The sequence below is a fragment of the Elephas maximus genome, chromosome 7, assembly GCF_024166365.1.
Source record: "Elephas maximus indicus isolate mEleMax1 chromosome 7, mEleMax1 primary haplotype, whole genome shotgun sequence".
NCBI classification, from domain to species: domain Eukaryota; kingdom Metazoa; phylum Chordata; class Mammalia; order Proboscidea; family Elephantidae; genus Elephas; species Elephas maximus.
Window position 1 is genome coordinate 127,655,258 of NC_064825.1, and position 68,695 is coordinate 127,723,952.

General features: G+C 47.4%; 1 protein-coding gene across 1 annotated transcript; it reads left to right on the forward strand.

The window, feature by feature from the left end:
- Window positions 1-40,759: 40,759 nt before the first annotated feature.
- SLC22A11 (solute carrier family 22 member 11) lies at window positions 40,760-58,908 on the forward strand. Its single transcript, XM_049891855.1, has 10 exons — window positions 40,760-41,152; window positions 42,682-42,785; window positions 45,016-45,170; window positions 45,253-45,421; window positions 47,154-47,277; window positions 48,715-48,830; window positions 55,128-55,342; window positions 56,523-56,631; window positions 57,026-57,229; window positions 58,758-58,908. Exons 1-10 carry the CDS (start codon window positions 40,760-40,762, stop codon window positions 58,906-58,908), a joined length of 1,740 nt encoding a protein of 579 aa, XP_049747812.1.
- Window positions 58,909-68,695: the final 9,787 nt, after the last annotated feature.

A 68,695-nucleotide genomic window follows, 5' to 3' on the forward strand; every position in this document is an offset into this window, starting at 1 on the left:
TTCTTGAAAGGGGTAAAGGAAGATTTTTTGAGGACCCTATAAGTTTTGGGAGCCCTGGTGATTTTTTTTTTTTTTTTGAAGTAGTGGTTGAGAGCTTAACTGCTAACCAAAAGGTCTGCAGTTTGAATCCACCAGCCGCTCCTTGGAAACCCTATGGGACAGTTCTACTCTGCCCTATGGGGACGCTATGAGTTGGAATCGACTTGATGGCAATGGGTTTATAAGTTTGGTCCTTCCTTCCCCACAGCTTCAGAGCTTTCCTTATTATAAAAATATTTCTATTTTCCTGTTTTGACAACTTTTCAAATATATGATTTTGAAAACCAGTAAAAAATACCCATTCAAGAAAATTTGGAAAATGTACTAAAAAGAAAAAAGCGAACTCTGTTTGCATCCGTTTTATAATCTGTCCAACTAGAGTGTAGACTCCATGATCTCATCTCCGACTAGTCCCCATGACCTCATCACCTTCTACCGGTCTTCTCGCTGTTCATCAGCCACACCTCCTGCCTCAGGACCTCTGCATTGGCTCTTCTGACCACTCTGAATCCCTCTTAAACTGCTCCATTTTGTCTCCCCACCCCATAGTGCTCATCACTTTCTAGCATACTACATAGTTTATTTACTTCTTTATTGTATTTATTGTGTGCTGCCTGTTTTCCCCTGCTAGTCTGCCGTTATTAAGATGGGGAAGCCTAGGGGAGGATCAAGGACTTGGTTCTGGACTTTCTAAGGTTGAGATGCCTGTTAGCTATCCCAGAGGCAATGTCAAGTGGGCAGCTGGTATGAGTCTGGGACCTGATAGAGAGACCCCTCTAGAGTCCTCAGGATGTGGCTGGTATCCAAAGTCACAGGACAAGCGGGAGGAGCCAGCTAGATAAATCATAGCGCATCTCCACCTTCCCCCTCATTCTGCTCCACATTCCTCCTTTGACTCCCGGAATGCCCCATGCTCTGTCCTGCCCCAGGGCCTTGGCACATGCTGTTCCTTCTGCTGGGAACACTCTCGCCTCTCCTCTTTGCTTCTTGGCTCAACATCACTTCCTCCCTGGCCACACCAAAGCCCTCGTTACTCGAGTTAAGGAGAAGTTCCCATCCTGGTAACAGCCCTTCTCCTTGCTAACAGTGGCCACAGTTGCCATTTCGCTCCTATGCATGTGATGTTGTAATTTGGTCTCCCTGAGCCTGGCCCCATTTCCTCCCCCAGCACAGCTCTGACGGCATCTCGCCTGCCCAGAAGCATACCCACGGACTCCCATTGCTCCCCAAGTAAATCCCAGATGCCTCGACCAGGGAATTCCTGGGTGGTGCAAACAGATAAGCACTCAACCACGAGCCGAAAGGTTGGTGGTTCGAACCCAACCAGAGTCTCCTCAGAAGACAGGCCTGGCGATCTGCTTCTGAAAGGCCATAGCCTTGAAAACCCTATGGAGTAAGTAGTTCTACTCTGCACATGGGGTCACCGTGAGCTGAACGACTCAACAACAACTGACAACAACAACCCCAGTCAGGCATTGGGTCCCCGAACTAGAACGCATCGTTTGCACAGCTTTCTCTTGACGAGGTATCTCTGTTCTAAAGAGCTGGAGCTGCCCACTCTCCCTAACAGGCTCTCTGCGTCTCTGCCCTGCGCTGCACAGCTGCAGGCTGACCTGGTTAGCAGCCTCCTCATGTCCCCAGCGCGGATGCTGGCACCAGCAGCCATCTCTCAGGAGTCACTTCAAACGTGCCTCCTCCCCCACCTCAGGGCCTCCCAAGGCCTTCTACCTAAAAAGCACGGCCTTGCTGCTCTGCGTCCCTTGGGGCTCTGTTTATCTGCACCCTTGGAGCCCTTAACGCAGCTGGTCCTTTGTGAATACTTTTTGGCAAATCCACCTTGTGTCCTTTGTTCCTTGAGGACAGCAGCTGAAATGTGCTGGATCAGTGCAGGTAGAACTGACCCGAGTGATGCTGTGTGAATGTGTGTGTCTTTAACACAGAGCTTAAAAAAGTAGAGGCATGCTATCACCCAGTGTTCAGAGAAGTATATAAAATCTCAGCCTCTGCTTTGGGCTCCTGGGTCCAATGGGTCACCCTGACCATAGAAGTAAGTGCTGCAAACCACTGTGGTGGTGTTTTCGTAATGAAGTATTTCCAGTGTGCAAAAAGAAGTATCAAGAATAACACAATGACCAGGAGCTGAGGGGAGGGGGCAACGGAAGTTAATGCTGAAGGGGCGCTGAGTTTCCGTTTGAGATGATGATAAACCTTTAGCGATGGATCATGGCGATGGTTGCTCAGCGTGGTGAGTGTAATTAATGTCACTGAACGGTACACTTGAAAATAGTTAAAATGGCAAACTTCTTGTATATATACATATGTATGTATATAGTTGTTGTTGTGTGCCATTGAGTTGATTTAGACTCATACCAACCCCGTGTGACAGAGCAGAATGGCCCATGGGGCTTTCTAGGCTGTAATATTTATGGAAGCAGATTGCCAGGTCTTTCTCTTGTAGGGTCACTGAGAGGTGAGCGGTGGGATTCGAACCACCAACCTTTCAGTTAGCAGCTGAGCGTTTAACCGTATTACCACAATAAAAGATTTAAAAAAAAAAAGAAGGATATAATGAAAATCCATGTATCGCCACCGGCCTAAGGAGCAAATGTTCCACATTTCCTGAAGCCCCAGTGTGCCTTCTATCCTGCGGATTATCTTCTCCCCAAGTGATTCCCTCCCCCCATTATTGATCCCAGGCAGGCTCGTATGTTTTTGTTACATGAATGTCCCCTCATAAATAACCTGTAATATTGTCCTGTGTGTTTCTAAATTTTATAGAAATGACATTATATGCTATAGGTCCTCCAGCAATGTGCTTTTTTCATTCAGCATTATGTTTTTGAGATTTATCCGTGTTGATATGTGTAGCTTTTAGTCCAGTTGTTTCACCTGGCTGTGTAGTATTCCATTGCTTAAATGTACCATATTTTATGTAGCCATTCTTCTATGGGTGGACATTCTGGATGTTTCCAATTTTTTCTCTAACACAGACAATGCTGCAATGAACATTTGTGTGTGTGTGCAGGTGCACGTCTCTAAGGGACAGACCCAGGAATGGAACAGAGGGACTAGGATACGTGCATCTTCGTTTCAGCAGATGTGGCCAAACCGTTCTCCAAACTGACGTATGATTTTGTACACCAGCAGGGTGTAAGCCTTCAGGTGGAGGCAGAGGAGCTGATTCCCAAGGCTCACATTCACCGCTCACCCAAACATTCTCTTCTTCACTGTTCCTCTCTCAGGAACGCATCCTATGTGGGTGGTGTTGGCACTAGGGGGCATAACAAAGAATCACAAGCTGGGTGGTGTATAACAACAGAAATGTACTCTCTCTGGGTTCTGGAGGCTAGAAGTCCAAAATCCAGGTGTCAGCAGGGCCAGGCTCTCTCTGAAGGCTCTAGGGAAGAAGCCTTCCTTGCCTCGTCCTAGTTTCTGGTGGCTTCCGGCAGTCAGTGGTGTCCCTCGGCTTGTAGGCATATCACTCCAACCTCTCTGTCTGTGTGCCCTCCACCCTTCTTGTAAAGACACCAGTTATTAGATTTTGGATCCACCCAAATCCAGTATGACCTCATCTTGATCCTTAACTAATTTCATCTGTTTTGGTTCTGGACCCAATTTCCAAGCAAGGTTACATTCTGAAGTTCTGGGTGGACGTGAATTTTTACAGTAACTGTTTGCTGTTGGGGTGATGCCGACTTATGGGAACCCCCGTATGTGTCAGAGCAGAGCTGCGCTCCACGGGGTATTCAGTGGCTGATTTGTCAGAAGCAGATCACCAGGCCTTTCTTCCAACGTCTGTCTGGGTGCGTTGCCAAATGCAGTGGGTTTGCCACTTGCACTCTCATTGAGAATAATTAAAAGTTAATTGGATTTTTAAAGCAAGGCATAGTTTATTACTTGTGACAAGTAAGGAGACGGGGAGATCACTCTCAAAGCACTGTCTCGCTGAACAAAGGACTGGAGGAAGTTTTTATGTTATGTGGGAAAGGGGAAGTCATACATATTCATTAAGTTCTTGGGAAGTGGCATTCATTAAGTTATTGTGGGGCTGGGCTAGGAATTAGCGAGGAAGTAGCTGGTTGGCATGAGTCTTTTGGTTCTTTGACATAAGTTTTAGAGCTCGGGTTCAACTTCGGGTCACTGATTGTCTCACAGCACATGCGCAGGGGTCTGGTTTCAGCTGGTTTTCCTGAAAAACATCTGCAAGCAGGGAGATTAGAAGGAAACAGGATGGGCGGGGGCGGGGGGCTTCGTAATCTTTGTAATCTGTTGTTTAAAGTTGTTTTGTAAAATCCTTCACTGGCACAGCTTTCGGCTCAGAACCTGTCTGTTTTCTAACGGGTCTCAGGTGTGCTCCAACCTCCAACCTCTCGGTTAGTAGCTGAGCGTGCTAACCGTTTGCACCACCCAAAGGACACTATTCAACCCACTATAGGGGAAGAGTGGTTTTCTGGAACTTCTTTTGACTATGGAGGTGATGTCTTTTGACCAGAAAGTTCTGGAGGGAAGCCCTTGTTCCTAAGTGCATAAAGGCAACAGAGGGAGCCTGGGTGACCAGAAAATTGTCCCTGTTTCAAGAGAGTTTTCAGGGCACCTGGAGGTCTCTGTGTGTGGTGCGATGGATCACTTTTGTGTGTCCTTTCTAGCCATGGCCTTATAACTCCCATCCAGGTGATTGGGTGGGACCATGTAGTAGGATAATTGTGGCCCACCAAAAGGATTGGTCAGTTTTACCATCCCACTGGCTTTGAAATGAGCCACCCCAGAGGGGGAAAAGAGGATTCCACCACCAAGAATAAACAGCCAGGAGTGGAAAGCGCATCCTTCGGACCCAGGATCCCTGTGCTAAGAAGCTCCTGGAACCAAGAGACAGAGAGAGAGAGCTGCAACACTGAAGGCAGTGTGAAGTTGTGGCAAGAGAGACCCGCAGGAGAACTCACAGTGGGCTTCTGGGCCCATGGAATGAGAGAGCTGAGTGCCTTTGGGCAGAGGCCAGGGAGAGGCGTGCCTGTGAGCACAGCTGGGAAGAAGCTGATGGAAGCACTGTATCCTGAGTGTTCCCTAACCTGAATTGTAACCTGTTACTTCCCTAATAAACCCACAGTTGTGAATATTGTCCATGAGTTCTGTGTGGCCACTGCAGTGAATTATCAAACGCAGCAAAGAACTAGAGATTGCCATGGGAGAAACGGTTAGTGTCAGAACTGGTAAAGATGGCGGAGACAGGAGGCATGTCTAATCTCTGCCTTATAAGAACCAGCCTTGGGTTGTTGATCTTGATTCTCCGTCCCTCTTGTGAAGAGAAAGGAGGTAGACACCACCCCCACGCCATTTTTTACACAGCGAATGTGCAAGCTGACCCCCTGCAAGTGAGACCCCCTGAGGCACACCCTAGCCTGACTCCGGCCTGGAGTCTTGGTGCCCTGCTGCACCCAGGCGAGAATTGCTCACCAATTGCTGGCAGTCGGGCTTGGCAGATTTATAGGCACCAAACAAAAAAAAAAAAATTGCTTAATAACGTGCTCGTTGTGAAATGTTTTTGTGCTCCGGAGCTCTGACAATGCAAAGTATTTCGGCAAAGAAGAGGCAAATGCCTTTGAAATTAGGATATTCAAAGTAACTACTCAACTCAGGCCTTTTGATATTGCTTTAAGAAATCTGTTTTGCCCATAATATCATGGTTCTGCTGTTTGCGCCATTCAGTTGACATTTATTCCAATTTTCAGATAGCGACTCCTTCCACTTTACCTTCTGTAATTCAGAATTGGAATCTTTAAGTCCTCAGAAAATTGTTTTTGTAATATCCCAAAGTGAAAACACTTGCAAATGTGTACTTTTTAGAACAAGTGTCAATTTTAAATTCAGGGCAAATGTAACCTTTTATGTGCCATCTTGCCTGTACTGTAAATCACAAAGTGTTTTATTCTCTGTTCTTTGAGTATGTCTCAATTGCCCTGGGTTTTCATGAGATTGCAATTGCTGGTTATATGGAGTTGAGATGGGCTCAAAAGCTGCTTTATATGCTCTGTATGCTTTGAGCATTTAGCTGACGCTACTCCAGGCCTCCCCAGGCTATGGGCGCATTGGGATCACAGGTCCAGTAACACCCCAGTACACTGGTTCTTGTCCCCAGGCTTGCTTGGAGTCACAGCTCCCTGCAAAGTTCTCTTCATCTCCCTGTCTCAGTCATTGGTCTCTAGAGAAACAAAACCAGTGAAATTTGCTGCAAAAGACCTCTTCAAAGTGACAAAAAGCAAACATGTCACTTCAAAGAGTAAGGTGCACCTGACCCAAGCCATGGTATGCATGTGAAAGCTCCACAATGAATGAGGAAGACCGAAGAAGAACTGATGCCTTTGAATTATGGTGTTGGCAAAGAATATTGACTGTACCATGGACTTCCAGAAGAACGAACAAATCTGTCTTGGAAGAAGTACAGCCAGAGTGTTCCTTAGAAGCAAGGATGGAGAGACTTTGCCTCGTGTGCTTTGGACATGTTATTAGGAGGCACCAGTCCCTGGAGAAGGACATCATGTTTGGTAAAGTGAGGGTCAGCGAAAGAGAGGAAGACCCTCAACGAGATGGATTGACACAGTGGCTGCAATGATGGGATCAAACAGAGCAACGACTGCAAGGATGGCGAAGACTGGGCAGAGTTTCATTTTGTTGTACGTAGGGTTGCTGAGTCATAAGTAACTTGACGGCACCTAACAACAACTATATATATGTATATATATACATATATACACACATAGAGAAAGAGGGATTGATTTTCTTCAAAGAATTGGTTCACACGATTTTGTGAGGCTGGCAAGTTCAAAATCCATAGGTCAGGTGACAAACTGGAGACTCCTTGCAGGCTTGTGTCTCAAAATTTGTAGGTCAGGTGACAGAAGAGTGAGGTGAGAGGTCTACTAAAATACCTATTTTTGGTGTGGACGCAGGTTCTCAGGTGGCGCCAATATTTAAGTGCTCAACTACTAGCTGAAAGGTTGGTGGTTCGAACCCACCCAGAGGCTTCTCGGAAGCCAGGACTGGAGATCTGTTTCCAAAGTGTCACAGCCTTGAAAATCTTTGGAACAGTTCCACTCTGCACACATGGGTCCTCGTGAGTTGGAATCGATTAGACAGCAACTAACAAGAAGTCTGGACGCAGAGCATACCCTCAGGAAACTCCCTGTTTGCTCTTAAGGCCTTCAACTGATTTGACTGATTGATTACATAATATTACATTATGGAAGGTTATTACAGGTAGTCCTTGACTTACGACGTACTTGAGTTATGGCCAACCGCACTTATAACCATCTGTTTTTTTTTTTTTTTGTACACTCTTACCGTTAGTAATTTGTACTACGTACAGTGTTGCAGCAAGTAATTTGCTGATGTTATTGTTTTTGGATGTTCATTTGCAGGTGTTCAGTGTTATGATTTATTGTTCAAAACACCGCCTGATAGCAGGCAATAATGAAAACTAAAAAAAAAAAAAAGAGGTATTCAACTTACTTCAGAGCCGACTTACAACAGAGTCGTTGGAACAGAACCCTGTCATAAGTTAGGGACTACCTGTACATGACGAAGGTAGTCTGCTTTACCTAAGGCCGACTGATTTAATCACATAACTACTCCACGCTATCACCTGTCTGTCAGTTTGTCATACTGTGGTGGCTTGTATGTCGCTGTGATGCTGGAAGCTATGCCACCAGTATTTCAAATACTAGCAGTGTCACCTATGGTGGACAGGTTTCATGGAGCTTCCAGACTAAAACAGACTAGGAAGAAAGCCCTGGCAATCTACTTTCAAAAATTAGCTAATGAAAACCTTATGGATCACAACAGAGCACTGTCCGACTCGCTTGCTTGGACACGTCATTAGGAGGGATTAGTCACTGGAGGAGGACATCATGTTTGGTGAAGTAGAGGGTCAGTAAGGGCAAGGGAGACCCTTGGTGAGAAGGACTGGCACAACAGCAAGGGGCTGGAACATGCCAGCAATTGTGAGGATCACAGACCAGGCAACGCTTCGTTCTGTTGTACACAGGTCTCCGTGAGTCAGAGTTGACTCAAAGGCATCTGTCTCGAACTGCTTCCTGACAGCACATGCAACTGCTCCACGACAGCAATTAGACTAGTGTCTGGCCAAGCAACTGGGACCATAGCCTAACCAAGCTGACACAAAATTAACCATCACACTCCCCAAATATCCCTGGGTGTCCCAGGGGCATCCTCCCTGTGCTCGTGCCCAGGAAGCTACCAGCTGCCACCTGCTGGGCATCAACCCCACTGAAGCTTGGTGCTACAGTGCCTGCCTCTGCTGGGGAAGGCTGTCCCTTCTCTTGGTCCAGCCTCCTGTCTTCTGCCCTCAGGTGCTCCAGGCTGCAAGTCAGGGAGAAGATCCTACTCCCTGTTTGGGGAAGCGGTTAATCTGTGCCATTGACCCTCTGAGCCTGGCAGGGTTTCCAAGAACGGCTCTTTCAGGGTTTGATCATGGCCCTCTCTAGGACCCAGGGGACTTGGCTGAAGCACCTGGCTGAACCCTTGGGCTCTTGCCCCCTGCAGGGCAGTGGCTAATGGATCAGAGTCTCCTGCTTGCACCTACTTCCTGTTTCTCCAGTAAACAGATGCCCCAGAGCTGCCTCACCATTTACCAGAAGTTGCTCCATTCCAGCCCAAGATCAAGGTGCCTGGAAAACAAAGTTTTCTCCTGCTGGGAAATGCAGATCACCTCATTAACTGCCTTCCTAAATGCTGAGCGTCTCAGAGTCATTCTGATGCTATTTACTGCTGGGTGCAGCCAAGCACAGGGTGTGCCGTGTAGAACTCCTTCTGAGGGGCTGCAGAGAGGATGAAACTGCGGGAACTCAAGACAGGATATGTCTGTGGGCCTCTCCTGTCCTAGTTCTCCAACTAATGGGTGGGTTGTACTAGTTGACCCCTCTTTGTAGTTGTTGTTGTTAGCTACTGTCGAGTTGCCCCCAACTCATGGTGACCCCATGCACTGCAGAAACACTGCCCAGTCCTGAGCCATCACCATGATAGGTTGGAGAGCAGACCATTGTGCTCCATAGGGTTTTCATTGGCTAATTTTTAGACATAGATGGCCAGGCCTTTCTTCCTAGTCTTAGTCTGGAAGCTCTACTGAAACCTGTTCAGTGTCATGGCAACACACAAGCCTCCACTGAGAGACGGTGATGCATTGGCTGGGAATGGAACCCAGGCCTCTCATATGGAGGGTGAGGATTCTACCACTGAACTCCCAATGCTCCCCTCCCCCACGTAGGGGCAAAGAATTGCAGAATCCAGTGAGGAAGTGAAGCCAGCCATCTCCCACCTTCATGGGGTGGAAGGCATCCATTAGTTGAAAAAAACTGGGCAATAGTATGAGTTGGGCCCTGGACACAGGCCCCATGAACAGCCCTCTTTAAGTGATGGAGCCCCCAGTCACAGCCAAGGACCCCATTTGTCCTGGCTAGTGCTCCCTTCAGCTAAGAAACCTCGTCCAGCTGAGAAGGAATGTGCTGGAGAAGGAAACCCCCAACCTGGGTTTGGGATGACATAAGTGTTTCCTTGGTTGAGAACCAGTTTTAACCCGAGGGAAATTCCGAATTAAGGGTAGTGGTGATGAAGTACGTCAATCAAAATATGTAGCATTTATACTTTTGTGTTAAGCTCAGAAATACACTTTGTATACTTGGTAATTTAGGAATTTAAGAAGTTTAAGAGAGTTTGACATATCTGAGTGTTCACATCAGGCTTATAGTTCTAATTCAAAATGTGCTCTTGAGCCATTGATTTCAACCTGTGATTGTAAGCTGAAACCTTACTAAGTTGGTAAACCGTTTTTGAGCATCTGAAAATCACCATAATTGTAAGTTTAATGTATTTGATTTATGAGAATCGCTTAAGGACTTCGGAAGACTTGTAGTCAGATAATTTAAAAACTTGGAAAATGGAATATAATAAACTTGATTGCAGCTTAAAATGTTTAAAGGAGTTTAATTAACTAAGTAGGTAAATGGTACAAACATTAATCAAAGTTCTCCCTAAAATTAATGGCTAAAATTTGTTAGATCTATTCATAGACTATGATTTCTAAAGTTACATTTAAAAGCTCCAGGAAGCATGAGGGCTTAAAAACTAACTTTAAAAACCCAAGTATTTCTGGAAAGTCTTTTTTCTGCTTAAAAGCTGTTCTCAAGAATACCCCCTGAAAAAAAACCCTTGAAGCTGGGCCGGAGAAGTTTCCAACAAAGATGACCCCACAGCCACCTGCTTAACTGATGCCCAGGAGGAAAGGAGCAGTAAGTGTGGCAGGAGGGGCCCTCAGGAGGAGGGGATGTCAGCCCCAGGCCTGGGATCTTCCTGCCCCCCCGCCCCAATTGTGGCGCTAAACAGGTCCCCAGACCCAAGGAAAGGCTGGGAGATCCTAGGGGAACTAGAGACTCAAACTATAAATTTAAATGAAGTACAAAACAAGCAACCCACTAAAGCCCACTGCCATTGAGTCAATTCCAACTCACAGGGACCCATGGGGTTCCTGAGGCTGTAAATCTCTACGGAAGCAGACTGCCACATCTTACTCCCGGGGAGTTGCTGGTGGTTTTGAACCGCTAAACTTTTGATTAGCATTCGGCCGCTTTCACCGCTGTACCACTAGGGCTCCAAACAAGCAAAGCACATTCTATTTCTTTCTCACTTGAGGTTGTGACCTGAGAATTGTACCTACAACCTGTGTTTCCTCCCAGGGTTTGAGGGAGAACACTGAGGTGGCTTTGAATGACGCTCAGCTGCTGGGGGAGCAGCAAATTCTTTGTTTCCTCTCCCTTCCTCTCCCATCCTCTCCTCTCTTTTCTTTTCTCTCTCTCTCTTCTTTTTTCTTTTTCTTTTTCCTACACCCTCCCCGCTCCTGCTCATGGGTTGCCTGCAGACTTGCTGGCCAGGTCGCCCTGGTTTCGGAAACACCCTTGTATCTGCTCGTCCTCACTGTCCTCCAAACCCTGAATGACACGAAGGCTTAGGGTGAGGGTGTGCGCGCCCCTTCCCCCAGCACTCCTGTGCTGCCTGGGCCCGGGCAGGTGCTGGTCGCGTGAAGCACCTGCTGAGTGAACCAAGGCCATGGCCAAGCCCCTTTCTGGAGATGACTGGGCACCACCAGGACCCCAGGGAGCTTCTGGAAAAGCCAAGTAGTCCCATAGGGACTCTGGGTTTTATAATCAGGACTTGTGATGGCAAAGGAATGTGATGTTCCCTGGGCAGGGGACTATCCGGAGGTGCCCTTGGTGCCGAGCTCCGGCTCTCGAGCACCATGGTCTCTGCTGACATGATGGACCACGTGGGGAGCCTGAGGAGGCTTCAGGTTCTTCTTGTCCTTGTCATCATCTTCCCTGATGTGCTGTGGACACCTCACCAGTGGCGGAGAATTTCTGGCAGCTGTCCCTGGTCATTGGTGCTGTATTCCCAACCTTGACAATGACACCCTCCTCCCAAATGCCCTGCAGAGTTTTGGCCTCATTGCCCACCTGAGGGTTTTCATCCCCCTGGACTCACGGCAGAAGCCAGAGTCACCAAGGCAATCAGGGGTGTGTTGGCGAAAGGGACACCAGTGTCATTGAGACACTTGGAGGTGCTGACTTCTGCAGGCCTGGGGGACACTGCCACAGAACGATGCAGCGCAGGGACGATGGGCATGACGTTGATGATGTTGTTAGTCTCTGTCAAGTGGATTCCAACTAATGGCGACCCATATGTGCAGAGTAGAACTGCTCCGTCGGGTGTTCAAGGCTGTGACCTCTCACAAGCAGATCGCCAGACCTATCTTCCAAGGCACCTCTGAGTGGGTTTGAACCACCAACCTTTCAGCTGATTGAGGAGATAATATTGGAGCCATTGCTTCCTGTCCTTGAGCATAAGGAATGTGACCCAGCTGGAGCTGGACTCACCAGGACTCACAAGGACACATCAACTGGGCCCTGAGGTATAAAGACAATACCCAGGACAACCTTGGAAAACATCTTCTAGGGAACGTTTCACATAAACTAATCAAGTAGCACAAAAGACCCACATATTTTCCACTCTTTTTCTATTAGCATCCGGTGAATAGTAAGATTTGTTGGAATAATGAGGACCCACCTGACTGTCCTTACTGACACCTGTAAAAAAAAAAACAAACCCAGTGCCGTGGCATAGTGGTTAAGTGCTACTACTGACACCTGTACTAATGATTGTTAAGAAAGATGATTCAAAATGTAGGATCACGGTGACTTAACAGTTTTTAGCCAATCTGTGAAAAGGTGAAGCTTTTTCAACGACTTTGCCCATTTGTAGTGTTAGTATGTAGTAACGATTCTGTAACGTTCCTCGTACTCAGACAGACAGGACTCTGGCACCAGGCTTGTCTGTTTCCTACTTTAGCCTCGTTGCATATATGCGGAATCAAACCTTTCATTTTGTTTTACTATAAACTTTGTGATGTTTTTACCCTAGAACACAGCTAGTAGTTGAGTGCTTAACTGTTCACACCTCACCTCAAATGGTGGACGGGTCACCACCTTCAGCTTTTCCTTGTCTTTCTACGGTGCATTGATAGCAGCAAAAGCCACACCAATCCCTACGATTACCAACTGAGCAGTTGCCAACGAGTCAGTTCTGACCCACTGGGACCCCATGTGTGTCAGAGTAGAACTGTGCTCCACGGGATTTCCAATGGCTGATTTTTCAGACATAGACCACCAGCCTTTTCTTCTGAGGTGCCTCTGGGTAGTCTCAAACATCCAACCTTTTGGTTAGCAGCCAAGTGCGTGATGAGGGATAGAATCAAATCAGAGGCATCTGTTTGTAAGATGACTGGGCTAACTCCAAGAGTTCAATGTAACCTTTCCCCCAGACTTTACCTTTGTTGCCCAGGAACCAACCCATATTATTGTGAAGGGCGTAAGTTTCTTTGACATCAGGATAAAGAATGTGAATACCTCATGGTAACTCATTTATTCCCTCTGAACAAGGTAACTTTTAACAGACCACTCCTGAAAATTCCCGGCATGGCATTGCTTTGTGATGAACATGAAGGCCCCCTTGACCCCGTGTCTTTCAGTTACGTCTTTTAGCCGATCAACGTAGTCATGTAACTAATAATGTCAAAGATTGTGCTTTACTTTGGCTTGTCTTTACTGATCTCAATCACTGTAAACCAATCAGAATATTGTGTTTTGCACTTCCTTCTCCAGCTCTTCCACTGTCTGCCCCCAATTGCTCCACCTTGGATTCCTGTGCTCCCTTTGCTGGAACTCAACCTTTGCCGTGGAGATGTTTTTGTGTGTGTGTGCTGCAGCCGTCTCTATTCCCGCAATAAAATTGCTTACTTTCCATTTTAACCAGGCTTCCTGATTTTGCTCTGAGACACATGTTAACCATTTGTACCGCCCAGGGACCTCTCAGCCTGCATAAGCCTGGAATCCTGCAGTTTGGGTTCAAGTCCGGACTCCATCATTTACTGACTGTGTGACCTTGGCGCCTTTCTTTCCCTCTCTGAGCCTCAGTGTTTACAGGTGTAAAATGAGGATTAAGTTTGGGAACGCTGTCTATCTGCTCACGGCGCTGTTCTTGCCGGTGGCCCTGCTGGAAATAGGCCGCCCGAGTTGCAGTGGGTGGCAGCACCCGCTGCGTTGCGCAGGTGCTGTACCTGCGCCGTGGCAGCGCCAGCGTGCTCCTCACTACCTTGGTGCCCAGCTGAGGGTGCGCAGGGCTGGCCACCGCCTGAGCAGCAGCACCGCGCCTGGGCCCAGACCTTCTTCCCCTTAGAGCTGGTTCTCTGAGAGCGTTTCCCGTCTGTCGGTTTTCTCCAACTCCACCGGACAATTCAGCCCGGCCCCTCCGGCTTGAGGGCGGACCGGTCAAAAGCCACGTGTGCAGAGCCGCGACGCTGTCAGGTCGAGGCTGAGCGGCTGCAGGGGCAGGCCAGGGAGGGCGGGGAGGGCTGGGGACCCGCTGGGGACTCTCGGTGACTTTATGTCCTGGGATGCCGGGCAGGTCCAGGGCGCTAGCTAAGGAATGGCGGAGCCCAGCTCTATTTGGCAGGTGTTCCTCTGAGAATCTGGCTCCAGAGCCCAAGTGTCCCCTGCCCAAAGGAGGCCCCAAGTTAGACAAACCCAGTTCCCTCTGGCAGCTTCCCACCAACTTAGCCTCATCTCTGGGTAAAAGCCCTTTGCAACGAAGTGAGGTCAGGCAGTAAAGTGCACTGCATAGGCCTGGCCACAGTGCCGTTCAATAAATGTGTCCTCGCTGCCCCTGCGTCTCAGATTATTTGCTCAGCATGCAGACTGAATAGGTATGATGAAAGGATACAACCCTGATGCACACCGTTCCTGACTTTAAACCACTTGTTCTGTTCCGAAGATTGCCTCTTGATCTATGTACAGGTTCCTCTGGAATTCCCATTCTTCAAAATGTCATCCATTATTTATTATGATCCACACAGTCGAATGCCTTTGCATACTCAATAAAACACAGGTACATATCTTTCTGGTATTCTCTGCTTTCGGCCAGGATCCATCTGACATCAGCAATGACATCCCTGGTTCCATGTCCTCTTCTGAATCGGGCTTGAATTTCTGGCAGTTCCTTGTCACTATACTGCCAAAGCTGCTTTTGAATGATCTTCAGCAAAATTTTACTTGTATGTGGTACTAATGACATTGTCTGATTATTTCCACATTCCGTTTCATCACCTTTTTTGGGAATAGGCATAAATATGGATCTCTTCCAATTGGTTGGCCAGGTAGCTGTCTTCGAAATTTCTTGGCGTAGACGAGTGAGCACCTCCAGCGCTGCATCCGTTTGTTGAAACTTCTCAGTTGGTATTCCGTCACTTCCTGGAGCCTCGTTTATTGCCAATGCCTTCAGGGCAGCTTGGACTTCTTCCTTCAGTACCGTTGGTTCCTGATCATATGCCACCTCCTGAAATGGTTAAATGTCAACCAGTTCTTTTTGGTTTAGTGACTCTGTGTATTCCTTCCATCTTCTTTTGATGCTTCCTGCGTCGTTTATTATTTTCCCCATAGAATCTTTCACTATGGCAACTCGAGGCTTGAAGTTTTTCTTCAGTTCTTTCAGCCTGAGAAATGCCTAGCGTGTTCTTCCCTTTTCGTTTTCTATTTCCAGGTCTTTGCACATGTCATTATAATACTTTGCTTTGTCTTCTCGCCAGCTGCCTTTTGAAATCTTCTGTTAAGCTCTTTTACTTTGTCATTTCTTCCTTTGGATTTAGCTACTCAAAGTTCAAGAGCAAATTTCAGAGTCTCTTCTGACAGCCATCTTGGTCTTTTCTTTCTTTCCTTTGTTTTCAATGACCTCTTGCTTTCTTCACGTGTGATGTCCTTGAGGTCTTTCCACAACTCCTCTGGTCTTCAGTCATTAGTGTTCAACGCGTCAAATCTATTCTTGAGATGGTTTCTAAATTCAGGTGGGATATACTCAAGGTCACACTTTGGCTTTTGTGGACATGTTCTAATTTTCTCCAGTTTCAATTTGAACCTATTCTATCTGTATGCTGAGCAAACAATCCAAGAAGCTGGACTATACGAAGAAGAATGAAGCATCAGGATTGGGGGAAGACTCATTAATAACCTTTGTTATGCAGTTGGCACAACCTTGCCTGCTGAAAGTGAAGAGGACTTGAAGCACCTAGTGATGAAAACCAAAGACCACAGCCTTCAGTACGGATTACATCTCAACATAAAGAAAACAAAAGCCTCACAACTGGACAAATAAGCAACATCATGACAAACGGAGAAAAGATTGTGGTTGTCAAGGATTTTGTTTACTAGGATCCACAGCCAACACTCATGTTAGCAGCAGTCAAGAAATCAAAAGACACATTGCAGTGGGCAAATCTGCTGCAAAAAACCTCTTTAAAGTGTTGAAAAGCGAAGATGTCACCCTGAAGACTAAGGTGCCCTGACCAAACCCATGGTGTTTTTAATTGCCTCATATGCATGTGAAAGCTGGACAATGAATAAGGAAGACTGAAGAATTGACGCCTTTGAAGTGTGATGTTGGAGAAGAATATTGAATACACCATGGACTGCCAAAAGAATAAACAAATCTGTCTGGGAAGAAGTACAGCCAGAATGCTCCTTAGTAGCTAGGATGACGAGACTACATCTCACATACTGTGGACATGTTGTCAGGAGGAATCAGTCCCTGGAGAAGGACATCATGCTTGGTAAAGTGGAGGGTCAGAGATGGATTGACGCAGGGCTGCAACAGTAGGCTCAAGTGTAACACCGATTGTGAGGATGGTGCAGGACCAGGCAGTGTTTCGTTCTGTTGTACATACAGTCGCTATGAGTGGAACTGACTTGATGGCACCTAACAACAACTCTGCTGCTGGATTGAGGCAGCAACCGGCAGGGCGCACACCACTGTGGGGCCAGGAGAATTCTAGGTGGTGTTCAAAAAATAACCCAACGGCTTCCCTTCCCGTTGATTTGATCTCATGGCAACCCCCTGTGACCGAGTATGGTTTTCTAGGCTGTAATTTTAATCTTTAGGTGACAGATTACCAGGTCTTCCTCTCATGGAGCTGGTAGGTGAGTTCAAACCACAAACCTTCAGGTTAGCAGCCAGGCACTAAACTGTTGTGCCACCAGGGGTTGCTCTGAGTTGGAATCAACTCTACAGCACCCAACAACAACAGCAATCTTTCTGGGAGCAGATTGCCAGGCCTTTCTTCTGGGTTTAACTGGGCTAATCTTTAGGTTAGTAAGTTGAGCCCAAATCATTTGCACCACCTAGGACCTTCAGTGGTGTCAAAAAAAGGGATTAAATATGTGTGACCACACTTAAAGTTATTTCCTTTTCTATTTCAGCCCCTCTGAGTAGCTCAAGGGAGAGTCTCCTGAACACTCACTAATACCTTAGTATTTAAAAAACGCAGAGAAAGCCAGCCTCAGGCTCAGAGCCCTTGGCAGCCCCAGGGTCCTTCTGGAATATTGGGATGCTGGCTTTGTCTTCACAGGATGCATTTGTACCATTTCCTTCTATCTGTGGCAAGTGATGCTGGTTTTCCAGTTATGGTGTTTGAAATAAACATTCCACAGAAGATAAATTACTAAATTTAAAAGTCAGTTGACAGAAATTAAAATAATAATAATACAGATGACCCGAAGGTCTGAAGATGTCAGTCACAGAAGTTTGGGAAATCCTGGTCTGAGGCAAGATGAGCATCTCCTACTGGGTCAGGAACTGGTTATCCCATTACTGTGTCTTCTTCTTGGGCTTTCCGGATGCCTCGAACCCGGGCCAAGATGATTCTGGAAACCCGGAACATAGATTTATTTATTAAATATGGACATGGTGCTTTCTGTGTGGCCAGACGGTATTCTAAAGGATTAACTAGTATTAACTCATTATCTCATTTCATCTCACAGACAGGGAGATTGGTACTCTTATCCCTGTTTTGAGGAAGACCGAAGAATTGACACTTTGAATTGCGGTGTTGGTGTAGACTGTTGAATGTACCATGGACTGCCAAAAGAATGAACAAATCTGTCTTAGAAGAAGTACAACCAGCATGCTCCTGAGAAGTAAAGATGGAGAGACTACATCTGACATGCTTTGGACATGTTATCAGGAGGGATCAGTTCCTGGAGAAGGACATCATGCTTGGTAAAGGAAAGGGTCAGTGAAAAAGAGGAAGACCCTCAACATGATGGATTGACACAGTGGCTGCAACAATGGGCTCAAGCATAATAAGGATTGTGAGGATGGCACAGGACCCGGCAGTGTTTTGTTCTGTTGCATATAGGGTCGCTATGAGTTGGAACTGACTCAATGGCACCTAACAACAACAACATCCCTGTTTTATGACAAGGAAACTGAGGCACAGTGAGGTGGGCTAATGGCCTTAAGGTCACCCAGCCAGTAGGTAGCAGCTTTGAGATCTGAACCCAGGCTGTCTGGCTCAGAGTTTGTGCTGTGAGCTTCCCCTGTGGTTCCAGCTTCCTAGCTCTCATGTTCACTGGCACAGGGTTGATGCTGCAATTTTGTTCCCATGGAGCTTTCTAAGTGTGTTTCTGGGCAGAGAGACACTGTATGGATTGAATTGTGTCCCCCATAAATATGTGCCATAAATCCTAATCCCTATGAGTCCGGACTCGGGGGCAGTGGGGTATACCTGCGGCTGTAATCCCACTTGGCAATGGGCTTCCTTTGTTATGTTAATGGGGCAGAATTAGTGTAACCCTTAAATCAATCTCTTTTGAGATATAAAAGAGCAGAGAAGCAAGCAAGCAGAGATGGAGAAGAGACAAGTCACATGATCACCAAGGCACCTAGGAGCAGAAGCTGAAAAGAAACAAGGACCTTCCCTGAGAACGACACAGAGCGAGCCTTCCCCGAGAGCCAGTGCCCTGAATTCCAAATTTATTTTTAAACTGTGAGAAAAAAAAAAAAATTCTGTTGGCTAAAGCCACCCACTTGTGGCATTTCTGTTATAGCAGCACTAGGTACTGAGACAGGTGCTCTGCAGAAATGCGGGCCTTCCGCCCGGCCTTTGGCCTATCTGGTGCAGGCTGCCTTGCAGCCCTGGAGGGCTGCCTCATGGTTTACAGCAGAGGCTCAGGGGCCCATCACCAAGAAGGGCCCTACTATTGGGGACTGCGGAGTGGAGATCTCCTTGGCTGGTATCCCCAGGTGGGGGAAGCTGACAGCACTGAGAAGGAGTGTGGCGGTCAGTCTTCTTCCACAGAGTAAGGGGAGTGCTGGCCACTGAGGTGTGAAAGGGCACTGCCAGGCTCCTCCCTTCGGGACACAATGATGGAGGAGGTGGGGGGAGTGGGCCAGCTATACATTGGCCTGGGAGCCCCCTGGCCTGTTCTGGAGTTCACAAAAGAGCCCTTAACCTCCTCCCCAACATTGTTTACAGTGTCCTTCTGTCATTGCCAGCCTGGAGGCTGTTCTGCTCTCTGAAGTTAAGGGCCTTCTGCTGCTGGAGGACACCCAGGGCATAGAAAGCCGTGAGCATCCTTGAGGGGAGATAGGGCTGCTGATGGGGGAAATGGAGGGCCGAGGTCCTGTTGACAAAATCACAGTGGGGTAGGGGCTCCCTGGTGGCGACGGAGGAAGCCCAGAGGAGTTGGAGTGTCCTGGGGTAGGATGTCCTGTTCTCCTGGGAGGCTTTTGGGATCTAGGTCTCCCTCAGCCTCCAGGTTCTGGTCTGTCTGCCATTTGTGAGCGGCAGAAGGCCCTAACCCATAGGTTAGGTTTGAACTCAGGTCTGAACTCAGTGACTCAACGCCACCTTGGGGGACCCGATTGGGTGGCCTCAGTCATCCCATGCATGCGGGCCTACCAGCCGCTATACTAACCCGAGCCCCACAGCCTGGGCTGCATGTCCCCCAGCCACTTACTTACTCAGCCCCCCAAGACCCACATTTGTGTTCCAGAAGCAGGAAGAAGCAGAACCCCTCAAGAGAGGGACACCATCGAGTCAGCCTGACCGTAGTTCTCCTCTTGTGGGCCTCATGGGAATCCAGGTTCAAGCCTCCCCCCTCCAGGGGTAGCACCTCTCTCCTCACCTCATGTCCGTGAGCACAGGACCCTGAGGAGAGAACACGGCTCGAACCCCTTCTCCCGGCGCAGGTACCCGGACGCCCTGTCTCTTTGTGTTTCTGCTGAGCTTCTGCGAGTAGCCTTAGTCCCACCCAGCCTATCTCACGAGCCACTTCCCTTGCCACCCTTCCAGAAGGGTAACAGCCTCCCACACCCCACTGTCTTCATCTTCCTGGGCCCTCTCTGCCCACTAATCGGCCCTGGCCCACAGCCTTGGGGACCAAAGCAGTGTGATGTGCTGAAAAGAAATCACGTTGTTGATGAGTAAAAATGTCTAATAAAATGTGAAACGTCTAGAGTGCCAGCGCCGCTTCCCCCAGGCACTGGTGACAATGCAACACTCATCAGTGTCACCCAGACAGGGTGTGACAAGCCAAGGGCCCTGGGCGGCAGGCCTGATGGACCTAACACGAGCAGTGTGGACAACAGAGGCCCTGCCCTGGTGGAGGAGGTGTCAGCGCTCACTTAAGTGACTTCAGGTCTGAAACCTTTTACAGCAAGGTCAGCCCCAGCCCTGTCTGGGCAACTGCCACCCACCTTCAGATCCTCGGGTTCCCACAAGAGGTCAGACACCTCTTTTATAGTCTGATATCCTTGACCTTTGGCATTCATTGCTGTCTTTACGTATTTATCGAATACTTACACAGTAAAACCTATAAAAGCCAAAACCTGTGTAATATGGAAACCTGTCCGAGAAGGAAAACTCAAATATTTTCCACTAAAATGAGAGATAGAAAAGTGGTAAGATGGCACCCTGTCACAGTTGGAAACCTTGAGAGAACCAGAAAAACAAGGCAGTCTGGTTGAGTTCCGGCTCTCACAGGTTTCACCGTCTAGTGTTTGCTTTTATTATGTGCCAGTCACTGTTCTAAGAGCTTTACTTACCAGTGCAGTGAATCCTCACAACTCCATAAGACAGAAACTATTTTTATAATTGTTATATTACAGGTAAGGAAACTGAGGCACAGAGAAGTTAAGTCACTTGCCCGAGGTCTCTGGGCTGATAAGAGGTGGAACTGGATTCAAATCTGGGCAACCTGGCTCCAGAGCCCCCCCCTTTTTTAATTGTACTTTAGATGAAGGTTTACAGAACAAACTAGCTTCTCATTAAACGATTAGTACAAATATTATTTTGTGACATTGGCTGCCATCCTCATGACATGTCAACTTTCTGCCCTTCTGGACCTGGGGTTCCCTATTACCAGCTGTCCTGTCCCCTCCTGCCTTCTCATCCTTGCCCCTGGGCTGGGGTGCCCATTTAGTCTCATTTTGTTTTATGGGCCTATCTAATCTTTGGCTGAAGGGTGAACCTCAGGAGTGACTGCACTACTGAGCTAAAAGGATATCCGGGGGCCATACTCTGGGGTTTCTCCAGTCTCTGTCAGGCCAGCAAGTCTGGTCTTTTTTTGTGCGTGAGAGTTAGAATTGTGTTCTACATTTTTCTCCAGCTCTGTCCTGGACCCTTTTATGTAATTGCTGTCAGAGCAGTCAGTGGTGGTAACCGGGTACCATGTAGTTGTGCTGGGCTCAGTCTGGTGGAGGCTGTGGTAGTTGTGGTCCATTAGTCCTTTGGACTAATCCTTCCCTCATGTCTTCGATTTTCTTCATTCTTCCTTCTGAACCCGTGTTCCTAACCACTGTGCTGTGCTGTTCCCTCTGTGTTGGGTTTGTCTACTTTCTTGTCTGTTCCTCCCTGGACTGTAAGCTTTGCGAGGTCAGGCTCTGTGTCTGTTTTATTCACCCTGACATCCACAGAAAGTGGCACAGTGCCCAGGTGCTCAATAAAGATGTGCTGATTGAAATAATGAGGGGATGAATGAATGAGGGCCAAGGTCACCTGTACCTTGCAAGAGTCAGGGTGGGAACTTAATCTCAATTTTTGGAGTTTACATGTTTATGGTGAATGTGTATGTCTTTTTTTGTTATTCTTGCTCAGAAATTGTTGGGACCTTTCAACCTAGAGACTTAAGCCTTTCTTCAGCTCAGAGAAATTTTCTTCTCTTATTTCTTCTATTATTTCAACCCCCATGTTAAGTGTTTCCTCTAACTCCTATTAGGAAGTCGAAAACCCTGGATCTAATTTCCAAGTCTTTTAACTTTTTGTTCATTTATTTTTTGCCTCTTTCTCCTTTAGCACTGTGTTCTAGAAAACTCCTTTAGTGCAGACTTCCAGTTCACTGTGTTCATAGCATTATTCAATTCATTAATTGATGGTCTTAGAATTTGTTGGTCACATTTTTTCTTTTGTTAATGGTATATTTCATTTTTTTGTTGTTGCAGAACATACACCAATTCAACAATTTCTACATTCACAATTCAGTGACATTGATTACATTCTTTGAGTTGTGCAACCATTTTCACCCTCCTTTTCCAAGTTGTTCCTCTCCATTAACATAAACTCACTACCCCCTAAGGTTCCTATAAGTCATTCAAAAGGGTCTGCAGCAGTACATTGACAGGGAACTGCCAGAAATTCAAGCCAGACTCAGAAGAGGACATCGTCTAAGTACAGCTACCTCATGAGAGCAATTAAGTGTTCTGGAATTCCCATTCTTCCCAATGTTATCCATAATTTATGATCCACATAGTCGAATGCCTTTGCATAGTCAGTAAAACACAGGTAAACATCTTTCTGGTATTCTCTGCTTTCAGCCAGGATCCATCTGACATCAGCAATGATATCCCTGGTTCCACATCTTGATTGCATCTAGGTGGACGTTAGTCACAATCTTTAGGTCTTACCCGTATCTGTTTTCTAGTTTGCCTTTGGATTTTTCAAACTATTTCCTTTCTCAGTTCAATGGGATTTGGGGAGGGAGGAGAGATAAATACGGGTTCTCCATGAGCCCTCTTGAGCCCCGTATGCTCCTTTATGTCCCTGGGGAAACAGATCACAGCCTCCAGGAGACCTGTGTGAACCAAGCTTCCAGCCTTCTGCCTCCCTCAGGCAGTGTCCCCAGGCAGATTCCTTAAAGCCAGGATCTTTAGCAAAGAAGTGGCTAAGGGAGTCTGGCTGTAGCTGGGACTGAGATCAATGAGGAGGAGAGTTTGAAATGAAATCTACCAGCTGCCAGGACCAGGGGGCGGGGACAGGAAGCAGGAGAAGGGGGCAGGGGAGAACATGTCCCCAGGCATCAGTCTATATGGGGTCTGCAAAGTCTATAAGAGACTACAAAAAACAAATACAAATTCCTGACCCATCAGCTGGTGGATTCAAACTGCCAACCTTTTTTTGGTTAGCAGCTGAGCTCTTAACCACTTTGCCACCAGGGTTCCCTTTAAGAGACTGGTCTTTGTAAATTCTAGCATGGCACTGTCAACACATTTCATGGCCTCATGTGCAATTTAGCCGGCGGTTTGAGCTCACCGAGCCACTCTGAGGGGCAAAGATGTGGCAGTCTGCTTCTGTAAAGATTATAGCCTTGGAAAAGCTATGGGGCAGTTCTACTGTGTCTATAGGGTCACTGTGCTTCAGAACCGCCTGAATAGCACCCAACAATAGCAACTCCAGTGCTCGATGGCACAGAGAATAGACATCAATGTGGCTGCGGCCCTCTGCAAGCATGCCCTCTGACACACCAGCCTTCATTTATTCAGCAAACACCCATTAGGCTCCATCAGTGTACAAGCAGGGTTTAGGTGGGGGGCAGTTTAAGGATAAGACTTTTTTCATCCTTTGGGAGGTTATTGATGAGGAGGCAGCCGTATATTATATAACAACAAAACTCCTCTTAGAAAACTCCTCTGAGAAGGTAGGAGAGGTTGTCCGGTGCTTCTCCAACTTCACTACAAATCTCCTGGGATCTTGTTGATTCAGTGGGTCTGGGGTGGGACCTGAGATCCTGCATTTCTAAAGAACTCCTGGATACGGCAGATGCTGCTGGTCAAGGGACCACACTTTGAGAAGGGTAGAAGGAAGCCAAAGTTAACGAGGGCTTCCCACTACACTCTTGCTGTCGTGCTGTGGGTGATGCGGGGAACCGCAGGGACCCCACCAGGAACAGAGTTGCCTCCGTGGCCTTTCAGGGAGGCCCTGTGTCCACCCCCAGGCCACGGCAAGAGTTTGGCAGGTCAGCCTAGTCTGCAGGTCCCCTAGTGCCCAACACCCCCCATCCCAGGGCTTCACGTCACCCCAGAGGGAAAGTGTTGGGGGGTGGGTTTGCCTGGGCAGGACACCCACCCATTAGCTTGTGGGCTTGGGCGAGAAGGTCATCTTCAGAAACTCAAGCCGGCCTTGTCCTGCCGAGAGCGGAGGCTAGGGGCCTGGGTCAGACATGGTTGGGTGGGCTCCCAGAGCTGCCATCCATCTTCATCTTTGTGCCGATAGCTCAGCAGTCTTCAGCCACTGCCTGGTGTGCTGGGCTCCACCGCTTGTTCTTGATCAACGCCGAGACTCCGGGGAGGCTAAGAGGTCACACCGTGCTGGATGTGGCCTGTGACACTGGCAGGGAGGATGAGGGCAGCTTGGGGCCAGGACAGGTGTGGCCTTCCTTGGGACCAAGCTGGGGACCCTCCCCAACCCAGGAGCTTCAGGGCCTCTTTCCAAGCAGGAGGGATGGAGAGGGAGGGGGCACTAACCCAAGTTAATCAGCTTAAAGGTTAACCCAGCATGTGACCAGGACAGGACCTTACCATGGGGGTTGAGGGGTGCTGCCCATTATAAAAAAATACTTCAAAGCTCTGAAATACTTTACAAGCCATCAAGATTTAAAAAATTTTTTTATTGTACTTTAGATGAAGGTTTACAGAACAAACTAGCTTCTCATTAAACAATTAGTACATTTACTCTTTTACGACATTGGTTTCCAACCTCACGACATGTCAACACTCTCCCTTTCTCTACATTGGGTTCTCCATTACCAGTTTTCCTGTCCCCTCCTGCCTTCTCATCCTTGCCTCTAGGCTGGTATGCCCCTTTATTATCATTTTGTTTTATGGGCCTGTCTAATCTCTGGCTGAAGGGTAAACCGCAGGAGTGATTGCATTACTGAGCTAAAAGGGTGTCTGGGGGCCATACTCTCGGGGTTTCTCCAGTCTCTGTCAGGTCAATAACCCTGGTCTTTTTTTGCGTGTGTGAGTTAGAATTTTGTTCTACATTTTTCTCTAGCTCTCTCCAGGACCCTCTATTGTGATTCCTATCAAAGCAGTTAGTGGTGGTAGCCGGGTACCATCTAGTTGTGCTGGACTCAATCTGGTGGAGGCTGTGGTAGTTGTGGTCCATTAGTGCTTTGGACTAACCTTTTCCTTGTGTCTTTGGTTTTCTTCATTCTCTCTTGCTCCAGATGGGGTGAGACCAGTGGCATATCTTAGATGGCTGCTTACCAGCTTTTAAGACCCCAGACGCTACTCGCCAATGTAGAATATACAACATTTCCTTTACGAACTATGTTATGCCAATTGAGGTTGGTGGTGCCCCGAGACCATGGTCCCCAGTAATTTGATCCCTCAGGGAGTTCAAATGTGTCTATGGAGCTTCCATGACCTTGCCTTGGACAAGTTGTGCTGGCTTCCCCTGTATTGTGCACTGTCTTACCCTTCACCAGTTACTACTTATCTATTGTCTGTTTGGAAACCCTGGTGGTGAAGTGGTTGAGTGCTACGGCTGCTAACCAAAGGTTGGCAGTCTGAATCCACCAGGTTCTCCTTGGAAACTCTATGGGGCAGTTCTACTCTGTCCTATAGGGTCGCTGAGTCAGAATTTACTCAATGGCAATTTTTTTTTTCAATTGTCTATTTAGTGTTTTTCCCTCCCCTCCCCCCCTCATAACCATCAAAGATTGTTTCTTTTTGTGTGTATATCATTTCATGAATTTTTATAGTAGTGATCTCACACAATATTTGTCCTTTTGTGACTGACTTATTTCACTCAGCATAGCGCCTTCCAGATTCATCCATGTTGTGAGAGGCTTCACAGTTTCATCATTGTTCTTTATTGTTATGTATTATTCTATTGTGTGTGTGTACCGTAGTTTGTTTATCCACTCATCTGTTGACGGGCACTTAGGTTGTTTCCATCTTTTTGCTGTTGTGAATAACGCTGCAGTGAACATGGGTGTGCATGTGTCTATTCATGTGACAGCTCTTATTTCTCTAGGATATATTCCTAGGAGTGGAATTGCTGGATCATATGGTATTTCTATTTCTAGCTTTTTAAGGACGTGCCATATGGTTTTCCAAAATGGTTATACCATTTTGCATTTCCACCAGCAGTGCATAAGAGTGCCAGTCTCCCTGCAGCCTCTCTAACATTCGTTATTTTCTGTGTTTTGATTCCTGCCAGTAATGCCGGGGTGAGATGGTCTCTCATTGTGGTTTTGGTTTGCATTTCTCTAATGGCTAGTGATCATGAGCATTTCCTTATGTGTCTGTTGGCTGCTTGAATGTCTTCTTTGGTGAAGTGTCTGTTCATTTCCTTTGTCCATTTTTTAATTGCATTATTTGCCTTTTTGTTGCAGAGGTATTGGATTTTCCTGTAGATTTTAGTGACTAGGCCTTTGTTGGATATGTCATAGCCAAATTTTTTTTCCCAGTCTGTGGGTTCTCTTTTTACTCTTTTGGTGAAGTCTTTATTTATTTACATTGTGCTTTAAGTAAAAGTTTACAACTCAAGTCAATTTCTCATACAAAAACTTATACACACATTGTTATGTGACCCTAGCTGCTCTCCCTATACGGTGACAGAACACCCCTCCTCTCCACCCTGTATTCCCCGTGTCCATTCAACCGGCTTCTGTCCCCCTCTGCATGTCTACGTGGGTCAGGGTCAGCCGATACTGATGATCAGACTGTACGGAAATGATTTTTACCTCTGTCTCCGCAGTGGGAGTGCTTTCTTGCTGATGAAACTTGGGTCCCCAGGGCTTCAGCATGGGGTCCGGCACCTGGTAGGTGTTTCTTATGTGTTTGTGGAGCTGAAGTAATGAATTCTTTCAAAGACTTGAGATCTGGGTCTTGGGAAGCAGGAGGTTATAGCTAGAAAACAGGTTCAAGAGCTAAGTGGAGTAAATGTGTGTATCGGTTTCCTAGGACTGCTGTAGCAAATGACTACAAACTGGGCGGCTGTAGACAGCAAAAAGTTATTCTCTCACAGTGCTCAAGGCCAGAGGTCCAAAATCAAGGTGTCACCAGGGCTTTGCTCCCTCCAAAGGCTCTAGGGGAGAATCTTTGCTTGTTTTTTCTAGCGTCTGGCGGCTTCACGCATTCCTTGGCTTGTGGCTGCATCAATCCAGCCTCTGCATCCGTCTTCATATGGCCTTCTCTTCTCCCTGTCTCTCCTCTGTGTGGAGATTTAGGGCCTACCCAGATAATCCAAGATTATCTCATCTTGAGATCCTTAACTTAATTATACTTGCAAAGACCTTTTTTCCAAATAAGATCCTATTCATAGATTCTGGAGATTAGATGTGGAAAGATCTTTTTGGGGTCCACCATTCAATCCACTACAATGTGCAAGGAAACTGGAATTCCAAACTCTCTTAAAGGAATGCAAAAAGGGAGTCTATTTACACCTGGGGTGGGTTAGTCCAGCCCAGGAGACAAGTCCAGGAGTAGTTGAGTGCCGTGACCTGCATGGTAATCCTCTGGCACCCATGGCAGTGTAGCCAGAGCACTGGACTCTGGAGTTCAGACACTGGGGTTCTGGCCCCTGCTCCATCACCCCCTCAGACAAGCAAGTCACCTCTCTGAGCCTCTTGGGTTATTTGGCAAGATGGAACACATCTCAGGATCCTTCTGTCTCTACGATGCCATCCTGGTGCCCCTTTGATTTACTGACCAACTCACAAAGGGGAATCCATAGGCAGCAGGCAACCCGGAGAGAAGCATGGAGTTGGGGTTAAGAGTGGATTCTGGTTCAAACTCCCTGAGGGATCAAATTGCTGTGCTGAGGGCTGTGGGGACCATAGTCTAGGGGAACATCTAGCTCAACTGGCATAACATAGTTTATAAAGAAAATGTTCTACATTCTACTTTGGTGAGTAGCGTCTGGGGTCTTAAAAGCTTCTGAGCAGCCATCTAAGATACTCCACTGGTCTAATCCCATCTGGATCAAGGGAGAATGAAGAAAACCAAAGACACAAGGGAAAGATTATTTCAAAGGCCCAATGGACCACAACTACCACAGCCTCCGTCAGACTGAGTCCAACACAACTAGATGGTGTCCAGCTACCATCACTGACTGCTCCGACAGGGATCACAATAGAGGGTCCCGGACAGAGCTGGAGAAAAATGTAGAACATAATTATAACTCACAAAAAAAGAAAAAGAAAAAGACCAGACTTATTGGTCTGACAAAGACCAAAGAAACCCCGAGAGTATGGCCCCCAGACACCCTTTTAGCTCAGTAATGCAGTCACTCCTGAGGTTCACCCTTCAGCCAAAGATTAGACAGGTCCATAAAACAAAACAAGACTAAACAGGCACACCAGCCCAGGGGCAGGGACAGAAGGAAGGAGGGGACAGGAAAGCTGGTAATGGGGAACCTAAGGCCGAGAAAGTGGGAGTGTTGACATGTTGTGGGGTTGGCAAACATTGTCATAAAACAACATGTGCACTAATTGTTTAATGAGAAGCTAGTTTATTCCATAAAAATTCATCTAAAGTATAATAAAAAAAATCTCCATATCTGCATTGAATCGGTAAATGTTTAAAGCAGTAGTACACAGGAAACACCTAAAAGGGGATATTTTCTTTGTGCTACACCATTTCCCAATAAAACTATCGAAAAGTGGTTTACATTTTCACTGGAGTGAAAAAAAAAAAAGAGAGTGAATTCTGGTCGTACACCAGTGTTTATTGCTGAATTATTCACAATAGGCACAATGTGGGAGCAACCCAAGTGTCCATCGACAGACGAATGGCTAAACAAAATGTGGCCTATCCATACAATGAAATATTACTTTGCTATAAAAAGAACGGTGTCCTGGTACATGCTAACACATGGATGAAACTTGAAAGCATTCTGCTGAGTCAAATAAGCCAGACACAAAAGGATAAATATTATATGATCCCATTTACATGCAGGAAACCCTGGTGGCGTAGTGGTTAAGGGCTATGGCTGCTAACCAAAATGTCAGCAGTTTGAATTCACCAGGCATTCCTTGGAAACTCTATGGGGCAGTCCTACTCTGTCCTATAGGGTCACTCGCTATGAGTTGGAATCAACTCGAAGGCAAGGGATTACAGGTTATTTATATGCAATATTTAGAATAGGCAAATGCATAGAGACGGAAAGGAGGTTAGTGGTTGCTAGGGGCTGGCTGGTGTAATTCCTGGGTGTTGAAAACAGTTCAGCTACCAACAGAAAGGCTGGTGGTTCGAATCCACCCAGAGGCACCGAAAGTCACAGCCACTGAAAACCCTTGTGCAGTTCTACTCTGAAACATACGAGGTCGCCCTGAGTTGGAATCAACTTGGGTTGGGGGAGGGACATGGGGAATTATTGTTTAATGGGTACGGATTTTCCACGTGGAGTGATGAAAACGTTTTGGAAAAAAATAATGGTGGTGATTATGCAACATGCGTGTATTAGTGCCAGTAGATTGTACACTTGAAAATGGCTAAAATGGAAATAAAAAATGCTACCAAAAAAAAAAAAGAAGAAGGGTATGGCACTGGGCCAGACTCCCTGGCTTTTGACCACCTCCCCCTTGTGTTAGCTGTGGGAGTTGGGAAAGTCATTGAATCTCCCTGAGCCTCGTGTCCTCATCGGTCTCAAGGGATGATGACAGCACCCACCTCCACAGTTGTCCCAGCATCACCAAGGCCATGCAGGTGGTCTCTGGTCTGGCATGCTGTCATGGGAGCTGCTGTTCATCACTTTGCAAGGCAGGGCTCTGACTCCCTGTTCTAGGTTGAATTCTCCCCAAAGCCAAACGTGAAAGATTTGAGTGGAAATAGTTTATTTGGGAGGTGGTCTCAGGAGGCATTGGTACGGGAAGTGAGACAGGGAAAAGAAGGAAGCCTGGGCACCTAGGACTCGGGGAGACTGCGTAGATGCTGAGTGTCTCCACGGGGGCGAGGGAGTTGGGGCATTGATCCACCAGCCACTGTCGGTCCCTGGTTGGAGTTCCCCCACAGAGCTCCCATGGCCAGAGAAAACCCTCAGGCACTTGCAGTAGGAGCCATCAGAAGGCACCAGAAAAGAAGGTTTATAGACCTCCTGCACTTAAAACCAAAGGAAATAAGTTGAACAGTAAAAGATGAGCCGAGTGGCTGGAGCGAAGGGAAAAGCCAGCCCCAGGCCGCCTGCGCTGAGGAGAGCCAGCCAGAACAAAGCAGAGGTGCCCAGTGAGTCCAGCACAGCTGCCAGACATCACAATTCTGGCTCTTGGGTCAAAGCTTAAGTGGGCACGCAGGGATACAGGTTCACTGGAGACTGAGAACAAGCTCAGCAATGCTTATAGCCTGTGCCCAGTGAAGGAAATAAACTCCGCTATGAGGCTGTCTCTAGGGTCACTCTGAGTCAGAATTGATTCAACGGCAATGGGATTTTTTTTTTTTTTTTTTTTTTGGTTTATGAGGCTGTCTAGTTCAAATCTCCCCCAACCCTGGAAACCACAAGCTGTGCTCAGACCCTCTCTGCCATTTCTTCTCCCCTCATCCTGCTCCTAAACCTTGCTTCTTGGCTGTCTTCATTCCTGGTGCTGCTCTAACTGAAACACCACAAATGGGTGGCTTCAAAGAACAGAAATGTATTCTCTCATGTTCTGGAGGCTGAAAGTCCAAACCAGGGGCTCAACCCTGTTGATTCCTTCCTTGTTGATAACCCTGGGCGTTCTTCGGTTCCTTGGCTTGTAGATGGTCCTCACATGACCTCTGTCTACTGCAGTTTGTGCTTGTCTCTGTGTCTAATCTGTTCTTTTATTTAAAATTAATTAATTTTGTATTGTAGTAAATACATACGTAGGAGCCCCCATGGTGCTGTGGTTAAGTGCTTGGCTGCTAACTGAAAGATCGGCAGTTCAAAACTGCCAGCCACTCCTTGGGAGAAAGATGTGGCAGTCTGCTTCCATAAAGATTACAGCTTTGGAAACTTCTATGGGGCAGTTCCACTCTGTCCTATAGGGTCGCTATGAGTCAGACTTGACCTGACAGCAACAGACGATGGGTGAGATGATACATGGAACAAAATGCTCCGTCAATCAACATTCTTCACGTGTCCAAGTCAGGGACATTGTGTCCATCACATCTTACAACTGTCACCATCGTGTTTCCAAATAATCTGTTCTTTTTATAGCTCAGCAGTGGTTAGGGTTAGGGCACACCCTGCACTGGTACGACCTCGTAACAAAGAAAACCCTGTTCCCAAACAGGCTGACATCCACAGGTATGTTGTTGTTGTTAGGTGCCATCGAGCTGGTTACAACTTGCAGCCACCCCATGTACACCAGAACAGAAACACTGCCCAGTCCTGTGCAAACTTCTCAGTCAGTCCTATGTTTGAACCCATTGTTGCAACCACTGTGGCAATCCGTCTCACCAAGAGTCTCCCTCTTTTTTGCTGACTGTCTACTTTACCAAGCATGATGTCCTTCTCCAGGGACTGGTCTTTGCTGATAACATGTTCTAAGTATGTAAGATGAAGTCTCACCATCCTTGCTTCTACAAAGCATTCTGGCTGTACTTCTTCCAAGACAGGTTTGTTCATTCTTCTGTCAGTCCATGATATTTTCAATATTCTTCATCGACACCATGGGATTTCAACACATATTTTGTTGTAGTTCTTGTTAGGTGCTGTCGAGTCTGTTCCTACTCATAGCGACCCTATGCACAACAGAACGAAACACTGCCCGGTCCTGCTCCATCCTTACAATCGTTGTTATGCTTGAGCTCACTGCTGCAGCCACTGTGTCAATCCACCTCATTGAGGGTCTTGCTCTTTTCCGATGACCCTGTACTTTGCTAGGCATGATGTCCTTCTCCAGGGACTGATTCTACAAAGTATGTAAGACACAGTCTCACCATTCTTGCTTCTAAGGAACATTCTGGTTGTACTTCTGAGACAGATTTGTTTGTTCTTTTGGCAGTCCATGGTATATTCAATATTCTTCACCACCACCACAATTCAGTCTTCCTTATTCATTGTCCAGCTTTCACATGCATATGATGTGATTGGAAATACCATGGCTTGGGTCAGGCGCACCTTAGTCTTCAAGGTGATATGTTTGCTTTTCAACACTCCAAAGAGGTTCTTTTCAGCAGATTTACCCAATGCAATGTGACATTTGATTTCTTGACCGCTGGTTCAATGACTGTTGATTGTGGATCCAAGTAAAATGAAATCCTTGACAACTTCAATCTTTTCTCCATTTATCATGATGTTGCTCATTGGTCCAGTTGTGAGGATTTTTGTTTTCTTTATGTTGAGGTGTAATCCATACTGAAGGCTGTGGTCTTTGATCTTCGTTAGTATGTGCTTCAAGTCCTTTTCACTTTCAGCAAGCAAGGTTGTGTCATCTGCATAACGCAGGTTGTTACTGAGTCTTTCTCCAATCCTGATGCCCTGTTCTTCTTCATATAGTCCAGCTTCTCGTATTACTTGCTAGCATACAGATTAAATAGGTATGGTAAAAGGATACAACCCTGACACACACTCTTCCTGACTTTAAACCAATCAGTATCCCCTTGTTCTGTCCGAACAACTGCCTCTTGATCTATGTAAAGGTTCCTCATGAGCACAGTTAAGTGTTCTGGAATTCCGATTCTTCGCAGTGTTATCCATAATCTGTTATGATCCACACAGTCGAATGCCTTTGCATAGTCAATAAAACACAGGTAAACATCCTTCTGGTATTCTCTGCTTTCAGCCAGGATCCATCCGACATCAGCAATGATACCCTGGTTCCACGTCCTCTTCTGAAACCGGCCTGGATTTCTGGCAGTTCCCTGTAGATATACTACTGCAGCCGTTTTTGAATGATCTTCAGCAAAATTTTGCTTGCGTGTGATATTAATGATATTGTTCTATAATTTCCACATTCGGTTGGTTGGATCACCTTTCTTGGGAATAGGTATAAATATGGATCTCTTCCAGTCAGTTGGCCAGGAAGCTGTCTTCCACATTTCTTGGCATAGACAAGTGAGCACCTCCAGCACTGCATCTGTTTGTTGAAACATCTCAACTGATATTCCATCAATTCCTGGAGCCTTGTTTTTCGCCAGTGCCTTCAGAGCAGCTTGGACTTCTTCCTTCAGTACCATCGGTTCCTGATCATATGCCACCTCTTGAAATGGTTGAATATCGACTAATTCTTTTTGGTATAATGACTCTGTGTATTCCTTCCATCTTCTTTCGATGCTTCCTGCGTCATTTAATATTTTCCCCATAGAATCCTTCACTATTGCAACTCGAGGCCTGAATTTTTTCTTCAGTTCTTTCATCTTGAGAAACACTGAGCGTGTTCTTCCCTTTTGGTTTTCCATCTCTAGCTCTTTGCACATGTCGTTATAATATTTTTACTTTGTCTTCTCGATACACCCTTTGAAATCTTCTGTTCAGTTCTTTTACTTCATCAACTCTTCCTTTTGCTTCAGCTGCTCGATGTTCAAGAGCAAGTTTCAGAGTCTCTTCTGACATCCAACTTGGTCTTTTCTTTCTTTCCTGTCTTTTCAATAACCTCTTGCCTTCTTCATGTATGATGTCCTTGATGTCATTCCACAACTTGTCTGGCCTTTGCTCACTAGTGCTCAATGCGTCAAATCTATTCTTCAGATGGTCTCTAAGTTCAGGTGGGATATACTCAAGGTCTAATTTTGGCTCTTGTGTACTTGCTCTGATTTCCTTCAGTTTCAGCTTGAACTTGCATATGAGCAATTGACAGTCTGTTCCACACATATTTTGGGGGGACACAATTCAATCCATAACACTGGGAGAGACAAGAAAGCATCTTCCCCTAGAGCCTTGGGAGAGAACACAGCTCTGTGGACACCCTGAATTTGGACTACTAGCTCCCAGAACTGGTAGACAATAAATTTCTGTTCTTATAAGCCACCCATTTTGTGATATTTTGATCTGGCCATCCTAGGAAACTAATACATAATCCAAATGCCCCTTGACAGGAGACTGGTTTTCTTAGTTATCTAGTGCTGTTATACGAGAAATACCACAAGTAAATACCTTTAACAAACAGAAATTTATTTTCTCACAGTTTAGGAAGGGAAAAGTCTGAATTCAGGGTGCCAGCTCTAGGGGAAGGCTTTCTCTCTCTGTCAGCTCTGGAGGAAGGTCCTTGTCTCTTTGAGCTTCTGTTCTTGTGATCCTCATGTGGCTTGGTCCCTCTTCCCCCATCTCTGCTTCCCTTGCTTGCTTGTTTAATCTCTTTTATATTTGAAAAGAGATTGATTTAAGACACACCCTGCATTACTCCTGCCTTGTTACTGTAACAAACAAAACCACAGATATAGGGGTTAGGATTTACAACACATATTTTGGTGGGGGGACACAATTCAATCCATAACACTGGCTAAATAAATTATGGTTGAGCCCTTCAGTGAAGTACTACGCAACTGTAAAAATGACCGTGGAAGCTCTCTACCTATGAAAAGGGAGCCAACGTGTCCTGTGACATGAAGTCAACGATGAATGCAAAACTATCTCTTTCATAAAGAGAAGTAAAATACGAATATACGTTTACCCTTGTTTATATTTTCAGGAAAAAAAGCTGACATTTGAACAAGAAATTGAAATTATGATGGGGTGGCAGGCGGGAACTGTGTAAATAGAGGACACACCTAATCACTTTCAAGTTATAAAAAGAACAGATTATTTGGAAGATAGACCAGAAAAAGGAGATGTAAGAAAGAGCCTTTTCTGGGAATATCTTTTTGCATTTTCTAATTTTGAATCATGAGAATTTACTACCTATTCAAAAATGTAAATGTCTTGGAAGAAGTACAGCCGGAGAGCTCCTTAGAAGCAAGAATGGCAAGACTTTGTCTCACCTACTTCGGACATGTTATCCGGGGGGACCAGTCCCTGGAGAAGGACATCATGCTTAGTAAAGTCAGCGAAAAAGAGAAAATCCTCAATGAGACGGACTGACACAATGGCTATAACGATGTCCTGAAACATACTAAGCATTGTGAGGTTGGTGCAGGGCCTAGCAGTGTTTCGTCCTGTTGTACATATGAGTCAGAACCGGCTAGATGGCACCTAATAACAACAACAACAACATTAAAAAATGTAACTACTAAGACAGGAACCATTCCCAAAGCCAAGTCTTCAGACAGGGGTTGGACTGGACTATGGGACAGAAAACGAAACTGGTGAGGAGTGAGCTTCTTGGGTCAAGTAGACACATGAGACCATGTGGGCAGCTCCTGTCTGGAGAGATGAGAGGGCAGAGGGGGTCAGAAGCTGGCCGAATGGACATGAAAATAGAGAGTGGGGAGAAGGAGTGTGCTGTCTCGTTAGGGGGAGAGCAACTAGGAGTATATAGCAAAGTGTATATAAATTTTTGTATGAGAGACTGACTTGATTTGTAAACTTCCACTTAAAGCACAATGAAAAAAAAACTTAAGTGCTTAAGGCATATGTTTGAAGACGCATTCAGATTTTTCTAGAAGAATATACACTGTTGGTGGCAGTTGCTTCTGGGCAGTGAAGCTGGGGGTAGTGGAGGTAAAGGACTTGTGTTTGCCATTTCATACCTTCTAGCCCATTGGAACTTTTGCCAGGCACACGCATAACTTCTCAGTTAAAAACAACTAATTATGATTATTTATGTTGACACGTTTGAATACGTAGAAAAAGGTGTTCACATGGGTTCCTCTGGAGTGGGGTTGCTGGGGCCAGCGCTGCAGACACGAGCTTTCCTTTCATTCCTTATGAGAGTCTGTGATTTTTTTAGGACAGCAAGCTGTAAAAAATAGAAGAATTGAGTTAAGGAGGCTCCCTTCATTCCCCAACCCATAAAGGCACACGGGGTGACTTTGGAGGGGGGCTTATAAAAATGAGGTCCCTGGGAGGCCCAAACGGTTTGCAAGTGATTACTAATGGTTGGCGGCTTGAACTCACCCGGTGGTGTTGTGGAACAAAGGCCTGGCGGTCTGCTCCTGTAAAGGTTACAGCCAGTGGAGCGGTTCTAGTCGGCAACACACGGGGTTGCCAGGAGTTGGAGTCAACTCGATGGCAACAGGCTTGGCTTTGGTTTTACAACAATGAGATTTTAAAACATGTAGGGCCCAGGAGACCTGAGCTTGAAGAAAGAAGCATCTTAAGCTTGTGGTGCTGTTGGAAAAAAAAAAACCTCAACGTTATGTCCCGTGAGGCAGAAGTGAGGAATTGAAGAGATTAGCTCTGGTTTTGTCCTTTTCTGGTTCGTGAGCATCTCCCTGCACCAACGGGCCCAGTGGGGCGAGGCCTGCCTGCCAGAATGGCGTGAAGATGACTGGAGGTTTTATCTTCACCGTTTCTTTGACTTTCCAATGGACACAGAGGTGCAGTGGGAAAAGCCTGGAAAGCGCAGTCAGGACCTGAGACCTCGTGGAGCCCCACCTCCCCTTGCCCCAGCCTGGCAAAGGCCCTCACCTTCCAGGAGTGTGAGCAGGAGCCAAACAAGGGGTCTCAGCCAGCCCAGCTCAATCTGAAATACTGTGACTCCAACTGGAAAAGAGAAAAAAAAGTAACAAGGGGTCGGTCGGTTGTAATGATGATGATGGTGACTAATATTTACTGAGCCAGGCTCATTCAGTCCCAGCAAAAAGCTGGAGTTCAGGATTCAGGTCAGAATTAGGGCCAGCAGAGGGTGGGTAGGTGGGGGGTGAAGTCACCTCACCCCCAGGGTACAAGAAGGAGTCAGTTCCAGAGGGCTGGCTGGCTGAGAGGTGCTGGGAGGGGTCAGTTCATTATCTCATTCCATCTTACTACCTTAAGTGGAAGACATCTTAACCAAAACCAAACCCATCACCATTGAGCTGATTCCAGCTTACAGAGACTCTAAAAGACAGGGTAGAACTGCCCCATACTGTTTCCAAGGAACACCTGGTAGAATTGAACTGTCAGCCTTTTGATTAGCAACCAAGCTCTTAACCACTACGCTACCAGGGTTGCCAGAGACATCTTAGAGATGGGGAAATTGGAGTTCTGAGAAGGAAGTGAACTGACTAGATCATTCGGCCACCGAGCCTGGCCTTTGGTTTAGCTGATGGTGTCAAAAAATAAACTCAGGACACCACTAACAGATTGCTACGCAGGTCGTGGAGCCCTGGTGGCGCAGTGGTTAAGCGCCCGGCTGCTAACAGAAAGGTCAGCGGTTCGAACCCACCGGCCCCTCCATGGGAGAAAGATGTGGCAGTCTGCTGTCTTGAAGATTACAGCCTTGGAAACACTACGGGGCAGTTTCCACTCTGTTCTGTAGGGTGACTATGAGTGCAACCGACTCAACCGCAACGGGTTTGGGTTGGACTTTATGCAGGTTTCATAGACAATAGGAAATTGAGCAACACGTTGTTTCCCCAGTAAAAAAAATAGTGCTTTGCTTAATTGGGATTCTTAAAGTGCTTTCTGTACAAAGTGATCAGGAACTTTTGAACAAAATTTCAGATTGGTTGACATTTACATAACTTCGCTAAACAGCTACAGACAATCGCAACATAAGTAAGTCTTGGTTACAAGACTCCTAAAGTTTTGAAAACAGGATATTTTCATCAATCCTGAAAGCAGGATATGTTCATTAGTTTTGAAAACAAGATGTTTATTCATTTTAATTGTGTCTGAATTTTAAGCCACAGTTAATGAGTAATGAAACCAGCCTTCCTGGTTTCCGTGGGCCTAGTTACCCAGCTACCAAGGTTAGTTTACAGAATAGCAAAAATATTATTTATTTGCTACAGTGCAAAGATTTTTAATAGTATTTAACAAGATGACCTTTACTGTCGTGACTACTAGAATTCTTTATGTCTTCATGATGCAAAAAGTATAATTTTTGACAATGGGAACCCTTGGCCAACGAAGTCAACCTAATGACAAGTCTGGTTCTGTGAAAAATAAAGATTCACTTTACACGAATTAACTTAATGAGACATTCTGAAGGGTTTGTCGGCTATCATCTGAGGCTGCCTGCATCCCCCCCAAACCCCAGTCCCCCCACCTGCACCTGGGTACCTTTGGGGGATGGGCACCTAGGAGGAGGCCAGGATGTGCGTGATGCGGAAAATGCTGCGATTCCAGGTGTGACCACTAGGTGGCAGAGCAACTGCACCAGCCCTGCCCCCAGCAGTCCCAGAAAAACAGAAAATTACAGAATAAAAATTCCTTGGCCTGGAAGCGGAAAGTCAGTTGGAGATGCTGAGAGCCTTCTGGCAAATCCAAGATGTTTGACCTTTTGCTGTAAGCAAAGCTAAGGGGTATCCATGACAGGCAAAGGGCAAGAGAGAAGAGAAAAATTTCAAAAGCATAGGAAGGAAGGAGAAAGAGAAATGGATTCCCTCTCATGCCTTGCCTTTCAGCAACCACCCCTAGCCCAGCGACTCGCAGCGCAGCAACATCACCCTGAGTGTTTATTTTAAAATGCACAGACCTGGGCACAGCCCAGCCCAAAGGCAGGGGCCTGGGGAACTGCATTTTGGCCAGCACATCTGTGGTTTCTGCTACATGTGCAGGTTTGAAAACACCAACATGGCTGCAGCCTCATTTCACAGATCTGAAACCTGCAGCCCGGAGAAGGGAGGTCAGTGCTCAAGGTCGTGAACCTGCAGCCAGTCCCCCTCTCAGTCCAGGAGTCCCCTTGGGGATGGAGCTGGCACCAACAGAAGAATCAAGCTCGGTTCTTCCCAGATGAAACCTGGCCTCTGGGCTGCGCCCAGTTAGTCTGTCTCCTGAGGCTCTTTTTCTTTGGTTTGAGTCATTCTCTCCCCCATCTCTCTCTATTTGCTATTTAAAAATTTATGAGTTCCTGCCCCGGGAGGCAGGGTGAGGAAGGAACCCCAGCTTTGAAATCCAGGCCCAGAATCCTGACTCCAGCTTCCCAGCCAGGAACCCTCTGCAGAGTTCTGGAAGCTGCGATCCAGAGGCCCACCACACAGCTCACCTCCACACAGGACCTCTCCCGCCACCTCTCAGATGGCTTCCGGAACTGACTTCAACCCCCACTCACCTACCACCACTGGCCTTAATTCTGACTGGAATCTTCATCCCAGCCTTTTGCTAGGATTTTGTCCAGGAAGTGAGGATCCTGGCAGCGACCTGAGATAGGCTGGAGGCTGGAGGGCAGCTGCCCAGGGGCACTGGAGAGAGCTCAGGCTTGGTTGCCTGGTGAGGATCCCAACTCTGCTGTGTGACCTTGGATAAGCTGCCTGCTCTCTCTGAGCCTCAGTTTCCTTATCTGGGTGAATCAGTAGCACCTCTCTCCTGGACTGCTGTGAGGACTGCAGGAGAGGGTCCAGGCTGTGTGGCTGGATCAGCTGCCTGGGAGCACAGCCCAGGTGGGGCAGTGGGGTGGGAGCTGGCTGCCCCCCTCCCCACACTGACCTTAGCACCAAGTTGGGTCAGTGAGGCATGACTTTTCTCACTTCCCCAGACCACCCTGCTCAGCCCTGGGGCTCACGAGGGTTTCTAAGAGACGCCAGGAAATCGTGGCCATGGCTCCTACTAGTGGGAGCTTACAATCTAATAAAGGCAACCTGGAACCTCAAAATAGAAGCGTCCCAAAATAGTGCATTGGGAAGCTGGTCTCCCCATGCTGCCTGGTAGGAGGTGAGCATGGCGGAGGTGGGGAGAGCACTGGAGTGCATCCTGGACGGCCCTCCTCCCTGCTCTGACCCCCACACCAACTCCCTCCCTTTGGAAGCCTCAGGGCATGGACCCCCTATAGGAAACGCCCTGCCCTCCCCAGTTGTCAAGCTGAGCTTCAGTGAGATGGACAATTAATTGTCCAGGATGGGTTATCAGTTGGCATCAAATCGAATCCGACTCACGGTGACCCCAGGTGTTGCACGGTAGAACCACGCTCTTCAGGGTTTTCATCCCTGGGTGGCAAAAATGGTTAGCATTCGACTGCTAGCTGAAAAAGGAGCCCTCATGGTAAAATGGTTAAGCACTGGGCTGCTAACTGAAAGGTCAGTGGTTTAAACCCACCAGCTGCTCCTCTGCAAGAGAAAAGACCTGGCAATCTGCTCTCGAAAAGATTACAGCCTAGAAAACCCCACACGGCAATTCTACTTTGCTCTGCAGGGTTGTACACGATGACAACACTAGCTGAAAAGTTGGCTTTTCCAACCAACCTAGCAGTTCCATGGACAAAAGGCCTGGCAATCTGTTTCTGTAAAGATTACCACCAAGAATACCCTGTGGAGCAGTTCTACTCTGTAGTACATGGGTCACCATGAGTTGAATGGACTCCATGGCAGTGGGTTTGGTTTTCGACCTTTGGAAGGAGATCACCAGGCCTGTCTTCCAAGGCACCTCTGGGTGGGTTCGAACCACCAACCTTTTGGTTAGTAGCCCAGTGCTTAACTGTTTGCAGCACCCACAGACCCTATGGGTTAAGGTTAGACCAATGGTTTCTTGACTTAAAAGACCCCAGGGAGGTTCTGACAGTTTAAGATTTAAGAATGAGGTCAGCCGGCTGGCAAGGAGTTACCCAAGGTCCTGAGTTCTGGAACTCCACCTGCCTGTTGCACCCACACCCAGGAGCCCACGCTCAGATTAAACTTTAACAGAGCCAATGGCCAAATTGCTGTTTCTGCCGCAACTGTAATTCAGTAACATGACAACACATTGTGTCTTATTAAAAAAGTCTGCTTGATCTTTCACCCTGGGTGCTGGAGAACCTAGAAGACAGCTCAGCCCTCCCACCATAGGCCCCTAGAATATTGCTGGAAGCTCAGATAGCCCAGGCAACTGGGCCGTGACCTTTGTTTCCTGGACTCCCCCCATCCCCCCAGAGCATTGGGACATAGCTGTGGGAGGAATTTTCTACGAGGACCTCAGGCCGTCTGAAGACTGACCCCACCGGTTACTGAACAGCTGATCCCACCTCCAAGCCGGCAGGCAAGCAAGGGTGGAGGTCTTGGCGGCCCAGGATCCTGCACAGGCGGGTGGCTCTGAGCGGCAGGCCAGGTGCTCACCTGCTCGTCGACTCCCAGGACCCTGCCTGTGGGTGCAGCAGCCCTGTCCATGGCATTCGCAGAGCTCCTGGAGCAAGCGGGGAACATGGGTCTCTTCCAGGCCCTGCAGATTTTCACCTTCCTCTTCCCCTCCATCTTGCTGCCCTCCCAGCTGCTTCTGGAGAACTTCTCGGCTGCCACCCCAGGCCACCGCTGCTGGGCCCCCACGCTGGACAATGGCTCCGAGGTACCAGCAAACCTCTCCCTTAAGGACCTGCTGACCGTCTCCATCCCGACTGACCCCCAACAAGGGCCCAGCCATTGTCACCGCTTCCGCCACCCACAGTGGCACCTCCTGGACCTCAACGTCACGGCCACCAATTGGAGTAAGGAAGCCACAGAGCCGTGCGTGGATGGCTGGGTCTACGACAGCAGCACCTTCACCTCCACTGTTGTCACCCAGGTAAGGGCCCTCCCTCCCCCACAGCACACAACTCACCTCCTTCCCGGCCTTGGAATGATAGCCCATGACTGAGAGGAGTCGTACTGTCTGCATGGCGGCTGATAAATGTGGTGACGCCCTCAGTACATACCATGCTCTTATGATGCCCCAGATCTGATCTGGGGCTGGAGTTACAGAGATGAACTGGGAGACTTTCAACAGCTTACATTCTAAGGGTGGATTCAGGCTCAGTCAACTTTAAATCAGTAACAACGGCAGAGGGAACCCTCACATTGTGCCTTCTCAGTGCCAGGCCCTGTTTCAAATACTTTCCCTGGAGTCACAATCTCTCCACAGTCTTATGAAGTGGGTACTAGTATTATTCCTGACAGCACAGAGAGGTTAAGTAACTTGCCCCAGGACACACAGCTAAAACGTAGTAGAACTGGATTCAATCCTGGTACTCAGCTCGCTGCAGCTAGGCTCCTCATCACTCAGCTGGCTGGAAGCAAAGACAGCAGGGTCCCTTAGGGTCTGGCTGATGAGAGAAGGCGGCAGGCACGTGAAGATGGGGGAGATTGGCCAGCCAGGACACAGGGGCCGAGTAGGAGCGTGTCTGGGGCGCAGATGGTGAGGGCCCATGGCTGAAATGGCTGGGAGAGCGGGAGGACCAAATCGTGGTCAGGAGCCTGGGTTTGCTCTTCTGTGCAAGGGAAAGTCCTTGGAGCGTTTGGGGCAGGGAAGGGATGTGGCCGATTTACATTTTTAAGGGGTTCCTTTGCTGGGTGGAGCATGCTCTGTAGGGGCCAGAGGGGGCTCGAGACGGGGTGGTTGGAGAAGACCACCGTGGTGGGAATGCAGCAAGGAGCTGTTAGGTGTCAGATTTCACAGGTGAAACTGCCAAGCCCTCTCCATTCACCCTCACAGCCCTGTGAGAAAAGCAGCCTTCTTGTCCGCATTTTCTGGATGAGGAAACTGAGGCTCAACAAGGTGGCATGACTTAGCAAAATTCACCCAACTAGTAATCAGCAGAGTTAAAATTCAAACTTTGTGGTTTAACCACTGCCCCCCACTGCACACCATTGACCGCCACCACCCACCAGCACCAACCACTGCCCACCACTGCCAGCCACCGCCAGCTCCTGTTCTGCACTGTCTGCCGCTACCCCCGTGACCTGCCGCTACCCCTCGCTGCCCGCCAAACTTCTTTTAACAAGAACTTGGTTGTTTCCCAAATTTTTCTGCTCCTCCAAAGCCCTCTGTGTGTCTGTGCAGCCAAACCCTGTTTGGCCAGGCCGTTGAGCTCACTGTCAGAAGCAAGGCTGGGCCACATTTCTGCCAGCTGGAGCAGCTGGGCTTCAAGTCCAAGCCCTGCTGCCAGCAGACCCCCTTCCGCCTCTGTGGCCTGCTGCTAGGAATCTGGGGTCTCGTTGTCAGTGTCTGCACCCCCAGGACCCAGGCTGACCAGGTGTTCCTGGCCAGGATCTCCTTCCTCTGCCTCCCTGCCCAATCTCCTGCCTCCTGAGCTGTGGTGCCCTCCTCTTTTCCAGTGGGACCTGGTATGCCACTCCCAGCACCTGAAGCCTATGGGCCAGTCCATCTACATGGTCGGGATTCTGCTGGGATCCACCGTGTGGGGCCTTCTCTCCGACCGGTGAGTGTCCCCTCTCCACCTGCCCTGCATTGTGGACGTGGGGGCTGGCGGCTCAGGTGCACACGGGCCCTGGGAGTCAGAACCTCCCTGAGCAGTGATGGGCCCGTGTCTGGCCGCTGCCAGGGACCAGGCTGGTGTGACTCACAGGAACCCAGCATCTGAGCCTTGATGCCCAGTTCCCATTTACTACGAGAAACAGCCAGGAGCCCACGCTTCCTGTGTCCTCCACATTCTCGCCGCCAGGTTTCCACCAACCGTTAGGAGCGCCTACTGTGTACCAGCACAGAGCACCGGCAGCCCAGCACATGGACCTCCTCCTGCTTCTTTGTTTTTAGTTTTATTTTTGGTGAAAACACACATACTAAAATATACACCCATTCAACAATTTCTATATGTAGAGTTCAATGACACTGGTTACATGCTTCCCGTTGAGTCACCATTCTCGCTATCTCTACCCACATTGTTTTACCGCCATTAACTTAGACTTTCTGTGTCCTAAACTTCTCCTCTGTGTTTTACAGTTGCTGTTGTCAATTTGATCTCATATAGATAATTCTCTAAAAGAGAGCACTTTGAACATTATTCTTTACTAGCTGAGCTAAACTGTTGTGGAATTTAAAGATGACTTCACGGGATAGTGGCAGTTCAAGCCTTAAAGGTTATCTCAGGGCAATAGATTTGGGGGTTCCTCCAGTCACAATGCGTTCAGTTAGTCTGGTTTCTCTCAAAATTTGAAATTCTCTTCCACAGTTTTCCTCCCTTTGATCAGGATCAGGATTCAGTAATGGTAGCTGGGCACCATCTAGTTCTTCTGGTTTCATGGCAATAGAGGTAGTAGTTCATGGAGGCAATTAGACCTGCAGTCCTTTCCCTTCTCAGTTTCCTGGGCCTCCTTCTGCCTCTGCTGCTGTAGGTGAAGACAGGCCAATTGTTGTATCTTGGATGGCTGTCTGCAAATTTTAAAATCCCAGGCTCTACTCCCTGAACTAGGACTGACCTCCTTTTAAGGGCAAGTGCACTTACCCTATGAAGGAAAAGCCTGGGCCGCAGGAGTAGTGATCCATTCTCCTGGTCTTCCTCCCATTTCCACCTCCCTGCCATTTCTTTTCAGCCTACCTGGCTGCCTCATCTTCCTTCTCCTCCTCAACCTTCTCCCCAGGACTCAGTCCTGAGCCTCCTTCTCTTTTCCATCTCCACTCTCCTCCTGCTCAAAGCTTCACTGCCTAGTGCTGATAACACCTAAATTACTGCCCTCACCAGCTTGTAAATCCAAGGAGCCCTGGTGGTGCAACGGTTAAGCGCTTGGCTGCTAACAGAAAGGATGGCAGTTGGAACTCACCCAGTGGCTCCGCAGGAGAAAAACCTGGCAATCTGTTCCTGTAAAGACTACCAAAGTTGAACTTGTTGCCCGTGGAGTCGATTCTGACTCACGGCAACCCTAAAGGACAGAGTAGAGCTGCCCCGGTAAAGCAGTAGTTAAGCACTGGGCTGCTAACCAAAAGGTCGGCGGTTCGACCCCACCAGCTGCTCCTTCGGAGGAAGATGTGGCAGTCTGCCTCTGTAAAGATTACAGCCTTGGAAACCCTATGGGGCAGTTCTACTCTGTCCTATAAAAAAAAAAAAAAATTTATAGGGGCTCTATTTTATTACTCAGAATTGACTCATATTGACTCCTCCACCACCCCTAGATCCTCCCACCCCAACCCCAGATCCTCCTCCTCCACCATCCCTACCACCAGCCCCTCTCCTGTCAGCCCAGCCCCTCCTCCACCACCTCAGATCCTCCCCAGCAGTCTCTCCATCCCAGAAAACAGGTCTCCCCAACCCTGTGGCAACAGCTGAACCCTCAGAGCCTGCCCTGGTTCTTCTCCTTCCCTCATCTCCCACATTCACATAGGCTCTTTCTCCAGAACACATGCCCAGGCCACCTCTCTCCCCTCCGCACTGCCCCTGTCCAAGCCGCCATCACCTTCCACCTCCCAGATTCAACAGCTGCAGCTCAGAGAGGCGGCATCACCTGCCGAAGGTCAACTAGGAAGGGCAGAGCTGGGACTCAGATCCAGCCGTCTGACGCCAAAGCCCATGTTCCTGGCCACAAGGTTATGCCGCCTCCCTGTTTCCCTGCCGGAAGCATCCCGAGGCGCTCCATCAGCACCACAGCTTCAGGGACCCCTCAGCAGGCGAGCACCTTACTTCGCCAGGGCCCCACCAGGCTTGTCTCTGGTCACAGGTTTGGGCGTAAGCCGACATTGATCTGGTGCTGCCTGCATGTGGCTGTGACCAGCACCCTCACAATCTTCGCCCCGAATTTCCTCATCTACTGTGGCCTCCGGTTTGTGAGTGCATTTGCAGTGGCCGGCATCGTGATGACCTCGACAATGCTCCGTGAGTGTGTCCCTCATCTGCTTCTGCCCTGGGGTGGGGGGCAGGGGACGGGGGACAGGGCCTCACTGCATGTGCCTTTCAGTGGTGGAGTGGACCCCGACACCCAAGAGGGCTGTCTCCATGACGATACTGGGATGCTTCCTCAGCTTGGGCCAGATGGGCCTGGGCGGCCTGGCCTTCGCCCTGCGGGACTGGCGGACGCTCCAGCTGGCTGTTTCAGTGCCCTTCTTTGCCACCTTCCTGGCTAACTGGTTGGTAGAGAGCCCGGGGCCTTTTCCCTTGGGGCGGCCATCACAGAACAGGGGACTGGAGTGGGAGGCTGCCCCCTCACTCCCACGGCCCTGGCTGGCCGCGGGGCTGAGACATTGGGAGTCACGAAGGGAGATGGTCTGAGCAGTCCTCAAAGGGAATCTTTGGGATTCCCAGTTCTGGGGTAAGCATGGTCACCGGAGGTCTTGGTACCTATCTAGCCAGGACGGGCCTTAATTGGCTCACATAGTGATTAAAAAAAAAAAAAGTTTGTAACAAGATGCCAACATTTAAAGATGAGGAGTTTTTTTTTTTTTTTCTTTTAATCGACCAAAGAAAGAAAAATAGTATTTCTACCTTCTTGAGAACCTGGAAGATCTAGAGACATTGGGCTGAACTTGGGCTGAATTTGGGCTGGAGTCGAACAGCAGCTGCGCCCTTTGCCCTAGCCCCCACCCTCCATGTCCTCTGGGCCTTCCCACATTGCCCCACCCCCACCAGCCTGCTCCCTCACGGCTCTTCCCCACCTGGGCATCACACAGTGACCAGCAGCCCAGATATGCAAGTCTACCATCGTCATGGTTATTTTTGGTGCTCCCCAAATCCCTGAGATCTGCAAATACCTGCTGCTTGGGTGGGGACTGGAGGAAAAGATACAAGGAAACAAACACAAATGAATGTCCCCATAAGTGGCTTTGTGCCCATGAGCCACAGCAGAGTTGGCCTGGGCCAAAGGAGTCCTCTGTGGGGCAAACAGGATAACAAGGACTCATTCATTCATTCCCAAATATTCACTGAGCTCAGGCCCCTGCCAGACGTGGTCTTAGGTATCAGAGATACATTAGTAAGCAAAACAGACGAGAAGGCTCTGCCCACATGGAGCTATGTTGTATTAACAGTATCAGGAGGCATGGAGGGAGACAGCCCATCATTACACTTATTAGGCCACCCTGGTCGCAGCTGTTGGGTACACACTGGGTGCTGTTCATACCACCAGGTGTGTATTAACACATTTTCTAATGAGGAAGGTATTATTATTATTATTACTACCACCATTTTCAGATGAGGCCCAGAGAGGGTAAGTAATTGCCCAAAATCACACAGCTGGTGAGGGCCAGAGGCAGGATTTGAACCCAGGCAGGCTGGCTTTTTTAACCACTATTTCAAACTGCTTCAGGAAGCTCTTCTCAACTTCCATGCAAATGCAGCTGAGCCCCTATGGGCTGGGCAAATCTGGGAGCCTCCTTCTGCCCATCTGCCCCCGAGGAGACTGGGAAGAAGCAATTGGGTTTTATAAAGCCACTCAGTTCTGGTTGGGGATGTTTTAAATGTGCTTCTTTTTAAAAAGTCAGCACCATGTGGCCTTTCTGTCACTGAAATGGCCCCGGAATCCCTGGAGGAGTGGCTGTGTCTAGGGACACCGCATGGTCAGGCAGCCTGATGCCCTGGCTGGATGAAAGACTCCTGGCAGCCAGGGAAGCAGATGGGGATGGCATGGAGAAGGAGAGGGTGGCCAGGCATTGGGACTCATCTTTACTCTGGAGCTGTCAGGGGCCACCAGTCATCCAGCCTGGCATTAGCAGTGAGGCAGGAGAGGCACCTGCCTTCTCTTCGCTCCCACTGCAGCTGAAGGGTCTGCTGTCCACCACCACCTCCCCACCTCTCTCATCCAGGAGGATCTCACAGTGCGTACGAATTAAGCCATGACCCAGCTAAACACCTGCTTTTTACCAGGTGGTTGCCAGAATCTGCCCGGTGGCTAATTATCATGGGCAAACCAGACAAAGGGCTTCAGGAACTCAAAAAAGTGGCCAGGATCAATGGCCAGAAAGAAGCCAAAAAGACACTGACCATAGAGGTGAGATATTGCTGTTTGTGACCCAGAATGTGGGACTTGACCCAGGAAATGACCTGCACTAATAAACTGAATTCTCATCAGCCTCACTACTGCCCACACCAACACCACCAATACCACCACCAACATCACCATCAACATCTCTACAAAGCACCAACATCAACACCATCACCACTATCACCATCACCTTCACCACCACCATTACCATCAACATCACCACTCCTACCATTGTCTCCACTATCATCATCCCTACACAAACACCATCGCCAGCACCATCACCAACGACGCACCAGTAGCAACACCATGGGCATCAGCGTTACAACCATCCATACTCACACCACTACCATAACCACTACTATCGCTATCAACACTATCATCATTACCATCATCATCATCCCCACCAGCACCCACCACAGTCCCCTTCATCTTCATTGACATTCACCTCTATAAACACTACTGTCACTGTCACCAACCTTGCCATCACGTGGTGATAATAATCGCCATATCACCTTATCACCATAACCACTCTATCGTCATCACCTTCACTACCAGCACCACCATCATTACCATCATCGTCATCTTCATTTTCATCATTACCAACTCCATCAACACCACCAGTACCATCACCAACATCACCATTAGCATCTACAAAACACCACCAACACCCCCGCTACCACTATTCTCATCACCTCCACTGCCATCATACCATCCAGCACCACCTCTCCCACTCCATCACCACCTCGAATAAAAATATCATCATTATCAACACCGTCGGCACCCCCAGCACCACATCTCTTACTCACTGTCTCCACCCACGTATAGTACACAGTCACCCCAAGGGCCTTCTCCGTGTATTTGGGGGAACAGGACCTCCTTATCTGAAGATAGTTCAAGGAAGCAGGTGCCAGCGGTCAGAGGGCACAGAGTCCCTCGGGCAGGAGGACAGGGGAAGTCCTCCTTCCAGGAGGAGGTGAGCTAGAGCAATCAGGACTGAGCTGACCCCAGCGTGAGCAGGGCCCAGAGGCAGAAGGCAGTGGTCCAGTGAGTTCAGGAGGGGGCAGGACAGGCACTTGGGGAGCAGGGAGGAGCTGGGTGGGATGGAGTCGGGGTACCCTGAAGCCAGCCATGGAAATGAGGAGGGTATGGGGCTCTGTGTGGCACCTGCCAAGGGCATCTCTGCAGCATGGACTGAGGAGGGCGGGGGCTGGGACACAAGACCCCTGCTAGGCTCAGGATAAGTGGGCCAGGTCTGCAGAGGAGAGAGCTCAGTTAGAGACCCAAGAGCAACTTTTCTGCCCCACCCCCACCTAGGACTCCAGTCCATGGAGGCCCGGGCCCAGGCCAGGCTCCCCCATCACTCTGCTGGCCTGGACACCAGTTCCCTGGCTTGGGGGATGGGGTGGGGCCATCACTCCACACTCACTGGGCTGCCTCCCCTAGGTGCTGATGTCCAGCATGCAGGAGGAACTGGCCTCTGCCAAGACCCGCCAGACGTGGCTGGACCTGTTCCACATGCCCGAGCTCCGCTGGAGACTCTTTGGACTGTTTGTGGTGATGTAAGCCATCTGAGGTTGTTCCTTCCAGGGACAGGGCTGGGGACAGGTAGAGGGGTCTCAGGAGGGAAACAGCATCTGCTGGACCCTCAGGGGGCATTTCTGGCTGGGACGTTAAAGACCTCAGGAGGTGGGAACCCAGGAGGCAGGGGAGAGGGGTGTGTGCACATGTCGTTAGAGGGCAGCTTCAGTATGGATTACACATCAACACCAAGAAAACAAAAATCCTCACAACTGGACCGATGAACAACATCACGATAAACAAAGAAAAGATTGAAGTTGTCAAGGATTTAATTTTACTTGGATCCAAAATCAACACCCATGGAAGCAGCAGTCAAGAAGTCAAAAGACGCATTGCTTTGGGCAAATCTGCTCCAAAAGGCCTCTTTAAAGTGTTGAAGAGCAAAGATGTCACCATGAAGACTAAGGTGCCCCTGACCCAAGCCGTGGTGTTTTCAATCGCCTCCTATGCATGTGAAAGCTGAGCGATGAATAAGGAAGGCTGAAGAATTGACGCCTTTGAATTGTGGTGGTGGAGAAGAATATTGAGTATACCATGGGCTGCCAGAAGAACAAACAAATCTGTCTTGGAAGAAGTATAACCAGAATGCTCCTTAGAAGCAAGGATGGCGAGACTATGTCTCATATACTTTGGACATGTTATCAGGAGGGACCAGTCCCTGGAGAAGGACATCATGCTTGGTAGAGGGTCAGCGAAAAAGAGGGAGACCCTCAGTGAGATGGACTGACACAGTGGCTGCAATAATGGGCTCAAGCATAACAAGGACTATGAGGATGGTGCAGGACCAGGCAGTGTTTCTTTCTGTTGTACATAGGGTCGCTATGAGTCGGAACTGACTTGATGGCACCTAACAACGACAACAAGCTAGAGAGGCAGGCATAGGATAGTGACCCTGGGCAGCATCGCTCATAGAGGGACAACCACATGTTAGGCATTCTTACCCCTCACGGCAACCCCATGAGATAAAAACATTCATGATGTCCGTTTTACAGATGCGGAAACAGAGGCTAAGAGAGGTTAAGTTGATGACGAAGCAGGCATTTGGACCCAGGCAGTGGGGCAGGGACTGTGCTCTCAGCCTCTTGGTGGAGCCACCTACCAGCTGGGCTTTGTCACTGGCCAGCCCCCACGCTGAGCCACGGTCTCCTCACCCTATCCCTAGGAGGTGAATAGAGGAGGCATTGCTTCAGCGCCAAGGTCACCTGGGACCAGGGAAAGGCCTCTTAAATTCAGTCAACTACCTCCATTGCCACTAGACCAGAAGAATGGGATGGTGCCCAGCTACCATGACTGAACATTTTGATCAAAGACCTAATAGGTGGATCCTGGTCAAAGCGAGGAAAACTGTGGAACAGAATTTCAAATTCTGATAGAAACCAGACTAACGGAACCCATTGTGACTAGGTGAACCCCCAAATCTATTGCCCTGAGATAATCTTTAAACCTTGAACTGTGACTATCCCATGAAGTCACCTTTATATTAAACAGTTTAGCTCAGCTAGTAAAGAATGTTCACCTTGAGCAGTGTAATCTTTTTTGTTATTGTGATTTATTTTTTTAATTGTACTTCAGATGAAGGTTTACAGAACAAAGTAGCTCCTCATTAAACAGTTAGTACACATATTATTTTATGACATTGGTTAACAACCCCAAAGTGGTGAGCTCTTTTAAAGAATTATCTATATGAGATTAAATTGACAACAGCAACTCTAAAGCCCGGAGAAGTTTAGGGGCAGAGAGTTTAAGTTAATGGGGGTAAAACAACACATACACACAAAATCGATTCAAGGGACACCCAAAAGAGCGTATTAAAAGGTTTGATTGGGACTTCATCTTGAAATAAACCTAAAGATTAGGGAAACATTTATTTTTTGTTGTATTTAACCACACATGGGTTATAATGGCAAAACTTTGCTGAATCTTAGAACAATGAATGGATCAAATGCTTTTTTTTTTTTTTTTTGGCTTAAATGTTTCTGGATAAATTTGGGGGTATGCCAGGCTTCCTCTCTCTTTCAGGCGCCAAGCAGCAGGCTTTATTATTCAAATCACAGCCTTCGAAGCGGCTAACCTGGTTGGTTTTCTTTTCTTCGGCTGTTAATCCAGATCCTCACAGGCAGCGGCTTTGAGCATGAGCCAAGCTGCTCTCCCAGGTCACTTTCATTAACTTCATGAAACTCTTCGGTTTCTGCAAGAATTGAGGTTTTACCTTGCATTTGCTTGGCCCTGGGCTGTCAGATGTTTGCTGGGAACAAAATCAGTGAGAGACTGTCCAACTATAATGTTGACACCGAAGGGAAGCGTTAAGCTGGGTGCCTGGTTAAGCAGAATTGCCTGTTAGAGGGGGGATGGGCTTTTTTTTTTTTTTGATGGTTTATTTTATTTTACCTTACTTGTTATTGTTGAGAATAAACACAGCAGAACATACACCAATTCAACAATTTCTACATGTACAATTCAATGACTGATTACATTCTTCAAGTTGGACAATCATTTTCATTCTCCTTTTCTGGGTTGTTCCTACTCCACTAATATAAACTCACTGACCCCTAAGGTTCCTATCTAATCTTTCTAGTTGCTGTTGTCAATTTGATCCCACATTGTTGTTGTTGTTGTTAGGTGCCTTTGAGTTGGTTCTGATTCATAACAACCTTATGGACAACAGAACTAAACACTGCCCGGTCCTGTGCCATCCTCACAATCGTTGTTTCGCTTGAGACCATTGTTGCAGCCACTGTGTCAATTCTTCTTATTGAGGGTCTTCCTCTTTTTTGCTGATCCTCCACATTACCAAGCATAATATCCTTCTCTAGGGACTGATCCCTTCTGATAACATGTCCAAAGTATGTGAGACCTAGTCTCGCCATCCTTGCTTCTAAGGAGCATTCTGGCTACGCTTCTTCCAAGACAGATTTGTTCGTTCTTTTGGCAGTCCATGATATATTCAATACTCTTTGCCAACGCCACAATTTAAAGGTATCAATTCTTCTTCGGTCTTCCTGATTCATTGCCTAGGTTTTGGCATGCATATGAAAGCAATTGAAAATACCATGGCTTGGGTCAGGAGCACCTTAGTCCTTAAAGTTACATCTTTGCTTTATAACAATTTAAAGAGGTCTCTTGCAGCAGATTTGCCCAAGGCAATACATCTTTTGATGACTGCTGCTTCCGTGGGTGTTGATTGTGGATCCAAGTAAAATGAAATCCTTGACAATGTCAATGTTTTCTCCATTTATCATGATGTTGCTCATTGGTCCAGTTGTGAGGATTTTTGTTTTCTTTATGTTGAGGTGTAATCCATACTGAAGGCTGTGGTCTTTGATCTTCATCTGTAAGTGCTTCAAGTTCTCTTCACTTTCAGCAAGCAAGGTTGTGTCATCTGCATATCACAGGTTGTTAATGAGTCTTCCTCCAATCCTGATGCCTCCTTCTTCTTCATATAGTCCAGCTTCTCGGATTATTTGCTCAGCATACAGATTGAATAGGTATGATGAAAGGACACAACCCTGGTGCACACCTTTCCTGACTTTAAACCACGCAGTATCCCCTTGTTCTGCCCGAACAACTGCCTCTTGATCCTATGTACAGGTTCCTCATGAGCACAATTAAGTGTTCTGGAATTCCCATTCTTCACAATGTTATCCATAATTTGTTATGATCCACAAAGACAAATGCCTTTGCATAGTCAGTAAAACACAGGTAAACATCTTTCTGGTATTCTCTGCTTTCTGCCAGGATCCATCTGACATCAGCAATGATATCGCTCATTCCACATCCTCTTCTGAATCCGGCTTGAATTTCTAGAAGTTCCCTGTCAATGTATGTCTTAGTCATCTGGTGGTGCTATAACAGAAATACCACAAGTGGATGGCTTTAACAAAGAGAAATTTATTTTCTCACAGTCCAGCCGTGGGTTTAGTGGAGTAGGTTACAAGTCCAAATTCAGGGCGTCGGCTTTCTCTGTCAGCTCTGGAGGAAGGGCCTTGTCCTCAATCTTTCCCTGGTCGAGGAGCTTCTCAGGCGTAGAGACGCTGTGTCCAAAGTGTCCGCTCTGCTCCTGGTGCTGCTTTCATGGTGGTATGAGGTCCCCAACTCTCTGCTTGCTTCCCTTTCCTTTTATCTCTTGAGAGATAAAAGGTGGTGCAGGTCACACCCCAGGGAAACTCCCTTTACATTGGATCAGGGAGGTGACCTGAGTAAGGGTGGTGCTACAGTCCCACCCTAATCCTCTTAACATAAAATTACAGCCACAAAATGGAGGACAACCACACAATATTGGGAATCATGGCCTAACCAAGTCAATACACACATTTTGGGGGAAACATAATTCAATCCATAAAAACGTACTGCGGCAACCGTTTTCAAATGATCTTCAGCAAAATTTTGCTTGCACGTGATATTGATGATATCGTTCGATAATTTGCCCATTTGATTGGATTACCTTTCTTTGGAATAGGCATAAATATGAATCTTTTCCAGTTGCTTGGCCAGGTAGCCATCTTCCAAATTTCTTGGCGTAAACGAGTGAGCACTTCTGGTGCTGCAATCCATTTGTGGAAACATCTCACACTGGGGTTCCATCAAGTCCTGACCCTTGGTTTTCACCAACGTCTTCAGTACGGCTTGGGCCTCTTCCTTCAGTACCATCAGTTCTTGATTATATGCTACCTCCTGTAATGCCTGAACCTCAACCAATTCTTTCTGGTGCAGTAACTCTGTATTCCTTCCATTTTCTTTCGATGCTTCCTGCGTCGTTCAGTATTTTCCCCATAGAATCCTTCACTATTGCAACTCAGGGCTTGAAATTTTTTCTTAAGTTCTTTCAACTTGAGAAACGTCAAGTGTATTCTTCCTTTTCGGTTTTCTAACTCCAGATCTTTGCCCATTTCATTGTAATACTTTACTTTGTCTACTCAAGCCGCCCTTTGAAATCTTCTATTCAGCTTTTACTTCATTTCTTCCGTTTGCTTTAGCTACTCGAAATTCAAGAGCAAGTTTCAGAGTCTCTTCTGACATCCATTTTGGTCTTTTCTTTGTTTCCTGTCTTTTTAATGACCTCTTGGTTTCTTCAGGTATTATGTCCCTGATGTCATTCCACAACTTGTCTTGGCCATTCATGTTCAATCCCATGTAGATAGTTCTTAAAAGACTGCAATTCTCAAGGCAGGCATTCTTTACACGTTAAGCTAAACTATTGTTTGGTTTAAGGAAGACTTCAGGGGATATTTTTGGTTTAAAGATTATCTTAGGGTGATAGTTTTGGGGGCTCATCCAGTCTCAACAAATCCAGAAAGTCTGGATTCCATGAGAATTTGAAATTCTCTTCTGCATTTTCCCCTTTTGCTCAGAATTCTTCTATAGAATCTTTGAGGAAATGGGTTTTTAAAGTAGTCAGGAATAATTTTGCATTGTGGCTACTTGTGAATCTAAATTCGACCTCCAAACTGCAGCAATTCAGACACTGTAAGTTCAGCCACTCAGGAGAGTGTGGCAGGTGGCGTCCTCCAGGAAGTGGACTCCGAGATGGAGATTAGGGAACAGGGAGTTTATTGGGGATTGCTCTCAGGATCTGCTCCAGTGGAAGGAATCGGGATGGGGCAGGGGAGAAGTTGGCCACAGAACAGGATGCCATCACAGCAAAGCCCAGCCACCCCTTGAGAGTTTGTGAGCCCTTCTGAGTCATCCCCCGGCCCTCGTGGCCCAGTCACTGGCTGCCACCCTCATAGCTGAGGGCCAGCACCCCTAGAGGCTGAGGGAATCAGGCTTTCCATTTGAAGGGGGATCTGGGCAGTACAGCCCAGCCCCACACAGAGACCCCATCCTAGGACTGTTCCCACTTTCCAAGATGAAGAAGTAGGGATCTAGAAAAGATCACAGTCTTGCCCAGGTTCATGGCTAGTAGAGCACAGGCCTGGGCCAGGGTTGGGTGTGTGGGTCAGAGTTGAAGGGGCAGCTCGTATTGATCCGCAGAGGCCCCTGAGAGCAGGCTGGGTGCTGAGCCCAAGAGGGTCATGTGTTCTGGCTGGTCAGCCAGCTTCAGTCCTGCCCTGAGGCCCATGAGCAAAATGGACTTCTTGCCCTGTCCTGGTATCAGTCTGGCCCTGGGGAGACATGTCCTGCATTCAACAGGCTTTTCAGGGCTTTGGCTGTGACAAGCTCAGCGTGGCCGACCTTGCATGCCGGGCTATGCTCTGCCAGGACTGCCCAGGGGTGGGGTGATGCTGCAGGGGACCTCCCCTCTGTGCCAGCTGGACCGACTTCCTAGCTCTGTCCTGCAGATTCTCTGTAACGTTCTCCTACTACGGGCTGGTCCTGGACCTGCAGAACCTGGGCAGTGATATCTTCCTCCTCCAAGTCCTCTTTGGAGCCGTGGACTTCCTGGGCCGGGCCACCACCCCCTTCTTGCTCAAGTTCTTCGGCCACCGCATCACCATAGCCAGCTCCCAGTCCACTGCTGGCTTCTTCATTCTGGCCAACGTGCTGGTGCCACGAGGTGAGGTCAGGGCAGTGCAGAGAGGGTGGGCTTACGGGTGGTAGCCAGGGAGACTGACTTCCCTGCCTACCCCAGTTGTCTGCACACCTGTGACCCCTTCCACTGCTGACCCCACACTTGTGCAGTTTTGCAGCCACGCCCTCTGAGCATCTTTCTGCCTGTGTCAATTCCTGTCATGAACTTTGCTGTGTCATCTCAGGAGTTCCCTCCCCAAGCAGCCCCCAGCCCATTTCCCTGGTGAGAAAATTGAGGCCCAGATAGGTGAAGCAAGGTGGTCAAGTTGCTCAGCTAGTATGTGACAGAGCCAGGGCCAGGACTCATGGGGTTAAGAGCCAGAAGATGAAGCCTGGAGGGAAAGAGGGACCAGGAAGACCAGGGGGGCAGCAAAGGCACCAAGCAGGGAAAGAGGGGACAGAGAGAGTGTGTTTCTTCTCTCTCGTCAAGGAAGCATGAGGCACTGGTGAGCAGAGGGCTGGGAGGCTGCCGAGGGCCACCAGTTCCTCTTGTCTTCTGAGCAGCTGTGGTGCCTGAGAAACTTCTCCATGGTTCCTCTTAGCACCCCATGAGAGAGACTGGGGGTGGTGTGGGGAGCCAGGAGGAGGGCAAAGACGTCCAGGGACTGCCTGCTGCCGAGGGGGCTGCAAGAGGAGGGAGGGTGGCAGTGTGAGCCAAAAACTCTCTGAGAACATTTCTAGAGCCTTCCTGTGGGAGCCACACTTGACAGTTTATAAGACTCTTCATAACCAAGAGGTGGGTGGGGGAGCTGAGGCCCAGGCCAGTGATCAGACCTCAGCTTCCTGACCAGGACTCCTTCCACCCACCCAGGATCCCCCGTGAAAGTTAGGGTCCCCCGAGGCAGGTGGAGGGGACAGTAGGAAGGCTTCAGGACTTCTGGCCTCCCCAGGGCCTCTGCTGTGGCCTGGGCAGGGCCTGGCCCCCTTCTCTCCTAGGCCGTTGGGGGCAGACCAGGATTGTGGCCCTCAGCTGCCCCCTGCCCACCCATCCCAGAGCTGGCCTTACATCTATCTGCCCAACTCCTCAAGCCACCGACCGTGATTTCTAATTCTTCACCGTGGCCCTGCGAGGGACCAGAGTCGGCCCAAGGAAGCCTTGTAGGGGAGTCCCCCCACCGCCTGGCTCCTCTCAGGCAGACCTCATGCTGACCCCCTCCCTTGCCCAGATTTTCAGAGCATGCGCGTGGTCTTTGCAGTGCTGGGAAAGGGATGCTTCGGGGTAACCTTAACCTGCCTCACCGTCTACAGGACTGAACTCTTCCCAACTTCTCTGCGGTAGGCTGGGGCTGCAGGCCATGCTGGGGAGGGTTTGCTGGGACACCCCGGGAGGGCTAGAAGGGAGGGAAAGGAGGGTCAGGTATCCAGGGACACAGCAGAGCATGAGGGGACCCAGCTGCCCACATGGAGCTGGACAAACAGGCCTCACCTTCCTTCCCCCAAAGACCCTAAGGAGTTCCCTGTGAAGGATTCTGGAAGTTCCCTGGAAGAAGACCCCCTCTCTAGATGGGCAAATCTGTGAGGCTCCATGGAGGAAGTGACTTTAGGGGAGGCTCTGAGCCTAATTTTCCCTCCCTGGTATCGCCTGGCCCATCCAAACTGGCCCTTCTCTGGTAAAGTCCCCAGTAGTGGCAGCAGTGACATGGGCTTGCACCCTCCCCTTCACCCACAGGATGACAGCAGATGGCCTCCTGCAGGCAGCAGGCAGGCTGGGGGCTGTGATGGGCCCTCTGATTGGGATGACTCGCCAGGCCCTGCCCCTGCTGCCCCCCCTCTCCTATGGTATCACCCCCATCGCTTCCAGCTTCCTCCTCCTGCCCCTCCCAGAGACCAAAGGACTTCCACTCCCCGACACCATGCAGAGCCTGGAGAACCAGTGAGTGATCTGTGGCTGCCCCGGGATTGGGGCTGGGGGTTCTCTAGGGCTAAGATATAGATGGGCTGCGGCTACAAATGTGGGGGCAGGCCCACCCGTGTCCCTGGTATAGGAGACACAAGAGGTCAGGGAGACAGCCTAAGCAGAGGAGGCAGGAACTGGGCTGGGCTTGTCACCCTGATGACACTAGATGGCAGCTAGAGTTTGTTAAGCACTCACAATGTTCCGTCAGCACAGAGAGATCAAAGCTTGTTTCTGAAGCCATTTTAATCTTCACAACAATCCAGTCAGTAGAGTGCGATCCCCATTTATAGATGGAAAAGCTGAGGCTCAGAGAGGTGAAGTAACTTACCCAAAGCGATTGTACCTTAAACCGAAAAAAAGAAACAAACCCGTTGACGTCAAGTCGATTCTGACTCATAGCAACCCTACAGGACAGAGTAGAACAGCCCCATAGAGTTTCCAAGGAGTGCCTGGTGGATTCGAACTGCCAACCTTTTGGTTAGCAGCCATAGCACTTAACCACTATGCCACCAGGGTTTCCAATTGTACCTTAGGGAGGGAAATGTAATAGTTAAGAGCACAGGTTCTGCAGCCGATTGCCTGTGACTGAATTCCCTGCCTACTTAAGAGAGTTACTTAATCTCTCTCACCAATACTGACACAAGAGGATATAGATAGCCTCAACAGTCTTAGTTAAATCTCACAAAGAATTCCAGACCCAGACAGATTAACAGATGAGTTATTTCAAACCCTCAAGGAACAGAGTGTTCTACTGTCAAATACATTCTTTGTGAGACTAGAAATGATAGAACACTTTCCAACTCCATTCTATGAAGCCAGGATAACTTCCCTAGGCTTTAGCTTCCTCCTTTGTTAAAAAAAGGTATAAAAAGTATATAGGTATACTTTGGTCATGTTATCAGGGAGATCAATCCCTGGTAAAGAGTCAGCAAAAAAGAGGAAGGCCCTCAACGAGGTGGATTGACACAGTGGCTGTAAAAAGGCTCAAGCATAACAACAATTTTGAGAGTGGCAGAGGACCGGGCAGTGTTTCTTCTATTGTACATAGGGTTGCTATGATTTGGAACCCACTTGATAGCATCTAAGAACAACAGCAGCTTTAAGCCACTGTTCTATCCTCTGGGAACACCACAGTAAATAAAACCCTAATCTCACAGGGTTTACTAGAAGACTTGACCCCAGATCTACTCTCCTAAAAGCCCAAGCCTGTAACCATTTCACCATGCATCATTGCAGTCTTCTGATTTTTCTAGAAAAAGATCAACACCAGCACAGAGAGGCCAGCGAGAGGTGGTCAATACAGAAAGCACTTGGTTCTAGAAACGCTGCCTGCGTGGAACCCCTTTGGCCAAAGACCCCTGGGAAAGGAGTTGCCAAAGGTGGAGACCAGTCGAGCAACCTGGAGGGTTCGGTGTGGCTAAGTGGGCAGCAAGGCCTTCTACTGCAGCTCCCGCTTTCGCCACACCCTCCCGCTTTCATCATGCCCCTCCCACCATGCCCCCAGCCACGCCCTCCTGTTCTTTCTGGTGAAACTGGCTGTGCATAGCCAGATGCCCTGGTCAGAGTCTCCTGGCTGCCCACAGAGCTGCTTCATTAACAAGACAGGTCCTGTCCTGTCCCTGCCAGGCTCGCGATTTCTCTCGGCCGCCTCCTGACTCCTTTCGCAAGACCTGGCTCTGCAGGATTCTTTCCTCTGGGCTTCCAGAGTAGATTGTCAGACAGACAAGGGCAGGGTCCAGATGGGGTTCCAGCCTCCCCTCACCACTCACAGAGTTCTCATCTTTTAAGATGGGGTTGACCATGGAACCTGTCTCCCAGGGTGGGTGTGAGGATCACCTGATGTTAGCACAGGCCAGTCTGAGAAATAGAGCTGAGCACAGGTAGATGTCCAGGTCGTGTCCCCCACAAGGTACCCAGCCCAGGGGCACATGAGGCTGAAACCAGCCCAGGTTACACTGGCCCAGTCACCCACCTAATGAGGGCTGCAGTCATCCAAGAAAGGGGCACTCTTTTGCCATTTGCCTGTCTGGAGAGGGCATGTTTTCCTAATCACACAAAGACACTTTGTGTACTGACAGCAGCCCAGGCTCTTAGAACCATGCAATCACTGAGGCTGGCCACCTGTCCAGGGCCGAGGAAGACAGCCTGATAGGTGGGGGCTATGCCCAGAGTGACATGGCTGAGCCCTGGCCTGACTCCCAGGCAAGCCCCTTTCTAGCACACTGGGCTCCTGGCGGCTCACCTCAACCCCACCCAGGTGCTGGTCTCTGCAGCCTTGCCACAAAGTCACCCCCACACCCTTCCCTCCCCACCTGAGTTCCAGACCCTTCAGACACCTGCCCACTCTGCACTCCCCTTGGATAACTCGGGGACATTTTTAGCCCTTGTTCCTCATCCAGGCATTCCAAGTCACCTCTCCCACACCTGACACACAGCAGCTTATCAATTCTACCTCTTCAGTAGCTTCCAGATCCATCTACTTGTCCATCACCATGGCCACCTTCATCTCTGGTCCCTGAACTATTGTTCTCTGGTGTCCATTGCCCGCCACACAGCAGCTTCGATGGTTGTTTGGAAACACAATTCAAATCAAATCCCCTCTCTGCCACCTTCTGGTGGCCCATGATAAAGGCAACACTCCTTCCCCCACCAGCAGGTCGGGCCCCTGTGGGTCACCAGCCTTACCTCCTACCACATACTTCCCCAATACTTCCCCAGCTACAGGGACCTCCTTTCAGCTCTTCCAATGCATAAGGCCCCCTCCTGCCTCAGGGCCGTTGCACATGCTGTTCCCACTGTGGACCATTTTCCCTCTTCACCTTCCAGGTCTAACATCAAGCACGACTTCCTCAGGAAAGCCTTCCCTGACCACTTCCCACCCCCAACCCCCCATCCTTTTCTACCTCTGCTATCAGACTACTTTCTTCAAACCCTGGTCCTCTCCTTCAAGGCACTTGTATCAACAAAGAATTGCACTCCTCTTTGCACTATTCACTTCCCTTTAAGAAGGGAAAGCTCTCTTGCCTGCTCCCACAGTGCCCCAGTGCCTGGCACAGGGTGGCATGTAATGGACACTCAATAATATGTGTGGCAGGAATGAATGTCAGTCACCATCCCGTGCCCCTTACCCACATCCTGGCTTCCCAACAGGCCTGGGGACTATTTCTGAGCAGTCTGTAGTCGGGAAAAGGGAGCGGTAAAGAAAGAGGCAGCCCTGGCCAAGGAGCTGGAGCCCCCCAGATGACTGGACCATCTGCTCTAAGACCCCAGGCAAATCCCTTTGCCAATCCCCTGCAGACCTTGGGCTCAGAGCCAAGGCAGGTCACAGGCCAGGGCAGGGGGAGAAGAGAGGCCAGCCTGGCTGCTGCCTGCCAGGTTCAGCTCCTGGCACGGTGGCACTGAGGTACCCTGACAGCCACATCTATGTCAGGACACTAAAAAGCAAACATTAAACTTACAGTGCTTTTATTAACTTTCCATTTTTATCAGTTAACACATGTACTTAGTTGCAAATAGTTCAAAAGTCAAGTAGTTACTACAAAACCTTTGTTTCCAAACCCAGCAGTGCCCCACACCGGCTCCCCTCTGTTTCCCTTCCCTGGAAGCACCCACGTCCCTCTCTTTGAGCTGATTGCTTTTTGTCACCATTACCTCTCCAAATAACAGGCTTACATGGGCCCTTCTGGAAACCCTGGTGGCGTAGTAGTTAAGTGCTAAGGCTGCTAACCAAAAGGTCGGCAGTTCGAATCCACCAGGTGCTCCTTGGAAACTCTACGGGGCAGTTCTACTCTATCCTATAGGGTCGCTAAGAGTCAGAATCGAATCGATGGCAGTGGGTTTGGTTTTTTTATGGGCTCTTCTTAGGAGTCCCTGGGTGGTACAAACGGTTAAACACTGGACTACTAATCAAAAAGTCGGCGGTTCATACCCACCCAGAGGCATCTCGGAAGAAAGGTGTGGTGATCTACTGTCTTAGGCTGGGTTCTCTAGAGAAGTAAAAAAAAAAAAAAAAAAGTAAAACATATAAATACATATATATAAAAAAATAGAGAGATTTATATCGAAGAAATGGCTCACACGATTGTAGAGGCTGCAATGTCCTAAGTCTGTGAGTTGGGGTAGGGGCTTCTCCTGATTCATGTAGCCTTGGGGGCTGGCGAATTCAAGATTGGCAAATCAGACAGCAGGGCTATTACTCACAGGCTGCGAAGATGGATGAATCCCAAGATTGGCAGGCAGGATGGCAGGTAAGCTGCTAATTCAAGTCCCAAGAACCAGAGGTCAAATGAATGGGAGAGAGTTGCAGGACCCAGAGTGAGCAAAAGCCCACGAGTCTTACCAGAAAGTCCACTTACACATTCAATGCAGGAAACTCTCTTTCAACTGGTTGGCTACTCACAGTAGATCCCATCACGGAAGTGATCGCATTATATCAAATCTCATCATGAAAGTGATCACATCATCATATGACTCCCAAACTACATCATAACTGCCAAACCACTGAGAATCACGGCTCCGCCAAGTTGACACATAACTTTAAAGATCATATCTGCTTCCAAAAGGTCACACCCTTGAAAACACTATGAATTGCAGTTCTACTCTGCACACATGGGGTCGCCATGATTCAGAAGTGACTTGACGGCAACTGGTTTGATTTAGTTATGGGTTCATTTTGATTTTTCACTTTCAGGCATTATCTGTTGACTTCTCACCACGGAAGAGGAAAATTTTATTCCCTTTCCTACCTCATACCTAGCTCCTACACAGATCCTTCCCATTCCCAAATATCTCTAGTATCTTTGTATCATAACTATGGTTAGATCCTTATTCAGTGTTTCATCAGCGTGTTATTGTGGGGTTTACATTAACCTTACCCAAAGAATTTTTAACAGTTTCTGAGAGATAATCTTTTTAAAAACCTTGAAACTTAAGTGTCTTCAATAAGGACTCCGGACCATACCTAACAGGTTATGCCAATGAGGTGTTGAGGAGACTCTAGGGTGGAGGTGGCCAGGTCAGAAAGACCCACTGTGTGATAGTTCATGATCACCTCATACTGACCGGCCTTGGGAGAGAGAGCTGGAGTTTTATGAGATCCCCAATAAATGCTCTGGATGCTAAATTTCCATGGATTGCCTCATTGATGAAAGAAATAGATGCTTGTGGGAGGGTAGTGCATCCCTTTGGGACATGGAAGCCCCATGTTGTGAACCTTCCCGGACCTCACCTTATAAGTCTCTTCATTTGTATACTTTCTTGCTAGAATAAAACTGTAGTCACAAGTATAACACTCTGTGAGTCATTCCAGTGAATTATGGAACCCAAAGGAGTAGTGAGAGCCAATAGGTCAGAGGTGAGGGGGGCTGAGAATCCCTGAGCTTATGGCTGGCATCCTGAGGGTGTAGAGGGAGCCCCTAATTTGTAGCCAGCAGGTGAGAAGTGAGAAAGCCTGGGAGGACTTTAAGCTTATGGCTGGAATGCTGATGGGGTACTGGGAAAACCTCAAATTTGTAACAAGCAGATCAGAAGTGAGGGTGCTGTATGGACTCCCAAGGTTGCAGCTGGCACCTGAAGTCTTGGGCCAACTTGGCGTTCTGGAGAACTGCGCCCTTTAACTTGTGAGCACTGACCTCACTCCAGATAGCTACGGTCAGAGGAAGAAGTGCTACATGGGCAGCTGGTGTCAGGACTGAATAGAAAAGTAAAAAGTGGTTAATTCATCAATTTTTATATTTGGATTCGATTGATCCACTCACTTTTGCAAATGCTACTCATAACCCCCCCCAAAAAAAACCCAGTGCCATCGAATAGATTCTGACTCAGAGCAACCCTACAGGACAGAGTAGAACTGCCCCATAGAGTTTCCCAGGAGAGCCTGGTGGATTCGAACTGCCGACCCTTTGGTTAGCAACTATAGCACTTAACCACTATGCCACCAGTAGCCAAGCAATATAGAGCCTGTGATGCCTTTTCCTTACAACTTTTCATTTTCCCCAGAGTTAACTATCACCTTGTTTTTCTTTTACTTGTTTTCTTTATGCTGTAATCCAATGCTATTTACATTTAATGCTTTACATTTAAAAGAAGAAAACTCTCAAATCAAATACTTCACTAATACCTTAAGAAACTAGAAAAAAAAAAGGAGCAAATTCAGAAGAAAGGAGATAATAAAGAGCAGAAATCAGAGAAATATGAAAACAATAGAGAAAAATCAATAAAACCAACGGCTGGTTCTTTGAGAGATCAATAAAAACCATAAACCTCTAGCCAGACTGATTAGGAAACGGAGAGAAAAGACACATATTATGATATCAGATATAAGAAGCATCACAACAAATGCTACGGACATCAAAATGATACTAAGTGAATATTATGAGCAACATTTTACCAATAGATTTGACGACTTAGATGAAATGGAAAAATTTCTTTAAAGACACAACTACCAAAGCTCACTCAAAAAGAAGTAGATAACTTGAATAGCTCTGTGTCCATTAAACGAATTAAGTTTGTGGTTTAAAACTTTCCCAGAAAGAAAATCCCAGGCCCAGATGGCCTTACTGGAGAATTCTACCAAACACTTAAGCAAGAAATAATACCAATTCTACACGAACTCTTTCAGGACACTGAAAAGGTGGTAACATTTCCCAACTTATTCTATGAGGTCAGCATTACCTAGATACCAAAACCAGAAAAAGGAAAGAAAATTATAAACCAACATTTCTAATGAACACAGACACAAAAATTTTAAACATTTAGCAAATTGAATTCAGTAATATATAAAAAAGGTCAATACATCATGACCAAATGAAGTTTATCCTAGGAATGCAAAGTTGGTTTGACATTTGACAGTCACGGTTAACAAACTAAATTATTAACAATCTGAAAAAGAAAAACCATATGATCATCTCAATAGATGTAGAAAGAGAATTTGACAAAATTAAACATCCGTTTCTGATAAACAACATTCAGCTATCTGGGAATACCTGAGAACTTCCTCAGTCTGATAAAGGGTGTCTATAAAAACCACAGAGCTAACATCCTAGTTAATGGTGAAAGATCAAATGCTTTCCCTTTAAGATCAGAAATGAGACTACGGTATCCACTCTTACTGCTTCTATTCAGCGTAGATCCTAGCTAGTGCAATAAGACAAGAAATTATTTAATACAGATTGGAGAGAAAGAAGTAAAACTGTCTATTTGCAGGAGAAGTAATTATCTATATGGAAAACCCTGAGAGATCTACAAAAACGTTACTACTCATTGCCTTTAAGTTAACCCCAACTCATAGCTTCCCTATAGGACAGAGTAGGACTGCCCCATAGGGTTTCCGAGGTAGGGCTGGTGGATTCGAACTGCCGACCTTTTGGTTAGCAGCTGAGCTTTTAACCACTTCACCACCAGGGCTCCAAAAATGTTACTAAAGAACTAATAAATGAGTTTAGCAAGGTTGAAGGATACAAGGTCAATATGCAAAAGCTTGCTGTATTTCACATACTAGCGACTAACAATCAGAAATGTACAATTTTGAAACAATACCATTTAAAAATTGCACAGGAAAATATCATATCTAGGGATAAATTTGACAAAGCAAGGCATTACCTGTAAGTATAAAACTACAAAACATTGCTGAAAAGAATTAAAGAAAACCTAAATAAATGGAGAGATATCTTGTGTTCATGGATAAGAAGACTCAACAGTATTCAGATGTCAATTCTCCCCAAAGAACCTACAGATTCAATACAATCCCGATAAAAGTCCCAGCAGGGCTTTAAAATGAATTGACAACTCATCCTAAAATTTATATGGAAATGAAAAGGACTTCCAGTAGCCAGCCAAAACAATTTTTAAAAAGAACAAAGTTTGAGAACTTTTGTTCAATAGACTAGAGTTGAGAATACGGAAGCTGAATCATGCGTATATGGTTAATTGATTTTGGACCAAGCTGCCAAGTCAATTCAATGAGTAAAGAATAGTCTCTTTAACAAATCATTCTGAAACAATTTGATAGTCACAAAATTAGAGACAGAGAGAGAAAAGGAGAGGTAAAGAAGGGCAGAGGGGGAGACAAGAAGGGAGGAGATGAGAAGGAAAGGGAACTCAAACCTTAATTTACACCATATACAAAAACTAACTTGAAATGTAAAAGCTAAATGTGAGAGCTAAAATTACAAAACTTTCAGAAGAATCCAGGAGAAAACTTTAGCAACCTTGGGTTTGACAAAGATTTCTTAAATAGAACACACACACAAAAATATGAACTATATATAAAAGAAAAAAATTGATATATTGAACTTCGTAAAAACTAAAAACTTTTGCTTTTCAAAAGACATAGTTACAAAAGTGAAAAGGCAAGTCATAAACTTGGAGAAAATGTTGCAAAAATCTATACTTGACACAGGACTTCTAACTAGAAAATATAAAGAACTCCTACAACTCAACTATAAAAAAGAGAATCCAATTTAAACAATGGACAAAAAAAATTTGAAGAGACGCTTCACTAAAGATGTTACATGGATGGCAAATAAACACTTGAAAAAATGCCAATATCATTAGTAAAATGTAAATTAAAGCCACAATGAAATACTACTACATGCCCACTGGAATGGTGCAAATTAAAAAGACCAAGTGTTGGGGAAGATGTGAAGCAACTGGAACTCTCCAACATGGCAGTGGGAATGTTAAATGATACAGTCATTTGGGAAACAGTTTGGCAGTTTCTTAAAAGCTTAAAGAACTGTATAACACAAAACGGGAATCTTAATATAAACTATGGACTTTAGTTAATAATAATATATTGATATTGGATCATCAATTGTAACAAATGTACCACATCAGTGCAAGATATTAATAACAGGAATGAGGGAGGAAGGTAAATGGGAACTCTGTACTTCTGCTCAATTTTTCTGTAAACATAAAACTGCTAGAAAAAAAATAGTCTATTTGAAAAGAAATTAAGGAGGCAGAGCCAACATGGCACTATAGACAGAAGCACCATGCCCTCCTTCTGCAGCAAAGATCTGAAAAACTAAGTGAAAGAGATACAAACATTAATCCTGGAACCCAAGTATCAGATGAAGAAATAAAGAACTTGATCAAGCACCGAATGGAATAACAAACTGACAGAAAACAGAGAATGAGAAGAGCTAAGAAGTGGAGGTCCCATATCAGCTAACATGGCCAGATTCACCATCTTGGGCTACAGCTGTCAAAGTACTCAGGGAATAAGGGAGGGTAACTCCATGGAGCTCCCAGCAGGAGACAGAACACTCGGTAACCAGGGATACATGCTTTCCCACCCCCATCCTTCCCTCTATGCAGCCTCTGCTGCCTGCCAAAGGGTCATGGCTGCTCGACCAGAGAGACACTAGCTCACTGCCACTGGGGTCTCCCCCACCCCCAGCAGCTGGACTCTTCAGCGCTACTTTTTGTTTGTTTGTTTGTTTGCCTTTTTGTTGTTGTTTCTCTCTCTCTCTCCTTTCCTTTCTCTCACCAAGTTAGCTCTGTGTGCCATCCCCTCCTGTTCTTGACAGGCTGTAATTTTTTTGGTTTGTTTCCTTTGTTCTTTTTTTGCTGTTATTGTTGTTTATTTGTTTGTGTTTTTGATTTTTGGGGGGGTTTTGTTGTTGTTGCTTCTCTCTTCCTTCCTTTCCTTTCTCCCACCGACCCACCCCATGTGCCGCTGCCAACTTCTTGATGGGCTGCGTTGTACTGCTTGGCTGGAGAGCCTCTGCCACATGGCCTCCCCAGGTCAGCACTGCCCCCACAGGCCAGCTCCCTCAGTGCCATATTTTTTTCTTTATCTTTCCCCTTCTCCTTTTCCTTCTCCCTCCCACCTAGGCCCTGCGCTGCCTCCACTCCTTCCTGATAGGCTGTGCTGTGCCACCTGGTGAGTGAGACATCAGCTCTCTGCCACCCCAATTCTGCCATACCCCCAACGACCAGTGCCCCACCATTTTTTGTTGTTGTTTTTAATTCATTTTTATTTGTCAGACTGTTGATTTATTCTCTCTCTTTTCAATCTCACCTTTCTTTTCTCCTACCCACCTAGCCCCATGCACCACTTCTTGACAAGCCGAGCCACACTGCTTGGCTAGAGAGCCACCAGCACACAGCCTCACACTGGGTCTGCCCTATACCCACTTGCTTAATCCTACCACATTGCCATTTTATTTGCTTTTTCTCTTTTACTTCTTTTCTTTTTTTTTACTGTTTTTGCCTTTGTTTCTCTATCTTCTTTCTCTTTTTTCACCCGCCCACTTAGCTCTGCACATCACATCTTATCCTTTCCCTCCTGCCTATCTGAACCACGTCCCGAATGCCACACCCCCGAGTGGTACTGACTCGGTCCCCCGGACCCCACCCTGCACTGCCACCCAGACCCACTCTACTGTCCCCAGTTCGTGCTACAAACTATCCACCCCTTCTGGACCTACCTTGCTGCACAATAGCTAAGTGACTGGCCCTGCCCACTTGGACAAGGTGGTGAGAAGTTTATGCCCACAGGTGAGCAAACAATAAAACACACCAAGCCCACCTGCCCAAACATGAGCAAATAAAAAAAAGCAGGATGAAACAATCAAATCTACAATCAACAAATGAAGAAAATAATTCTTGAATGTCCCAGAGATAGCAGACAATATCAAAACATATTAAAAAAAAAAAAAAAACAGGAGGTGATGGCTCCAGAAAATGACGAAAATAAAAAAGATGACCTTCTGCCAGAAGAAAAGGCACTGGAACTACGTCATAAGGAGTTTAAAACTCTAATATTCAGGGTTCTCCAACAGATGAATAAAGATGCAGACAAAAATGAAGAAAAAGTAGACAAAATCATGAAAAATACAGACAAAACAATGGAAGAAATCAGGAAAACAATACAGGAACAAAATGTCCAAAAGGAAAAAAAAAAAAAAAACTAGAAATCATACAAAACCAGCAATTAGAAATACAAAAGATAAACAACAAGATTTCAGAAATGGACAGTGCAATAGAAGGTTTTAGGAGCAAATCTGAAACAATGGAAGGCAGGAACAGCTAAATTGAAAACAAATTCTTGGATACCACTTTGAGGGAAAAAATCAGAGAAAAGAGCAAAGACAAATGAAGACACCCTGAGAATGATGTGGAATACAATCAAAAGCAAAAATTTGTGTGTGATCAGAGTTCCAGAACAGGGGGAGAAAACTGAAAACACAGAGAGGACCATTGAAGATTTTCTGACAGAAAACTTCCCTAATATCATGAAAGACAAAAAGTTGACTATCCAAGAAGCTGAACCAGCCCCATATAGGATAGACCCCAAAAGAAAAACACCAAGACATATTATAATCATGCTCACTAAAACCAAAGAGAAAGAAAGAATCCTGACAGCAGCTTGAGAAAAATGAAAAGTCACATACAAAGGGGAAACAATATAACTAAGCTGTGATTACTTGACAGAAA

Bases quoted from the DNA above. Each gene is read 5' to 3' on its own strand.
- SLC22A11 (XM_049891855.1), top strand. From the start codon at position 40,760: ATGGCATTCGCAGAGCTCCTGGAGCAAGCGGGGAACATGGGTCTCTTC. The intron at 45,171-45,252 runs GTGAGTGTGTCC...TGTGCCTTTCAG, and splicing joins GATGACCTCGACAATGCTCC to TGGTGGAGTGGACCCCGACA. The intron at 56,632-57,025 runs GTAGGCTGGGGC...CTTCACCCACAG, and splicing joins CTCTTCCCAACTTCTCTGCG to GATGACAGCAGATGGCCTCC.